The sequence below is a fragment of the Cupressus sempervirens genome, chromosome 8 (assembly GCF_028749045.1).
Source record: "Cupressus sempervirens isolate cs-2001-9-10 chromosome 8, ASM2874904v1, whole genome shotgun sequence".
Classification (NCBI taxonomy): Eukaryota; Viridiplantae; Streptophyta; class Pinopsida; order Cupressales; family Cupressaceae; genus Cupressus; species Cupressus sempervirens.
Window position 1 is genome coordinate 448711664 of NC_143125.1, and position 56051 is coordinate 448767714.

General features: G+C 33.6%; 1 pseudogene; it reads right to left on the bottom strand.

Moving 5' to 3' along the window:
- Positions 1 to 11534: 11534 nt before the first annotated feature.
- Positions 11535 to 45759, bottom strand: LOC149543148 (L-type lectin-domain containing receptor kinase IV.4 pseudogene; annotated as a pseudogene).
- Between the last annotated feature and the right edge of the window lie 10292 nt (positions 45760 to 56051).

Below are 56051 nucleotides of genomic sequence, written 5' to 3' on the forward strand. Positions count from 1 at the left end.
GGAAATTTATTTAGAGTTTGATGAACATGGGCTATGTTTCCCATGCTACCATCCAGTTGTTCTTTTCTTCTTGGAGAGCTCCTTCCAAGAATACTTTAATTATCAAATTGTGGGAACTTATTCTTCCTTATCTTTACTGGGGTATATGGAAGGAACATAATGAGAGAATATTTAGAGGGGTGGAATCCAATCCTACTTAGGTTTTCCATAAAATCAAGGTCCTTTTGCATGAAAATATCAAAAATTGTGGTAAGGGACAGCAACCTTTTAATGAATGGGATGCTAGGGTGATGAATTACTAGAATATTAGGAATATGATTTTGAATACTAAAGATCCCAACCCTAGGGAAAGTGCTAGATGGGACTGCCCTTCGACTAATTGGTTCAAAATTAACTTTGATGGGGCCTTAAAAGGGAACTCAAGCATTGCTGGTTGTGGAGTGATGATTAGAAATTCTAATGGAGACTTTTTTGGTGGTATGGCAATACGTTTGGGTCATCAAACCAATCATGTTTCTAAAGCCTCTGCTGCACTTTATGGTCTTATTTATGCCAAAGATCTAAACTTGAAGAACATTTGGATTTAAGGTGAATCCCTCAATATTATAAACTGCTTAAAAACAATTATCCACCTTCATGGACCATTAGTAATATTATGTCTAAGGCTGGTTATATTATTAACTCCTTTCAAAATTGCATTATATCCCATAATTATAGGGAAGCTAATGGTTTAGTTGATTGGGCTTCGAATGTGGCATGTTGTAATGATCAAAAAATCATATGGGATTCATATGACACTTTACTTGTTGATGGCCGCAAACATGTTAAGTAGGACAAATGGAAATCCTAGAAAAAATCCTTTAATTATGATGTTGTCAGAGAATTATGATTTTAACTCCTTTGGAGTGAGGTGGGCAATTATTTTTAGAAATGTGGGTAGAATGCACAGTTTATGGGTTGCCTCTTTCTATCCATGCTCAGGTAGTGGTATTGGCAGAGTTTTTGGGGGCTTTCAGTGCATGCAAACCAATGCTTTTGTTGTAGAGATCATGGGAGGTAAGAGGAAACGGGTCAAACCACCAAACTGCGTGGATTGGAAGAAGAAAACTAAGGTGTGGGATATCCTTAGGGGTGGCAATTTTACTGGTTACATGGAGAGACTCAAAGGTAACAACCTAGCTATTACACATCAGTTTGTGAAATCTTGGAAGGATGGTTCTGTTATGGTTGGGAACCAAAGGCTAGAGGTTACGAAAGAAATAATTGTGGAGGCTACAGGTTTGGAGTTGGATGGGATGAATTTCTATAGGGAAAGGAAGATCTTAGATAAGGTGATTGATAACTTTTTTGAGATCGAACAGGAAAGAAATCGACTGGTTAAAATAGGTACTTCTTATTTAAACTCGGCTTCTATGTCTTGTCTGTGGCAGTTTGTGTTCTATGTTATTATGGAATATCTGACTATGGATGGAAGATATACAAAACTATATGGTTACCATTTTGTGTTGGCAAATCATTTTTGTCATGACATTAGGGTAAATTTTCCTTCATACCTACTGCAATCTCTCTCCAATTCTACCCTAGCTATTCAGTGTGACCTGATTGGTGAACATTTTTGTCATGAAGGATTAATGGTTTTGATTATCAATGTGCTGAAATCTAAAAAGATCTTGAAACCTAGAAATTTTAAAGGGGAAGATCAAGATACTAAAGGGAGTATTCAAGAAAAGAGCTATGACTGTGAGACACAAGATGAGGTGGAAGGGGGTCTAGTTAGTCCTAAAAGAAGTTTGGATGGTAGCACTAAAAAAGAAAAAATAGAGTGTTGAGAAGGATGATTCTGATCGGGAGAGGGAAAGTGATTTTGTTGATGAAATTGTTAGAGAACATGCAAAAAATAGGGGATGTAGCAAAGGGAAGGGCAAAGGTCATATTGATGAGAGGGCTTGTCCTCTATCAGATGATGAGCCCCTTGCTAGACATTTGGAAAGAAAAAGAAAGTCTTTACGGTGACAGGAAAAAAAAAATGTGAAAACAAGGATTGAGGCTTGCAACTTTACTAATGATGGTGAATAGGGGTCCAAATCTGACAGAGGTGATTGTGTTGGCGGTGGAATTGAGCCCTCTAAAGGCTTATTTGGTAACCCTGGTTCTATAAAGGACATTGACATTCTTAAACATAAAATGGTGTTGTTGAACAAAGAAATGGAGCATCTTAGCAAGACGGCCAGAGGGGAAAGAACATTAGGTCAGCATATTAACAAGCTCTCGAAGGTCATAGGTAATGCAAAAGAAGTGAAAAATCTGATGCATAAGATCCCTGTGTTGGAAGCCAAGTAGAAGGTGATGGACAAGGACATTAGCAGTATCCAGGGGAAGGTGTCTAAGTTTGAAACCAGGCTAGGTAACATGGATAAAAAACTCAAACAATTAGGGGATAACATGACCAACTTCCTGAAAAAGAATGAGGCAGATAAAGGCTAGGTTTCTCCCCTGAGGGTAGATTCTCAAGGTCCTAGCAAGCATACTCGGGCCAATTCAAAGAAGATGGAGGAAACCACTAAGAAGGACGAGGTGAATGCTACTGCTGAGACTATGCATTCTTTGATGGACTAGGCTGTGCATCTGATTAATACTCCTTAGCTGGTCTTTTGCTGTCTTTTGCAACAATGTTGTCTATAACCTCTTTTTGTTTTCTGAGGTCTATTTCATGTTGTTTGTTTATTCTCTTTTCATGATACTTTCTTAATACTCAGTTGATGTAAGGTTTCGGGTCCTTTAAAACTTGTTTTTACATAATCAAAACATTTCAAACACATGGTCTTAGAATAAATGCACCCATCATCTCATTACATAGTACACTTGTAGTAAATTCTCTCAATGACTTAGGAGGTAATTGTAGCCACATTCTTGCAATATTTCATTAGTATGAAAATTAGAACATATATAGTTTGATAAACATCATAATTCATAGAAGACTCAACATGAACCCTACAAAAATATGTAGTGCATGTATGATTTATCTTAACATATAAAATGGTTTGGTCATCTCAAAAAACCTTTGGCTAATTTTAATTTGAGGAAATCTTTGAAGAAACATTTCATAAAATTGTGTTTGAGTTATATTGAAAAAATGTTTTGCATGTGGCTCATGGTTTATTTTTTCAATTCGTCTTTTGAAAACATCTTTTTGGTTTGGTGAAGCCCTTGTGTTGTCATGCCAAAAATTTTCTATTAATGTTCTTAACGCATCAACAATAACTTTATCCTTATGTAGGAGTCTACCTTAGCATGACCAAAAGAAAGGCTCATTAGAATTCTCAATTTTCTCTTACATCATTGAGAGTTTGAATAACATTGTTCTACTTATCCTTAATGATTTACTTGTTTTTCTTACCATACGAGTTTTTTCTATTTCCTTTCCCATTATGGTTTATATGAGGACTTTTTGACTTGTATTAGAATATTTAGTACGTGCTTTTGAACCAATGGATTGGTATGCACCAAAGAGATTTCTAACAATTCTTCTTTCACTACTATTTTTAGATGTTATTAACCCCAAAATTCTCATAATCTCTCTAAATTTCATATTTTTAACCATTTCAACAAGTTGACATCTTTCACTTTGATTTAAATTTTCAAAATAGTTATTCCAAATCTTTTGAACAATTCTCCTACAATTTTTTTTGACACTTTATAATGCATTGGCCTCAAAATATTTTCATCAATGTCAATTTGAAACTTTAGTTTTCTATGAATTATTCTAGGAGATGTTGATGTACACATATGCTCTATATTTTCATTACTTACATCATGTGCATTGATCATTTCAAATTGAGAAGTCACATTAGGGGCGTTAGGTGAGGTACATATATTTTCCATAATCAGTTAAATTGGGGTATGTTGAACATTTTCATTTGTCAAATTAGGTATGTTTGCGACAACAATATCAATAGGTAGATTTTCATCAGTTACATTGGAGGTATTTGATGATGTACCTTCACATGATCTCCTCATATGCTCCCTTGTCTTTGCCTTTGTTGCCTTCCATTTTTCAATCATTCCTCTCTTTTTATTTCCCATGATTATAGATGCAAATTACCCTACAAACAATAATATGAATAAAATAAATTAAAAAATATAAAACTAGACAAATTTGCATGATTATTTTATGCTCAATCACAAGATACTAACATAAACTAAGATGTTGGCACATGAAAAATATAAAATTTAGCATTTCCAAGCACAAAAAACCTTACACTTGCATACCTAGTATAGAAATACATGTGAAACAGTAGTAGAATCTAGTAGACTGTATTGAAATAGAATAGTAACCATTGACATATTTTTTTATTTACAATTTCCAATAACATGATCGGGTTATTGAGTTGTAACTGCATTATCCATATGGACTAATAACCCAATTGGGTTTTTTGTTACTACTACACAAAGCTAGATTGAAGGAGGGAGGGAGTGATGGATAGAATGAGAGAAAGGGGGTGAGAATAAGATAAAGAGAGAGAAGGGGGTGTAGAGAGAGAGAGAGAGAGAGAGAGAGAGAGAGAGAGAGAGAGATTAGGGGATATGATAGAAAGAGTGAGAGAGGGGGGGGGGGTAGAATAAAGAGGGAGGGGGGTAGGAGAGAGGATAGAGAGAGAGAGAGATTAGGCAATATGATATAAATAATAGAGAGAGAAGGGGATAGGAGAAAAGGGGATGGGGATATGATAAAGAGAGAGAATGAGTGTGTGTGTGTGTGTGTGTGTGTATGTGTGAGTTAGAGAGAGAGAGAGAGAGAGAGAGGGAGGGGATGGGATAGAGACAAGAATTGGGGGATATGATAGGCACTTGTTTAGTATAATACATAACTCTCTCTCTCTCTCTCTCTCTCTCTCTCTCTCTCTCTCTCTCTCTCCCCCCCCCCCCCCCCCCCCCCCCCCCCCCCCTTCACTCTCTCCCTCAATCTAACCTTGTGTAGTAGTAATACAAAACTCAATAAGGTTTTGAATGCATTTTTTATTTTCATAACTTGATAATCCAAAAAACCTGATTGGGTTATGGCTTGGTGATAGCCTAGGGAAATGACCCAAAGGCTTGGGAAATGGTTTTCCCTTCATTTTTTTCCTTTAGATGTTTTTTCATCTTTTGAGGTGAATTCTCATCTTTTTCTTCATCAGGTACACTAATGGTGAAGTGGGTATCTCTAAAATGACTAACATAATCTTGCACGTCTTCTTAGCTTTCTAACCATTTTTCTTTTTCTTTTTTTGGACAACATTAATATTGTAAACTATAATTACTTTTACCAATGCCTTAACATTCGTCACAGACATGTGTCTACCATTTTTTAAAATAATTTTTGATATACTTAACCAAATTTAAAATAAATTACATATTACTATTCTACACTTGATTATATACATATTTTTTTTAAAAAAATTTCATTTTCAATTATTTTGATGCAAGTTATGCTCAGCACACAAATAGGTACCAAATTTTTAGGATGTATTCTATTCAATAATTCATAACAAAAAAAATAATCATCATAAAATTACAAAAAAATCCATAACTTCTAGAAATGACTCTTTTATTATCCTACCAAAGGGATATGTAAAACACTAAATATAACCATGTCTTTTTTGTTGCACATGAAAATAACTATGATGTGTTCTCTAAAAAAATTAGGAACTATTTTTCATATGCGCAAGGTTTGGCCCACCCAATCTTATCCATTTTGTAGAAACTCTAGTAGTTTAGAAAGTAGATTTAGAGTACTAAAATTTATATGTTTTACACATCTTGTCATTTTTAGTGGATGATCCTCAAATATCTCGTCCAAGTTTAGATTTACCTGATTTTAGAAAAAAAGTGTCCACTTATACACCCCTTTTTGTACACCATCTTGGCGCATTTACTTGGGTAATAATATCTATTTGATCTTTATACTCCACTTGGTTAACCTACCTATTGTGTCCCCCTTTAGTAGAAGGGGTTGGTTCTGGTTCTTGCTCTTGCTGCTCTAAATGCAAATCTTTAGTAGACACTAGACTTAAAATAGGACTGATAGAAGTCATTTTAACAACAGGAGAAAATACCTTATCAAAATCAATTCCCTTTTTCTATGCAAATCCTATTACAACTAACCTAGCTTTAAATCTTTTCTTTCCTCCAGGCTATTCTTTTAACCTATAAACTCACTTATTCTATAAAGCCTTTTTACCTACAGACAACTTGCACAAATCCCATGTCTTATTGTTCAGCAAAGAGTCCATTTCATCTTTCATTGCAGACTCCCACTGAATCTTAGTATCCACCTACATCGCTTCATCATAACTTTTAGGTTCACTAGTAGCAGTAAGTAAAATGGAATACAAAGAGGGAGAAAATCTTTGTGGAAGTTTAGTTTGCCTTATTGACTGTCTAACATTCATTGGTGTGTGTGGTATTTGTTGCTGTGGTTGTTGCACATCATGAGGAATGGCTAGAACATCAGCTTTTGGAGTATCATCCAACACTACATAATCATCTTCTTTCTTCTCATGTTTTTACAACAAATATTTGTACAACACTTTGTCATTGAATATGACATCCCCATATCCAACAAATACAAATTCCTTTGACTTAGCTTCTAGCTTGGTTCTATTTTCAAAATCTATGTGATAAAATGCTTCACAACCAATGATTTTGAGAAAAGAATAACTCACTTTCTTACTAGTCCATGTCTCCTCTAGAATACCACAACCCAAAGAAGTAGAGGGACCTCTATTAATCAAATATACAATAGTATTGATAGACTCCACTCACATGTGTAAGCGCAACCCAACATGCAACCTCATTCTCCTTGCATGTTCCATTATAGTCCTATTCATGCATTCAACCACTCCATTTTCCTATGGAGTCCTTGGAATATTTTTCTATCTACGAATACCATTTTTTGGAGCAATAATCTTCAAATTCATGACTGCATACTCACCACCATTATTAGATTTGAGACATTTTAATTTTTTACTAGTCTCATTTTTGACCAAGCATTTCCATTTGTTAAAAATTTGAACTACATCAAATTTCTATCTAAGGAAATAAACCCATACTTTTCTACTTGCATCATCAATAAATGTAACATAATAATGAGAGCCACCAAGGGAAAATACTTGAGCCAGTCCCCATACATAGGTATGCACAAGCTCTAATTTCTCCCTTTTATTTTCCTTCCTAGTCTTTGCAAAACTCACTCTCTTTTGTTTTCCATACAGACAACTTTCACAGAAATCCATATTAACACAGTTCAGACATGGTAAAACTTTCTTTGAATGAAGTACTTTCATACCTTTCTCACTCATGTGCCCAATTCTATTGTGCCACAATTTTGTATCAGAATCTATAGCATCTATTTGTTCTTCCTGCTCAACTACAACAATTGTTTCGGAATATTCATTTTTCTCTGAAACAATTAAAGTAGAAGGAACAATATGACCTATACAAAGATATAAGGTTCCTACTTTCACACCTTTTGCTACTACAAGGGAATCTTTTGAAACCTTCCAATTTTTATCATTAAAAGTAACTACACAACTCTCATCACCAAATTGCGCTGATGAAATTAAATTCTTACTCAGCCTAGGAACATGTCTTACCTCATGTAGTAGCCAATGATTCCCATTCTGAAACTTAATCTTAATTTTTCCCTTTCCAACAATCTGACAAGGTTCATTATCCCCCAAATAAACAAGCCCAAAATCCCCTTGGACATAATTAATGAAATAACCTCTATGAGGTGTAGCATGAAATGAAGCACCAAAATCTAAAACCCATGAATCATCAACACTTTCTAAAGATAGAAGCAAAGCATCCTCTTCAAATTTGTTACTTACCACATTTGTCTCCTTGTCTCCATCTGATTTATCTCCTTCATTTTTCTTTCAATTCCAACAATCTTTCTTTTGGTGCCCTAGTTTCCCATAGTACCAACAGTCATTTGGTCCTCTCAATTGACACCTCCTCCCCTTTGACTTTCCTCTTGATTTCCCATGATTTTGAGAATTACTTCCTCTCTTAGTCGGTTTGTCCCTGCTTTGTGCATTCAAAGCAGTTCTTGATGTAGATCCACTTGTGGTTTTCCAATGAGTTTCCTCACTCAAAATAACTCTAATCACATTATCATATTTTAGGGTACTAGATCCAGGAACAAAATTACTCACAACCATTACCAAGCAATTCCAACTTTTAGGAAAACAACACAAAATCAAGAGAGCCCTAATTTCTTCTTCAAAATTGATACCCACAGAAGATAATTGACTAGTAATAGTATTAAACTCATTTAAATGATCTGTAATAGATCCACCTTCTACCATTTTCATATTAAACAAATGCTTCATGAGATATACCTTGTTTGAAGCGGAGGGCTTTTCATACAGTGCCACTAGGGTTTTCATCAATTCTTCTGTCGTCTTTGCTTTTGTAATATTAAATGCCACTGATGGTGCTAGGCATAATCGAATGCTTCCAAGTGCCTTTCTATCCAAAAGATCTCATTCATCATTTGACATAGATCCTTGATTCTTGGCTTTTCCTTCCAACAACTTCCATAAATCCTTCTAATATAGATAGTCTTCCATTTGCATCTTCCATAACTAGAAGTTCTGCCCATTAAACCTATCAACCCTTAGCTTACCCTCATCTGCAATTGCTACCACTCAACCGTGAGACTTTCCTATAGAGAATAACTAAAAAAACAACTAGGCTCTGATACCAGTTGTTAGGATTAAACCATGAATAGAAATAACAATTAAATGCACATATAACCAATAATAAAAAATAGTAGATTACACAAAAAAGAACACAAGGCACCAAGATTTAATGTGGTTCACCCAATCCTTGGCTACATCCACCAAATAGAAAGTCCAATATTTTTATGATCTAGTAATTACAACCTAATTACAATCCCTAACCCTAAGCCCTTTTATACAAGTATTTTAACATCTTTGGGGTTATAATTAATAATTTCATGTTAGCCCAAAATCCTAATAAAATAGGGCCCAAAATTTTTTTTTTAAGGTGATGCCTCGAACCCCAAAGAATTTATGAAGTATGTATAGTACTTTCTTGATCAATCACCACAATCTAACACTTATAACAATTTATAATAATTTCTCCCTTAAAATTATTATTGTCATTTCTCCATTGATTTTGTTGTCTTTACTATTTCTACCATTGCCTTTGATACTTTCTATATTGATTCTCTTGATTAGTTCTTTGAGGTTTCTGGTGATCCAAAACCATTTTATTATGAAGTTTTTGGTGATCTTGGAAATACTTGTGTAATATTTTTAGAGTTATTGGTGGGCTTGAAACTACTTCAATATTATATTGATTAAGGGTAACCTATGAAAACCTAAAGTGACTGTGATGAGGGAAACAATATGAATGATAGTGTTTCATAAGTGATTGTAAATGGGTACCTAACAAGGCTTTAGAATAGGATCCATGATTTCTAGATTGTAGGGGAATGTCTAAGATAATTTGATAATTAATTTATGGGGGGATGTTAGAAACACTAAATTAATTATCAAAATCATATATGGTTGGCATAGGCCAACTGCCCAACATACAATAGTCAATTTTCCTTTATCATCCATATCAACTTCTCATCATAAATATTACAACTAACTCTATGTTATAGTCAAGATAATATTTATTATGAATTTTCTTATAAATTAATAAATGTGGGTCTGTGTTCAGTAGATTGGGGCTTGGGGTGGATATAAAATAGAGTATTGGGTATGGTTGTGAAGATCAAGCAAACAACAGATGCGGCTAACAATGATAAGAATGGAAAATTGGAAAATTTACATACTTGGACAATGAGAGATAAAAGTCAAATTCAAACAATGTTTTTTGGCTTAAACAATTTTTCAAGTTGAAATGGAAGAATTCATTTGAGAAAATAAAGGAAACAACTATGTTACTTATTGAAATTGCAAGGCTTCTCCCTTTTTTAATGTTCTATATTTAAAAGATGTGATCCTTGACCCATTTTTAATGTACCATGATGCCCAAATTCTAGGAACTGCCAAAATAATATTTTTTCTAAATTTTAATGATCAAATTGTGGTCACTAGTGTGTTGTAATCAACCTAATAATGGTAACTATATGAACCTACAATAGTGGTTAACCACTCTTTTAAAATTAATTTTCTAGTTTAGACGCATATTTTCAAGCATTTTTGTGCTTTACATTGATGAAATTTAAGTTGGAAATTTTTCAACCATTATTACACTCCATGTTCCTCACTTATATTGTTTAATGTTGTAATGAATTACTAAAATTAATTTTGTAGTTTTATTTGCATATTTTAAGCATTTTTATGCTCCACATTGGTTGAATTTAAGATGAACATTTCCAACGATTATTACACTCCATGCTTCCCACTCATATGAAGGATGTGTCTATGCAAATGATGGAAATGACTATGCTATTTACTGAAATTACAATACTTATCCCTTTTTTTAATGTTCCATATCCAAAAGTTGTGATCTTTATCCCATTTTTAATGTACCATGATGACCAAAATCTTGGATCTGCCAAAATAATAAATTATAAATTTCAACGGTCAAACTATGGTCAGCGTAGTGTAGTACACCTAATAATGGTAATCATATGAGTCTACAATAGTTGTTAACCACTCTTTCTAAAATAATTGTGTAAGTTTGGATACATATTTTCAAGCACTTTTATGGTTCACATTGATAAAATTTAAGTTGGATCATTTCAATCATAATTATACTCCATGTTCCCCACTCATTGTTTCTAAATTTAATGGTACAATAAATTAGTTAAATTAATTTTGTAAATTTAGCTGCTTATTTTAAACATTTTTATGCTCCATATTGATGGAATTTAAGATGGGCCTTTCAAACTATTATTACACTTTGTGTTCCCCATCTATGAATTAAATGAAGCAATAAAAATTAGTTAGTTATTTTCAAAAGGAAATAATATTTTTGATAAAATGCTGAAATTTTTAAAATGATATGCTAAAAAATTTCCTAGGTGAGATAATTTTTCCATCATTGTAATTCCTACAATAAAAATACCTATCATCTTAAATATAAAAACCAATTTTCCATACACATAATCATATATATTTTCCTATGGATCGTTATAGTTCACACAATTTTTGGAAAAATGAAATGACAAATAAAGTTGTAGTGTAGATTTATTATCTCCCAAAAATAAATGAGAAAAAAACCTCTCCCATAACTTTTGGTAGAAGAAAATAACCTACTTTGTATTTTAACATTTAAGTGTGTATAGAAGAAAATTGAAGAAAATAACTTACTTTGTATATTAGCATTTAAGTGTGAATAGAAGAAAATTGAAGAAAATAACCTACTTTGTATTTTAGCATTTATGTGTGAAGAGAAGAAAATTGAAAGACACTAAAAAATTATTGAAAGAAATTTCAAAGAAATTTATAGGGCTGAAGAAGTGACACAAGACAATGAAACCTACTGTGAGTCAAACATAACCGATTCTATGTTTCAAAAGGGAAGCGAAAGAAAGGGTGGAAAGAATGGTGGACCTCAAGTATTTGAACCAGTTGCCTCATTCCAAATCATTCCAAACCTTTCCCATGGAAGAGATTCACAACATTCAACTGCCAATTTCAACACACGCTCCATCTCATCCTCATTGTAATCACCACCAAGCAAGAGGTCGGATGCATCCATCAACCTCTCATTTGCATATTGAGCTCACATCCAATCAATCAGTACAATTTTTGTGGCATCAATAGCCCATCTTCCATAAGGGCCCATTTGGTTGTTGGCATAGGAATTAAAAATTAGAATAGAGAAATGGAATGGGAATGGAAATAGGGAATGGGAATAGAAAAGGGCAAATTCCAATCCTATTTGGTTCACTTGGAATTCAATTTCGAATATGTTAATCCATTGTTTGGTTGTACAAAAATGGAATAGGAATAAGGTTAAGTTTTGTATTTTAAAAAATATTTCCCTTAATTTTTTTGTTTTTAATTTAATAAATTTTGGTTAATTTTTTCAATAATGGTAAAATGATTAATTTATTTTCATTTTTTTAAACAAATAGATATAATAAACAAAAAATATTAAAAAAATGTTGAAAAAAAAATTCAAATAAAAAATTCAAAAAAATTAAAAATTAAAAAAATTTAATTTTTTATTTTTATTTTAAAAATTATAAAAAATCATATTGGGAATAGGAATGGCTTATTCTAGTTCCAACTATTTTTGGCATAGACATATGCTCATTTTAGGGGCAAAATTGGAATATCTTTCTATTCTCAATTCTAATTCAGTGTACCAAACAACAAATATAAAACATATTCTAATTTTCTCTTCCTATTCTAGTCCTAATCCAGCAACCAAACGGGCCCTAAGAGACCTCCAAAATCATGACACCAAAGCTATACATGTTTGTGTTGCTACTCGCTTTCCCTATGTTTACAAAAAATAAATGTTGTTAGAATGCACAAAGTGTTTCAATCATTGCTACACTCTTATCACACAAGGTACAACACTTTTCTCAATTTTATCCTACTAAGTAAGGTATGGAACAATTCTTACCACTCACCACAAGGGTTCCTTAGGCTACTAGCAACACTCCATGATAATTGAACAATTCTGCCAATCGATCCCTTCACTTAAACATTGAATGTTATTGTCTCACAAATTTTAGGGCTATCATAAGGCTCACATAGGGAAAGACATTAAAAATAGAAAACCATCTTTTCCAACCTCCAACTTGATATGGTACATTATATAGTGGTGACACTTTCATGTCCCATAAGGCTGTGATGATCCCACTATGGGATTTCAAGAAAATGCCATTATTTTGGTCCAAACCTTGGCTAGACAAGTAAACTAGCAATAGAGGTTTGATTTTTAATAGATTGTACAAGCCTATTTAAATACTCCTACCAAAGAGCACAAAGTAAGAAAATAAACTTTTCTGACTAAATCCAACAACAAAAATGAAGCTTCAATCAATCCTATATTGGTTGCTTCAATTGCAATGCATATTGTAATAGATTAGACAAGAAATCAAATTAGTTTGCTATTTAAAATGAACTAAAACATCAACCAACCCCTTTCCAAGGTTTTGGATGGTCTTATATAAACCATTACATTTTGTTCCAACTATTGGAACTAACTTATAACTATATTTTAGTGGTATTTCATATCTTTCTCAAATGTTGTCATGACAACATTTCAAAGTTGCAATGTTTTGATTAGATAAAGTGAGATAGGACCCAAACCCATACAAAAAATAATAATAAAGATCATAAATTAACATCGAGTTGAAATGATATGGGAAGAAATTCATGATAAGTGAACTAAAAAGACTTTTGAATGGAGCCATAACCAAAATGAGTAAACAAACCAATAAATACCAACCAAAATGAAGCAAGATCTTTGGAAGAAGAAAGAACCAATTCAAACCTAAAAATAAAATCTTAGGGAGAGAAGGCCGCTACAAGATATGAGATAGCCATAGGACTAACCATACAAAGTGTGAGAGGGTAGAATTACTAGAAAAGACAAAAAAAAATAGCAACAACACCCTCACACCTAGTAGGGGAAGAAACAATAGTGTCAAGATGGATGGAAAATAACCACCACAGGGTCCCAAAACTCTAGCTTAGAAAGGCATAACACAAAAGAAAAAGGAACTATGAAGACCTCACCAGAATCCAAGGAGAAGAAAGAATTATTAAGCCAGAAACAAAGCAAATATAAAAGCCATGAAAAGCAAAAGTATTAGGAGAAGACAAAGAAAATAATGCTACACCAACATCATCACTAAGCAGAATAAGCATCCAAACTGCCACCAAGAAGAAAAATTGAACCCCAACAAACCAAAACCCACACAAACAAAGTGAGGAAATGAACAAAGCTAAAATAGAATAGCCTAGAAGCAAAGAACCCTAGTACAACCTCCAAACACACTAAGAGAAGAAGAAGAGGATCACCTACAAAAAAAATTCTCACAAGCAAAAAGCCACCTCATAAAGTTAAGCCTCCACCTCAATGGGGCTTCTACCTCAACAAGAAGTGGTGAAGATGAAAAAGAGAAAACAAGAGTTCAATCCCCACTAAGAAATGAATAGAAAACCCCACCTCAAAATGGGTAGAAAGACCAAAGAAAACCCCACACACCAACACTATAAAAAGAGAAAAATATAGAAAGAGAAAGGAAAAAACCCACCACTAGATCAGACCCCAAGAATCCTCATTGGCTAAAGACACACAGAAGGAAAAACCCCAACATGGAAAGAGGTAGGGAGAAGAAAAACACAACCTAGAAAACATAACCTTTTAGAAAACACCACCAAAGATCTTCCACAACCAATCCAAGGCACCCAAATAAGGGCATGAACTGCACCCACAAAGAAAAGGGGAAGAGAAGCTCCCAACCAACAACTGCAATAGGCCACCCTTGTTCTCCATAAAAACTAGACTATGCTTCCAAAACAAAGAGAAAAGCCAAAATCCTACATAACGACATTGTCAATAGAAACTAGTTCCCCAAATCAACAATCCATCTAGGTCACCATCACCATCCTTAGCTTCCACCTCCTCCTTGTTATAAGAAACCCTAATAGAGTCATTCACACTCATCTTCTATGAAAATTTTGAAACTTTTTCATTTGTTTCCTTATCAACACTCTGTCATGCCTAATTGATGTAGAATGACCTCTTAATCCTTATTAGAAACCTCTAAGCTCATTTCCACCCCCTTACAAGCACTGTGGGGTCAATTGACTAATTATTCCCAAGTAGGCTAACCTTGGAAATTTCTTGTAACCTATTGGAAACTATTTGCCCCAAACACACACTTTAACACACAAACTACTCTAAAACACCCTTTGGACCCTCTTGGAGTCCTTATTACCTTCACCAACTAGATAGGGTCACTACAAGCCAAAAATACAACAGGTTTTTATGTAAAACCCTAGGTGCTCTTACACTAATGCACATAAAAAGACACTTTTTAAAAATATATATAAAAAGAAAACCTCACCACTTAAAGGCACACTTTCTAATAAGTGGAATATTTTGACTTTTAAAAAAGGCATTTTCCCTCTTTTACTCAACTACTAACTATGTCACCTCTTTATCTTAATATAGCTTTTTCTTTTGCCTCTAAAGACATGAGGACATGGATCATCCAAGATTTAATCTTCACCATTTCTCATTATCTTACCTCTTAATCTTTATTGTAACCTCATTTCTATTTTATTTTAAAAAAAGAGACCCTATCATTTTCAAACCCCCTTGCATATCTAGATCTTGTTTATGCTATTGTTGTGTTGTTACTTTTTTATTTGATTTATTTTTCTCTAGCATTATCATCTAGCTTAGCTTGTTATTTCCTTTATAGAATTTAGCATAGAGAATCTATCTTAATCAGAATGGCATAGTAATCTTTCATCCATGTTATTAGAACTTAATTGCATCTTGCACTCTTTTATCTCATTTAACTTATTTCTCTTTATCATGCATGCATTCATAAGGATATTTGGTTGCTAAATTAGAATAAAATTGTCTTGTAATTAAATAGGCATAATTTTTCTTGTAATATAAGAATAGTGGAAGCAGAATATAGAATAATTAATTTCATCTTTGATAATATTTAGTTTAATGGTTGCTAATAGTGAATGATTGGTTGTAGTTTGGTTACATTAGTTGTAGATGCTACTAAATTACATATCTTTAATGCATTAAACTAAAAAATGCTGAGAGACATTATTCTCAAGAGACTTATCTATTGACACACCTTTCAAGCATTTTTTGGAAATCTTTAATGGGAAACAAGATACTAAGAAGGGGGAGGCTGAATCAGGATCTTTTATACTTTATCATTGATAAACAATTCATACCTAATCCATCTCATATCTAAAATATTATACCATATAAGCATAAACATGTAATGCTGAAATCAAATCTATCGAAGCATAATATCCATGAAAATCATAAACATGTAACACAATGATTTTGGTTACCGAGAAACACTTCAATATGAAGGTAAGAATAGGGTGGGGATGAAACCCACAAATCTTCACTGTTGCAACAATAAAGTTAACCTGTTAGGGTTATAATTTTGATCGTAACAAATGATCTACCCTATGAGGGGTCTGCTCTGTTAAAATTTGTTAAGACTATTAAATCTTACCCTGTGAAAGGATTTTACACTTATAATGAAGGAAGGACTTTGTTAGGAGATTTGGAATAGGTCTATTAGAACCACTTTGTTAAGAGATCTTCCTTGAATCAATTTGTTAAAACTAATTTAGTACCTGGCCCTTCAATTTTCTCTAAAAACTGATTACAAATCTCCTTTCTTCAAAATCTGATCTCCTTATCTAATATATCTATTATGTCTTTCACTACTCTGGTTGCACTATCTGAACTCCTTTGCTTTGTACTTAGCTTGTTTGCTCCTTCACTTTGCTTCACATATATGCTTATGTATATGATTCACAATCTCTCTCTCCTTGATCCTTGGTCAGAACCCTTCATAAATAGAAAATCCTTGAAGGTTCTAGATTAGGATCAATGATCCATATTTCATTTCCTTTTGACATTTTCCATTCTAATTTTTTGATTGGTTAATCTGCTTACCTAAGGATTAATACCATATGAAAAAATGCACAATTTCCTCCTTAATTATCTCTTTGGCCATTAAATGCCATGTAGAGGTCAACTAGAATGATTTGCATAAGTGTTTTTGAAATTACAAACTCATATATCAATACTTGTTTACTCAACACTTTCTGACGCTCAGTCATAACTAACATTCATGTTGTAACTTAGCCTCAACATATTTTGTTCACTTGGCAATAACTGATGTTCTGAATGCTTGGTCTCAATTGAATCACTTAGCTTCTATGCTTTTGCAATCTCAATTGTGGTGGTTAACAACCTTTTACTTGCTCAACATGTCTTAACAAATATACAAGTACTTTCATAGCTCGGCCTTCTCTGCATGGCTTGATCACAATGATGATCATCCAATGCTACCTTGGAGATGACTAGGTGTTAAACACTAATATGCAACTTAGGCTTAGAGATAAAAAAAACATTGTGGGATCAATTGACTCATTGTGCCCAAATAGGCCAACCTTGGCAATTTCTGGTCACCTATTGGCAACTCTTTGCCCCAAACACAAACTTTAACATACAAACTACTCTAACACACCCTTTGAACCCTCTTGGAGTCCTTATTACCTCCATGATCTAGCTAGGGATGGTACAAGCCAAAAATAAAGTAGGGTTCCCAAACTCTTGGTACACCTACACTAGTACACATGAAAAGAGACTTTTTAAAAGTATTTATCAAATGAAAACCTGACCAGTTAAAGATACACTTGCCAATTAGTAGAATCTTTTGACTTTTCAAAAAGGCATTTTTCCTCTTTAACTCAACTACCAACTATTTTGGCTCTTTATCTTGGCCTTTTATTTTACCTCTTAAGACACGAGCACATGGATCATCCAATATTTAATCTTTGTCATCGCTAATGATTTTTCCTATTAATCTTTATTATCTTCTCATTTCTAATTTTTTATAGGAGACCTTATCCTCATTTTCAAACCCCCTTTCATATTTAGATCTTGTTTATGCTATTGATGTGTTGTTACTTTTTCATTTGACTTATTTAGCTCTTGTATTATCATCTAGCTTATCTTGTTAGTTTGTTTTATAGCATTTAGCATAGAGAATCTAGCTTACTTAGGATGACATAGTAATCTTTCATCCATATTATCTTAGATCTTACTTTCATCTTGCACTTTTGCATCTCATTTAACATATTTCTTTATCATGCTAAAATTAGCAAGTATATCCCTATTATATTTCTCCCTAGAACCTTCAAATCTAGCAAGTGGTTCTCAAATATAGCAAGTAAGATCCCTATAAGGTGCACTACAAAATAGATGGAACTGATGCTAAAATTATATTAATTCCCAAAATGATGAAATCAAGTACAAGCAATGTATTCCAAAGGCCAAACCCCAAGGGAATGATGTCTAGAATGTTACAAGAAAGGATGAATGTCCCCTATTGCCAAGAAAGATATGTGATTCACACATCCAAATTCTTATCAAATGTCCTTCACAAAAATCTAATGCTCAACAATGGGACTCTCACCCCTATTTATCTTTTTCCTTCACCCTTCTAGAAGGAACTAAAACATTAATTAATTGCAAGTGCTAGAAGCTTCCCCCTTCCAATATTAAAGCACTCCCTAGAAACTCCTCCCTTGCAATACAATAATTAAATGTGCTTCTAAAAAATTAAATTACTAGAGGTTTCCACCTTTCCAATAATCAATACACTCTAGAAGCTTCTCCCTTGTAATACAATAATTAATTAAATTAATTAAATATAAATTCACCTTTTAATTTTTAATTTATTTAATGGCTTTATAAGAAATTAATTTAATTTCCTCTTATGCTCCACTTAGACTTTGGAGAATGTGAAGGCTAAAAGATGGGGTCATTACAGTCCACCCTCCTTGAAAATGCTTGTCCTCAAGCAATCTCAGTCAGCTGTGCTGTAGCACCTGCTCACTCTCCCAAGTAACATCTTCCTCTGGCAGATATCTCCATTTGACTAAATATTCTTTAATCAACCTGCTTCACAGAGTCCTTTCTCTAGTATCCAGAATAGCCTTAGGAATTAATACAAGCTTTCCCTAATCATTTAATGGTGGTAATTCTGTTGAAGGCACAACTCTCTGATTGATGGCTTTCTTAAGCCTTGACACATGAAACACATTATGTATCCAACTAACCTTTGGAAGCTCAATATCATAAGCAACCTTGCCCACCTTGTGAATCACTCTACAGGGACCATAAAACCTAGGCTTCAACTTCTCTACTTTGCTTTTCTTGAGTGATGAAGTCCATAGAAATACTTTCCCATTTCCTATTTGAAATGGGCAAAGTCTATAACAACCTTGCAGGATATGTGTGCTCTCCCTTATTCTGTTGGTAAATTGCACACTCCTTGACATGCTTCTAAACATCATCCTTGAGCCCTTCCCATGTAAACTACTCACGAATCTGCCTGTAGGTCTTAAAGACCCCTAGCTGTCCAGCTATAGGTGCATCGTGAAATGCCTTCAGTATAACCTCCCTAAACTATGATGAAAGAATCAAATATGTTAGACCCTAAAACTTTATCAATCTATCCATCACTACATAATGATCATCATGTATGGTGCCTACAATTACTCCAGAAGCCCAAGTGTCCCTCACATACTCTTCTATGATCTTATTTCTCCAATCTCCTGTAATCTCAGCTAGAGCACATATATGAGGTCTTCTAGATAAAGCATCTGCCACCACATTCTTCTTACCTTTGAAAAACTCAATGTAAAATTCATAGGCCTATAAATTCGTAATCCACTTTTGTTTTCTATCATTCAAATCATGTTGGCTCATGAAGTATTAGATGCTGTAGTGATCGATTTTGATAACAAACTTTCCCCCAACTAGGTAGGACTGAAACTTAGCCAATGCATGCATTATAGCCAACATCTCCCAATCATAGATGGAATAGCTCCTCTCCACTCCATGGAGCTTCCTTCTCTCAAAAATAATGGGATGCTTCTCCTGCATCAAGACTGCCCCAATCCCATCTCCTGACACATCATAATGAAGCTCAAATGGCTTTGTGAAATTTGGTAGAGCTAGTATTGGACATGATGACATCACCTTGTTGAAATGATCAAAGCTTTTCTAAGCTACCTTTTTCCATGTGAAGGCCTCTTTCCTAGTAAGGTCTATCAAGGGTGTAGCGATCTGTGAAAATCTTTTAAAAAATCTCCTGTAAAATTCATAGAGCCCAAGGAATCCCTTAAGCTATGTAAGATTCATAGGAGTAGGCCAATCAACGATAGCCCTAATCTTGTCAAGATCTACCTAAACTCTATCTGTGCTGATGATATGCCCAAGGTATAATAGCTCAGTCATCCCAAACTCACACTTAGATTCCTTGGCATACAATGACTCTTTCTCCAAAGTGGACAACACCATCTCAAGATGTTGTAAATGCTCCTCCCAAGTCTTGCTAAAGACTAAAATGTCATCAAAGAAAATCAAGACAAATCTCCTAAGCTGCTCCTTTAATACCTAATTCATGCAACTCTAGAATGTAGTAGGGGCATTGGTTAGCCCAAATGGCATAACCAAAAACTCGAAGTGGCCAGAGTGACACTAAAAAGCTATCTTCTAAATGTCCTCCTCCCTCATCCTGATCTGATGATACCCTTGTTGGATACAATTGTTAATTGTGTATTGTCTTTGATGTTACACAAATGTCATATCAGCCATCAGATAGAGTCTACCAAGCTCAGATGGTTAGCAAAGCAATTTACAGTGTCTACTAAACGTTCCTAAACATTACATAGTAAGTTAGCTCTTACCGAGATCACTTGGGCATCAAAGCATCTTGTAGTAGAAAGTTAATGTTAACTGAGCTCCCAAGGTTAACAAAGGGAAATCCAATGTTTACCAAGTTTAATGCCTACCGAGTTCACTCGGTCATCGAAGAGAAAGTTAGCTTTTACTGAGCTCACTCGAAAAGCGAAGGAAGGTTAGCTTTTATCGAGCTCACTCGGTAAGCGAAGGAAGGTTAGCTTTTACCAAGCTCACTTGGTAAGTGAAGGAAGGTTAGTGTTTACTAAGTTAACTCGATCTTCGAAGGAAGTTGCAAGGTTTGCAGTGTTTACCGAGCTTCACTTGGTTAACACTGGAGAAACCATTCTGGAGCAGTGGTCACCAAGCTGGGTCGGGGAGCGAAGAATTTTATTGTTCTAAAGAATTAAGTTTAATTGTTTTATGTAGCTGACTGATTTAATGTTTTCAGTTGTTGTAACTTGTAATTGAGCCGACGTGATAATCTGTAAGGTATATATGAAAGTTCAAGATGTGAATTCATAAGATGTAAGAGTGTGGATGAATAAGAGTGCAAATGTATGGATATGGAATAAGAAAATATTGAATATATGAGCGAATGTTGAAGAAGGATTAGATATGCTTATGGAGCTGCAAAGTTGTATTCGATCAGTGAGGATCTAGTGAAGCAGAATAGAGATTTGTATTCAGCAAAGATAAGTTCCATATATTTCAGATCACTTCATTGTTTCTTTCTAATCATTGTAACACTAATTCAAAACCTCTTAACAGAGTTGGTTTGACAACCATTTGTAAATCCTCTAATAAGGTGACAATTTAGTTGAATTATTTTAAAGATGTTTGACAAGGCCACTTCTAACAAGGTGATTAAATCCCCTAATAGGGTCACACCTAACAGTGTGTTTTGTAACCTTTAACAGGGTTGGCTCCTAACATGGCTCACTTCAAAAGAGTGAAAATTGGTAACTAGTTACTTGGTGGTTTTTCCCGAATTGGGTTTTAACGTTAAATCTGGCGTCTCTTGTGTTCATGTTATTTCTTTATGCATGCATGTTAATCACTTTAAATGCTCAATAAGTTAAGAGAACATCTATCAAGTTTTAGCATTCATTTGTGTGGTTACCAAGTATTAGTAGCAACTATATTTTAAGACATCTTAGGATTTCTGGATTTATTTTTGTGGTAACTGATTCACCCCTCCCCTCTCAGTTACTCCATCTCTATTTCCAACAATTGGTATCAAAGCTTTTGGTGCTTGCAAAAAAGATTTCAAGGATCTAAGCTAAAGATTAGAATGTCTTACAAGAGGGAAATTCCAAGGCTTAACCGGAATAACTTCTCAACATGGAAAGGGTTGATGAGACTTCATCTAGTTTCTATTGGAGACACAGGACTAAAATACCTTGATGAAAAATATGCAAAACCAGCTGGTACACTATCTGTTAATGATATTGCTGAAAATAAGACTCACAATATTATGATGATAGATATAGCATCTGCTCTGAGTTATGAAGAATTCGATGATATCAAGGATTACAAATCTACCTTTGAAATGTGGGTAAAGCTAAAAGATATCTATGAAGGAGATGATAATGTTAGAAGAGCCAAAGCAAAAAGTCTGAGAGGACAATTTGATCAAATGAGGATGAGAGAGGATGAAAACATTGCAAAATATGTTGAAAGAGTTAAAGCATGTGTTAGTGCAATCAAAGCTTCTGGAGGAGATATCAGTGAAGAGACAGTTATAAGTAAAGTTTTTAGAACTCTACTTCACATTTATGCAATCAAAGTTTCTGCAATTCAAGAAAGAAGATGTGAAGCAAATCACAAGATAAATCTAGAGGCTATAGTTGGAAGATTTACTACATTTGAACTGGACAACTTTGATAACTATGTTCCAGCTTCCAAGAACATTGAATCAACATTTGAAGGAAAACTTTCACTCAAGAAGAAAGGAAAAAAGAAAAAAGAATCTCAGTCAAAAAGTGAAGATGAATCAGACCAAAGTTCAGATAGTGATCTTGAAGTAATTGAAGCCCTTCTAGCAAAGAAATATTCTAGTGGAAAAGGAAAATACAAAGGTAAAGTACCCCTAATCTATTTTTCATGTGAAGAAGTTGGTCATATTGCTTCTAGGTGTCCAAACAAGCGGAATAAAGATGAAAAGAAAGATCACAAATGGAATGGCAAGAAAGATTTCAAATCATTCAAGGATAAAGGTAAGAAAATATATTTTATGGCTAAAGATTCTAATGATTCTAATGATGAAGAAGAAGATGAAATTGTTTACATTGCTGTGAAAGATGAATCTGATAATGATGAGGAAATCACACTCATTTCTCATATGAAAAAAAATGATACATGGATCATAGATAGTGGTTGTTCTCATCACATGACTGGTGACAAAAATAAGTTTGAATACTTTGAAGACTACGATGGTGGTAGTATAAGATTTGGTAATGATGAACCTTTTTGTATAAAAGGAAGAGGAAGAATCTCTCTAACCCAGGAACTTATATGTGATAATGCCTATTGGGTAGAAGGACTAAAGCATAATTTGTTAAGTGTGGCACAACTACTCAATAATGGATTCAAAGTAGAATTCATGCATGGTAAAGCAAGATTGTTGGATGGCAAAGGAAATCTGATTGGATCAGGTACTCAAACTAAAGGTAACTTGTTCTATCTTGAACTAGGTGAATGTTCATGTTTCATTGCTGAAGTAGAAGAAAGTTGGTTATGGCATAAAAGGTTGTGTCATGTAAATTTTGATAATTTGATAAAAATAAAAAAATTCAAAAAAGTAAGAGGCATTCCTAACATAAAAAAACTTGAGGTCGGTCTATGCAAAAAATTTTAGATTGGAAAGATGGGAAAGACTAGTTTTAAAAATAAAAACTATCAGTCTGAAGATATATTAGAAATTGTGCATACTGATTTATGTAGACCCATTGGAATTGAAAGCTATACTAGAGAAAAAAATTTCATTCTTTTTGTTGATGATTACTCAAGAATGATGACAGTCATGTATCTAAGAAACAAATCAGAAGCATTTGAAAAGTTTAGATGGTATTTGGCCAGAGTAGAAAAGGAAACAGGGAAAAGATTAAAATGCTTGAGGTTAGATAGAGGTGGAGAATTTATTTCACATGAGTTTAATAACTTTTGCATTGAAAGAGGAATCAAAAGACAGGTATCGGCCCCTTAAACACCCCAACAAAATGGAATAGTTGAAAGAAGAAACAGATTCATCATGGATTGTGCAAGAACTTTAATGATTGAAAAGAGCATTGCTATCAAATACTAGAAGGAAGCTATCAACATTGCATTTTATACCTTGAATCGAGTACAGCTAAAGAAAGACTCATTCAAAACCCCCTATGAGTTATGGTATGGCTATAAACCTAATATAAGTTACCTTAAAATATTTGGAAGTAAATGTTACATTTTGAAAGAATCTAGAAAAGGAAAATTTGATGTGAAAGGTGATGAAGGTATATTCTTTAGATACTCATGCAAAAGTAAGGCATATAGATGTTTGAACTTGTCTACTCACAAAGTCATAGAAAGTGCACATGTGAAAGTTGATGAGTTTGTGGAAAGGACTGAAGAAGAAAGCAAAAGGGAACCAGAAGATTATAAAAGGTTTGTCTTCAGTGAACCTATTACAGTACCAGTTACATGAGAGAATCAGGAAACTTCTACTCTCGAGTAATTTGTAATTGAGTTATAGGAAGTTCAAACCCAGCCACAGCAAACCAAGTTAAATTCAATGTCTATAGACCAAGTTTCTACCGAGCAAGTATCTACTGAGCCAGAATAGACAGAACTTGAAGTTGAAATGCAAGAAGATAATAATGAAATCCATTCAAAAGGCAAGGAACTTGTATTAGATAAGTATGTTAGGAGACATCATTCAGCAGATCAGATCATTGGAGATAAATCTGAAGGAACCATGACAAGAAATAAGTTGAAAGGTACTCGTTTACTTGCTGATTTTGAACTTAGAAATGTCAAAGATGCATTGGAAAATTATAGTTGGATTGAAGCTATGAATGAAGAGATAGAGAAAATAGAGAAAAACAAGACATGGACTCTTGTACCCAGGCCTAAAGATAAAAATGTGATTGGAACCAGGTGGGTATTCAGAAACAAGTTGGATGAAGATGGTAAGGTATCAAGAAACAAAGCTAGACTAGTATGCAAAGGATATGCTCAAGAAGAAGGAATAGACTATGGAGAAACTTTTGCTCCTATTGCAAGATTGGAAGTAGTTACAACCTTACTAGCATATGCTACTCACAAAAGATTCAAAGTTTATCAGATGTATGTCAAGTCAACATTCCTCAATGGTATACTAGATGAAGAGGTTTACATTGAACAACCTAAAGGTTTTGTTGATCCAGATAAGAAGAACATGGTCTGCAAATTACACAAGGCATTGTATGGTCTGAAACAAGCCCCTAGAGCATGGTATGAAAGATTGCACAACTATCTTATTCAGATTGGTTTTCAAAGAACTAATGATAACAGTAGCTTGTATATTAAGGAAGGACCAGATAATAAGATTGTCTTGGTAGAAATATTTGTAGATGATACTGTTTTCATAGGGAATGATGATCTGTGCAAAGAATTCTCAGAATAAATGAACAAGGAATTTGAAATGTCTATGTTTGGTGAGATCAAATTCTTTTTTGGTCTTCAAATTCAACAGAATAAAAATGGTATCTACATTACTCAATCAAAATACATCAAAGAGATATTGAAAAAGTTTGGAATGGAAGATTGTAAACTAGTTGGGACTCCTATGTGTACCAGATTAAAACTTAGCAAGGAAGATGAATCAAAAGAAGTAGATCAAACATTGTATAGATCTATGATTGGAAAGTTGTAGTATGTAGTTCATACTAGGCCAGATATTGCCCTTGCAGTTGGTATTGTAGCAAGATTTTCAGCAAAACCAAGAGAAAATGACATGATGACAATCAAAAGAATAATAAGATATTTGAAAGGAACTGAAGAGTATGGTTTATGGTATAAGTTTGGAGGAAATTTGGATTTGAAAGTGTTTACTGATGCTGATTGGGCAGGAAACCTTGATGATAGAAAAAGTACAAGTGGAGGTGCATTCTTTCTTGGAAAGAGGTTGGTTTCTTGGACAAGCAAAAAGCAAAATTGTACATCTCAATCTACAACAGAGGCAGAGTATGTTGTTGCAGCAGTAAACTGTTCTAATATTGTTTGGTTTAAATAGTTGTTGGAAGGCATGAAGATGGAAATCAAAGAACCAGTTGTTATGTTCTGTGATAATACAAGTGCAATTAACATATCTAAGAATCCAATGATGTATTCCAAAACCAAGCACATTGAAATAAAATATCATTTTGTCAGAGAATTGGTACAAAATAAGGAGATTAGATTGGAATATGTTCATACAAAGGAAAAAATTGCTGACATATTTACAAAACCATTACCTAAGGATGCATTCTTATATCTAAGAGGTAAGTTAGGGGTCACTCCCCTATCTAAAGTTCACTAAAATAAAGTTTTAGTGATGCATCAACTCATACCAAATTGAAGATCTATCAGTTGATGCAGCATAACTAGAAAATATTACATATGAATCAGTACTAAAGGTACACTAAAATTCATTTGAGTTGAGTTGTCTTTGGCATGTGTTGTCAAAGAGGGAGAGTTTTACTATCATATCTCTCTGAAATTTGTTCAAAATATAAAGAGTTTGATATGTAATTCCTTCATAGAGAGAGATTACTGTAAGAGGGAGAGTTTTCTATCTTAGAGGGAGAATTGTTATATTGACATGTTGTGTTTCCATATAAGAGAAAGACTTGTTTTCAAATTTTATTTTTGCTATGACATGTTGTGTTGCCATCAATGCCAAAGAGGGAGATTGTTGGATACAATTGTTAAATGTGTATTATCTTTGATGTTACACAAATGTCATATCAGCCATCAGACAAAGTCTACTAAGCTCAGACAGTCAGCAAAGTAATTTACAGTGTCTAGTAAACATTCCTGAACATTACACAGTAAGTTAGCTCTTACCGAGCTCACTCGGGCATCAAAGGATCTTGTAGCAGAAAGTTAATGTTAACCGAGCTCCCAAGGTTAACAAAGGGAAAGCCAATTTTTACCAAGTTCACTTGGTCATCAAAGAGAAAGTTAGCATTTATCGAGCTCACTCGGTAAGCAAAGGAAGGTTAGCTTTTATCGAGCTCACTCGATAAGCGAAGGAAGGTTAGCTTTTATCGAGCTCACTCGGTAAGCGAAGGAAGGTCAGTGTTTACTGAGTTAACTTGGTCTCCAAAGGAAGTTGCAAGGTTTGTAGTGTTTACCAAGCTTAACTTGGTTAACACCAGGGAAACCATTCTATAGCAGTGGTCATCGAGCTAGGTTGGGCAGTGAAGAATTTTATTGTTCTAAAGAATTAAGTTTAATTATTTTATGCAGCCAACTGATTTAATGTTTTTCAGTTGTTGTAACTTGTAATTGAGCTGACGTGACAATCTATAAGGTATATATGAAAAGTCAAGATGTGAATTCATAAGATGTAAGAGTGTGGATGAATAAGAGTGTAAATGTATGGATATGGAATGAGAAAATATTGAATATATGAGTGAATGTTGAAGAAAGATTAGATATTCTTATGGAGCTACAAAGTTGTATTTGATCAGTGAGGATCTAGTGAAGCAGAATAGAGAGCTGTATTCAGCAAAGATAAGTTGCATATATTTCATATCACTTCATTGTTTCTTTCGAATCATTGTAACACTGATTCAAAACCTCTTAACAGAGTTGGTTTGACAGCCATTTTGTAAATCCTCTAACAAAGTGACAATTTAGTTGAATTATTTTAAAGACCTCTGACGAGGCAATTCTAACAGGGTGATTAAATCCTCTAACAGGGTCACACCTAACAGTGTGTTTTGTAACCTTTAATAGGGTTGGCTTCTAACAGGGCTCACTTCAGAAGAGTGAAAATTGGTAACTAGTTACTTGGTGTTTTTTCCCAAATTGGGTTTCCACGTTAAATATGGTGTCTCTTGTGTTCATTTTATTTCTTTATGCATGGATGTTAATCACTTTAAATGCTCAATAAGTTAACAGAACATCTATCAAGTTTTAGCATTCATTTGTGTGGTTACCAAGTATCAGTAGCTACTATATTTTAAGACATCTTAGGATCTGTGGATTTATTTTTGTGGTAACTGATTCACCCCTCCCCTCTCAGTTACTACATCTCTATTTCCAAAAACCTTGACTGTAGATCAATCTTTGTAAAAAAAATGCACCATGTAACTCATCAATCAGCTCATCTATTCATGGGATGGGATATCTATTCTTAATGATTTTCTTGTTTAATGTCCTATAATCAATGCATGTGCGCATCATCCCATCCTTCTTCTTTACCAAAAGTACTACTAAAGCAAAGGGGCTCTTAATAGGCCTGATATGCCCTATTTCCAACAACTCCTTAATTGCCTTTTCTATCTCATCCTTATGTTTCTTAGGATGATGATAGGGAGTAATCATGACTAGTTTGGCTCCCTCCTTAAGCTCAATAACATGCTTTGTCCCCCTGTTAGGAGGAACCCCATGTGGAATCTCACCAAATACCTTAGTGTGCCTATCAAGTATCTCCTAGATATCTGGTGGATGACTCTTCACCTATGGCTCTTGTGAAGTTAGCATAGTAAAACATTCTGGTGCCCACTCTATCTTATTATGCTGAAAAAGTCTCTATATTCTCCTCAGGGAAACTACTCTGCAACTCCCATCTAAAAGTCCTCTAAGTACAACAGTTCTTCCCTCATGCTGAAACTTCATCTCCAATTTTTCTAGGTTAAGTGTGAACTCTACTAGTGAGGCCATCCATACCATGCCAAGGATGACATCATAGTCTCGCATGTCTACTACATAGAACTCATCTTCTAATTCATAAACATCTCCAAACCTAATGTGAATATTAGATATCTTTTAAGAGCATAATAGTTTGTCACCATTAGCTACCATAACTCTAAATCCAACATGCTCTTTAGTCTGTAGACCTCTCTTAGCTACCAATTGTGTGTCTATAAAATTATGTGTAGCCTAATGTCAATGAGTGAGATCACTTTTTGCCCTTGTATAGTACCTCTGACCTTAAATGTGATTTCCTTCTAAGCCCCAGTTAATCATGCTAATGACTTCTCATCCTTAGGAATGTTGCTCTCCTCTGTGGTGTTATCCTCATTTGAATCAAAGTGTTGATCCTCCCTCTTTGACTATGATTCTTCTGCTGAGAAATACTCCATTTGATTTCCCTTAGCCTTGAGAGGACATTTATGAGATAGATCCCAAGACTCCCTACAATGAAAACATAACTTCTTCTTTCTTAAATCATTCAAGGTGTCATTATCCAACTTATCTCTTTTGGGCTGAGCATCCTTGTGAAAAGGTTTTTTATCCTTTTGCTTGTCCTTTTTCATATAGGAATCCTTGTGCTAAAATTTTCTCCTAAATGAAGAAGGTGCTAAGTCACAAGCCTTTTTAGTGGCCTCCTACAACGTAGCTGGGTCATGCCCCTTGACCCAACCTCGTAAGGGTTCTGAGAGTCCATCCATAAACAACACTACTAACTTCCTCTCTGAAATATCAGTGACCAACATAGCTAACCTTTGAAACTCACTGATATATGTCTCAACTGATCTCCACTGCTTGAGTTGTGCCAACTCTTTAAACTATAATTTGGGATCCCTAGTATCAAATCTCTCTATGAGCTTCTCAGTGAACTCCTCATAAGATGTGATTTGATTATGTCCCAAGGCTACCATGCCATGGTGCTACCACTCATGTGCCGGTCCATCCAAGTGAATAGCGACATACTTTATAGCTTCCTCTTAAGGCATAGGATTCAGCTTCAAGTATGTATCTATCTTCTGCACCCAAGCTCGTGTGGTCATCTTCCCTATAACATCATAATAAGGTAAAGAAAGTTTCCCAACTTTCTTTCTCAGCTCAAGGTTTTGACTTTGTCCTCCTGATCTAGGCATGTGTCTCATCCTCAAGTCCAAGTAATCTCTAAGAGAAATGTTTTCCTGAAACTTCGATCCACTAGCCTCCCAATCCCTCCTAAACTGATCCTATAACTCTGCAATTTGCGGTTCATTAATTGGCTGAACTGGATCTCGAGGTGGGAAGGTGGGTAGAAGAGTCTCAAGCTAGTTGTTTGAGTTGAGCGTGCAACATGTCCAAAGTTATCAACCTCATTTCCATTGTTTTCATGTCCATCACTAATGTTGTCTCGACCTCCATTATCATTGGCCCTATTATTGTTGTTTCCATTGTTGGCATCACCTAGATTAATATTGATGCCCATCTATCTAGCCATTAACTGCAACATTATATCCATTTGCCTATTATGCTCCTATTGCATCCTATTCTGCTCCTGTTGCATCATATCCATTCACCTATTTTGCTCTTATTCCATCCGTTGCCCCTCCTTCAATGTACCTAGTAACTTGAACATTACATTTTCTTGATCTAGACCGATATTCCTACCATCTCGGTCACCCATACTACTGTCTTGTTTAAAGAATATCTCCTCTATGTCTGTATGACTGGATTGTATGTCCCTCTGCACAGATGAACTACCTTGTTCATTTTGCAAGTCTAAACTCCTACTTTTTCTTGCTCTAGTATTGCAAAAATTATAAAGCCCTTGTCACGTGCTAAAACATAGATGCTGAAGATCTTCGCAAGATGACAAGACTTATAGCTCTGATACAATTGTAATGGGCACCCTAGAATGCCCAAAACTGAACCAAAATTGAAGATGGAAATGATGCTGAAATTATATTAATTCTCAAAATGATGAAATCAAGTACAAGTAATGTATTCCAAAAGCCAAACCCCAAGGGAATGATGTCTAGAATGTTACAAGAGAAGATGAACGTCCCCTATTGCCAAGAAAGATATGTGATCCAAATTCTTATCAAATGTCCTTTACAAAAATTCAATGCTCACCCCTATTTATTTTTCCTTCACCCTTATAGAAGGAACTAAAACATTAATTAATTGCAAGTGCTAGAATCTTCCCCCTTCCAATAATTAATGCACTCTCTAGAAACTCCTCCCTTACAATACAATAATTAAATGTGCTTCTAGAAATTAAATTACTAAAGGCTTCCGCCTTTCCAATAATTAATACACTCTAGAAGCTTCTCCATTGTAATACAATAATTAATTAAATTAATTAAATATAAAGTCACCTTTAAATTTTTAATTTATTTAATGTCTTTATAAGAGATTAATTTAATTTCCTCTTATGCCCCACTTAGACTTTGGAGAACATGAAGGCTAAAAGGTGAGGTCATTTGGCTGCCTCATTCCAGGCCTTGCAAGTGGATGAGGATCACAACATACAACTGCTAATTTTAGAACATGCTCCATCTCAACCTCATCATAAGAACCACCAAGCAAGGGGTCAGCTACACCCATCAACCTCTCATTTGCATACAAAGCTCGCACCCAATCCACCGAGGTAATTCAGGTGACATCAATAGCCCATCTCTCACAAAAAACCTTCAACATCACGATGCCAAAACTGGACACATCCATGCTGCTACTCGCTTTCCCCATGTTTACGATTTATGGGGCGATGTATCCTGGCATTCTAACTATGCAGCTTGTGTGTGGCTTTTCATTCTGCTCATACAATCAAGCAAGCCCAAAATCCCCCAACTTTCCATTGAGCTCTGAATCAAGTAAAATATTGTTGGATTTCATGTCCCTGTGCACTACCATTTTCTCCCATTCTTTGTGAAGATACAACAATCCATCTGCCACATCCTTCAAAATCTTCAACCGTTGCGTCCATCCCAACACACTATTTGGATTCTTGAAGATTAGGCTACCCAGACTTCCATTGGGCATGTAATCATAAACTATGAATAGATCCCTTTTTTGCTTGCAGTAGCCTCGCATCTGCACAAGGTTTCGGTGCTTCAAACGACCCAAACTGGAAATTTCTAATATAAACTCCTCTATTCCTTATTTATAGATAGATTTCACTGCAACTTTGAGCCCACTACCTAGAAGAACACCTTTGTAAACATGACCGAATCATCCACAACCCAAGAAATGGTCGTCTCTGAATCCTTTTGTGGCAAGATACAAGTCTCCATAGCTGTATCTGTGAGGCCAATACCAAGCCTCCCATCTAGTTGCAACAAAATTCCTGTGCTTTCTTCTCTTCAACCACAGTAGAGAACCTACCAACAGTACCAAGATTAGAACTGTAACAATCACACTAAAAATAGCTATTTGTCTAATATTTAAGCTTTGTTGTGGAAGGAAGGAAGGAAGATGAGTTGTGTCAGTGATAAGCTACTCCATTTGTACTGAAGCTCCAAGAAAGGATATAATGATCCTCAACACATGTTCTTATAGCCGCAGAGAACCCAACATACATTTCTTCTTCAATAATGGCAAACAAACTAAAATTTTTCAGATAAATAAGCGGCCTTTCTGGCCTAAGCAAATCAGCTTGTACAATGGTTACATTGAGCTCCCTTTGAAGGTGATCATAATCAATCCAAGCTTGAATGTTCTGCCCACTATTGAGATCCAAATCATGGAACTCACTTTTGTTAGACCAATAACCCGCAGGCTTGGACACCTTAGAAGTGAGCTCATTGATATCAACACCCACATGATTATTGTTGGTGTCTTGGAATTCCTCGTCCTTGCATGTGTCAAACTCAACAGCAAACAGATGATTGTAGATCTGGCCATTGCTAGAAAGATTAAGCAACGGGGTTGGTAAAACCCCAAGGGGGGACTTGTGAGAGACCAAGATAAAATCCAATCCATGCACGCTTCTTGAATGATCTAAGGAATAAGGTACCATGCTGAAGACAAATGTGGTGCTGAATGACCAAAATGTTGTATTTTTTATCCGCACAGGTAGACGGTATATAGCTCGACCGAACTGGAACTTTGATTGATTGGTGAGGACGATGACATTTGAAAGGATTGAAGCATTTTTGAATAAGTCAAGGGTTGAGACACTAAACTGATTAAAGGTAAAGCTTGTATGGGCCATTTCTACAGGGGCAAGGTCGATGAAGAATGCGAGGCCAAGAATCCTTCCCATCTATGAGAAATATTAATGTAAAAATTTAAACTTAAAACTACAACCCTAACCCTAAAAAATTTGCTAGACACATAAAAGTTGCTCGGCACATGAAGGTGCCGAGTGCCAGTTTTACTCAACACTGATGGTGCCAAGTGGCAGGTTGCTCAGCACAAGAAGGTGCCGAGTGCCAGATTTACTCAGCACTTGCTCGACACTTGATGGTGCTGAGTGATAGGCAACAGGTGTCGAGTGAACTTGGCACAAAGAGGAGCTCGGCAGCAAATGTCGAGTATGCATGGCTCACAAAGGAAATGCTCAGCAACTATAGATACTGAGTGAGCACGACTCCAACTAAAGTATATAACTTAGAAAATTCCAACGTGAATGCATTCACCATTAAAACCAGAGAGTCAAAGCTTTAAGCTTTCAACCAAACTTCTCAAATGCAACATACAAGGGATGATCAATAGATTCAAGTATGCTTGCTTTTTTTCTATTCAATCTTTCACTAAACTATTACAAAATCTGGGAGCATTCGGCTTCAACTAGAAAAACCCTAAAATAACCCTAAACTAATAATACTTCAAACTTTAATAAACTTTAAAATTGCAAATCTAATGGCTACATACAATGGTGCCTGGATTAATCACTACTTCAATAGGACAAAACCAAATAACAACAAACTCACAGAATGAACAGAGGAGACATGTGCACTTGTAGGCACAAACTTCCTTCCTCTTCGTTCTTTGCTTAGCTTTGCAACTTCTCTCTGATCTGCTTGATTTGCACTTGATAAAAAAATGAATGTAGAAACATTCCTTTTGTCTTCTGACCTAAAATGTTTTTCCCTCTCATTTTCAAATTAAAAAATCTCACCTACCAAAATTAAATTCCTGCCAACCATGGATTCCTATGGTGCTAACAAGGTAGATGGGTGTGGGGCTTGAGGACAAATAGCTGGCCCTTGACGTTAAATTCCAACACTCCCCCTTTGTCTTGAGACCCACAAACAAGGATCACTGCTGATCCAAATCAACTACACCAAGACTTTGTCTTAGGTGCACAAAAGATCCAATGCCTAATGGCTTAGTAAAAATGTTTGCTAGCTACTGCTCAGACTTGCAATATTCAATTTTGATATCTCCATTCTCCACCAACTCTCTGATGAAGTGATATCTAATCTCTATATGCTTTCTTTTTCCATGGAAGACTAGATTCTTGGACAATGCAATTGAAGAGATGTTGTCACAATAAATTGTGGTTCCATCCTCTTGCCTTTCGTTCAAATTTGTCAAGATCCTCCTTAGCCAAATAGCCTGACATGCTGCTGCATTTGCTGCTATGTATTCAGCCTCTTCTGTAGATTGAGCAACAATAGGTTGCTTCTTGGATGCCCATGAAATTGCACTCGATCCCATATGAAACATGTATCCGAAAGTGCTCTTCCTATCATCTATACTTCCAGCCCAATCACTATCAGTATAACCTACCAACTTGAAATCATCATTTGCAGTATATTAAATTCCAAATCCCTTGTTACCTTTCACATATCTTAGGATCCTCTTTCCCACTTGCCAATGGGAATCGCTTGGTGTTTCCATAAATCTAGAAATCAAACTTACTGCATGCATTAGGTCTGGCCAAGTTGCAGTCAAATACATTAGACTTCCAACCATACTCTTGTATAGTGTCAGATACACTCTCTTGCTAGAGTCTTCCTTGCTCAACTTTAGACCTATTGCTATTGGTGTGGGGGCTGCCTTACTATTCTACATTTTAAATCTCTCCAAGATCTACCCTACATACTTTTCTTGAGAGATGAAGATGCCATCATGCATTTGTTTTACTTCTATGCCTAGAAAGTATTTCAAGAGACCTAGGTCTAACATTTCAAATTCACTTTTCATGGCCTCTTTAAACTCACTAATTAGAGCCTTATCATTACCAATAAAAATTAAATCATCTAAATACAAGACAATAATCAATACATTACCATCTACTACCTTGATGTAAAGAGTGGGCTCACCATTGCTTTTTCTAAAGCCATTGCTCATCAAATATGAGTCAATCCTACTATACCATGCTCATGGAGCTTGCTTGAGCCCATAAAGAGCTCTCTTCAATCTATATACTTTATGTTCTTCACCTACAACTTCATAACTAGGTGGCTTCTCCACATACACTTCTTCTTTCAATACACCATTAAGGAAGACAAACTTCACATCCATTTGAAATACCTTCCACTTGTGCTGAGCTGCAATTGCTATGACAACACGCACGGTTTCCATTCTTGCAACTGGGGCATAGATCTCATCATAATCTCTCCCATACTACTGCTTGTAGCCCTTGACTACCAGCCTTGCCTTATGCCTATCAATTTTTCCTTCAGCATTGCATTTGGTCTTATAGACCCATTTCACTCCAATCACTTGCTTCTTTGGAGGCAATTCAGTTAGCTCCCATGTCTCATTCCTTTCTATGGCATCTATTTCCTCATCCATGACATTGCACCATTTCTTCTCCTTAATAGCTTCCTCAAAATATATTGGATCACTATGAGAAAATAATGCAAAATTAACACTCTCATCATAATCTTCATACCTTTCATCTTGGTATATCTCCCTAAGACTCTTGGTCTTTCTTGGTAACAGGGAGGAGAGTGTGGGATTAGAATCTTCATTGCTACTGCATTACCGACTAGCTCGGTCTTCACTTGTACTCGTCACTGACACTCGATCATGCCTAGAGGAGCTCGACAATGTCTGAACTTGCTTTCCTTTTCTTCTACTTTCTCCTTTTTGTTGTTGTTCATCAACATCTTCTTCACTCATAATTGGAACTTTACTAGAAGTGCTTGGTGACTCATTAATTGAACCATACCAAGACTAATTTTCAAGAAATTCCACATCTCTTGAAAGCATCATCTTGTTGTTCAATGGGTCATACAATCTGTATGCCTTTGATTCTGGGCTATACCCTGTGAAGATGCACTTCACACCTTTATCATCAAATTTTTGCCTTTTCTCTTTAGGCACATGTGCATATGCAACACATCTAAACACTCTTAGGTGTTCAACTGTCCATCTTCTTCGTGACCATGCTTCCATTGGAATTCTATCACGGACTACCTTTGTAGGACACCTATTAATTAGGTAAACTACTGTTGCCACAACCTCTCCCCAAAATTTAGTTGGGAGACCTTTCTCTTTCATCATGCTCCTTGCCATTTCTACAATGGTCCTGTTCTTTCTTTCAGCCACTCCATTCTACTATGATGTATAGCTGGCTATGAGCTCTTTCTTTATTCCAATTTTCCTACAAAAATTTACAAAAGAATTAGAGGTATACTCCCCTCCTCTATCTGATCTAAGGACCTTGATATAGTGTCCACATTCTCTTTTAGCCTAGGCTTTAAATTCTACAAATTTTTCAAATGCTTCAGATTTATTCTTTAAGAAATACACCCATGTCCTACGACTGAAATCATCAATTAATGTCATGAAATAAGTACTCCCCCCAATGGAAGTAACTTGCATAGGATCGACTAGGTCAGTATGCACTAACTCTAATGGATATCTAGCTCTCCTAGAATTTCCAGAATTAAAGGGAAGCCTATGTTGCTTACCCAAAATACAAGCCTCACACTTGTCACATGAATTTCCTATTCGTGGCAAACCTTCTACCATTCTTTTATTTGACAATAAATTTAAACTAGCATAGCCAAGATGACCATACCTGAGGTGCCATAGCTGTGAGGGGTCTTCAATCACACTCCTTAGAGCTAATTGTGTGAGAGGTGTAGCACAAATTTGAGATGAGAAACATGTCTCTATCTTCAAGGGAAACATCATGTTCTTTTTCATTTGAACTACTGCAAGTAGGTTCTTGCTCTCATCCTTTTTCATGAATGACACACGTGTCATTCTCCATCAGCACTCTGTATCCATTTTGAATGAGCTAATCAATGCTCATCAAATTGTGCTTCATACCAGGGGCAAAATACACATTTTGTATTTCCCTTTTCTCACCTTTCTTAGTGCGGACCATAATAGATCCTTTTCCCACCAACTGGTAGGGTTCCATTGTTACCCATCTTAATTTCTAATTTGAAACTCTTGTCAATGAATGAAAACAATGTTTCATTGCCACTCATGTGGTTGCTACATCCACTGTCGAGGTACCAAACCTTAGGGCTTCCTTCTTCACCAACATTACACATGATGAAGGCAACAGCATTGGGTCCACTTCTCATGTTCACATCAGCCACATTTGCTTGTCCTGACTAATCATTCTACTTCTTCCAGCATTCATTTGCATAATGCCCATATTTATGATAGTAGTAGCATTCTACATTACTCTTATTTGAGTTGTAATTTTTCTTACCTCCTCTTGAAGTATTTTGTGAGCTACTTGCTCCATCTACTCTTCTTGAGCTTTCTCCTACAGCATTTCTTTGTCCTCCATTTCCTCGGCCTCTGCCTCTAGAGTTCCTACCTGAGCCATTTCTTCCTCTCCCCCTTCCTCTTGGATTTGACTGAGCCTTGAATCCTTTCTCTTGGGAAGATGAAGAAGTAGATCTTTTGATCCTATGCTCATGGGTTTGAAGAGAACCCATCAACTCATCCATTGTCAAAACAATGAGGTCTTTTGCCTCTTCTATGGTCATGACCAAATGGTCATATTTATGAGGTAAACTCCTCAATATCTTTTCCACTATCCTCTGCTCTTGATAGTCTTCTCCATTTGACTTCAGTTGATTAATCACATTGGAGGTCCTTGAACTAAATTCTACAACTAATTCATTTTCCTTCATCTGAAGGTTCTCAAACTCCCTCCTTATATTCTGTAGCTTTACAGTGCAGACTTTATCAGTCCCTTTGAAGTTCATCTCAAGGATATCCCATGCTTCCTTTGCATAATTTGCTGCTGCAATCTTAGGGAATATAGTCTCTGTCATTGTTGCTTCAATCAAACTTAATGCCTTAGCATCCTTCCTCCTTGACTCTTTCAAATGAGTCTTCTGTACATTTGTGAGGGTAGCATACTGAGTTGGATCAGTCACATCATTGAATCCATTGACCACAAACACTCTTAGGTGTTCAACTGTCCATCTTCTTCGTGACCATGCTTCCATTGGAATTCTATCGCAGACTGCCTTTGTAGGACACCTATTAATTAGGTAAACTACTGTTGCCACAACCTCTCCCCAAAATTTAGTTGGGAGACCTTTCTCTTTCATCATGCTCCTTGCCATTTCTACAATGGTCCTGTTCTTTGTTTCAGCCACTCCATTCTACTATGATGTATAGCTGGCTATGAGCTCTTTCTTTATTCCATGTTTCCTACAAAAATTTACAAAAGAATTAGAGGTATACTCCCCTCCTCTATCTGATCTAAGGACCTTGATATAGTGTCCACATTCTCTTTTAGCCTAGGCTTTAAATTCTACAAATTTTTCAAATGCTTCAGATTTATTCTTTAAGAAATACACCCATGTCCTACGACTGAAATCATCAATTAATGTCATGAAATAAGTACTCCCCCCAATGGAAGTAACTTGCATAGGATCAACTAGGTCAGTATGCACTAACTCTAATGGATATCTAGCTCTCCTAGAATTTCTAGAATTAAAGGGAAGCCTATGTTGCTTACCCAAAATACAAGCCTCACACTTGTCACATGAATTTCCTATTCGTGGCAAACCTTCTACCATTCTTTTATTTGACAATAAATTTAAACTAGCATAGCCAAGATGACCATACCTGAGGTGCCATAGCTGTGAGGGGTCTTCAATCACACTCCTTAGAGCTAATTGTGTGAGAGGTGTAGCACAAATTTGAGATGAGAAACATGTCTCTATCTTCAAGGGAAACATCACGTTCTTTTTCATTTGAACTACTGCAAGTAGGTTCTTGCTCCCATCTTTTTTCATGAATGACACACGTGTCATTCTCCATCAGCACTCTGTATCCATTTTGAATGAGCTAATCAATGCTCATCAAATTGTGCTTCATACCAGGGGCAAAATACACATTTTGTATTTCCCTTTTCTCACCTTTCTTAGTGCGGACCATAATAGATCCTTTGCCCACCAATTGGTAGGGTTCCATTGTTACCCATCTTAATTTCTAATTTGAAACTCTTGTCAATGAATGAAAACAATGTTTCATTGCCACTCATGTGGTTGCTACATCCACTGTCGAGGTACCAAACCTTAGGGCTTCCTTCTTCACCAACATTACACATGATGAAGGCAACAGCATTGGGTCCACTTCTCATGTTCACATCAGCCACATTTGCTTGTCCTGACTGATCATTCTACTTCTTCCAGCATTCATTTGCATAATGCCCATATTTATGATAGTAGTAGCATTCTACATTACTCTTATTTGAGTTGTAATTTTTCTTACCTCCTCTTGAAGTATTTTGTGAGCTACTTGCTCCATCTACTCTTCTTGAGCTTTCTCCTGCAGCATTTCTTTGTCCTCCATTTCCTCGGCCTCTGCCTCTGGAGTTCCTACCTGAGCCATTTCTTCCTCTCCCCCTTCTTCTTGGATTTGACTAAGCCTTGAATCCTTGCTCTTGGGAAGATGAAGAAGTAGATCTGTTGATCCTATGCTCATGGGTTTGAAGAGAACCCATCAACTCATCCATTGTCAAAACAGTGAGGTCTTTTGCCTCTTCTATGGTCATGACCAAATGGTCATATTTATGAGGTAAAATCCTCAATATCTTTTCCACTATCCTCTGCTCTTGATAGTCTTCTCCATTTGACTTCAATTGATTAATCACATTGGAGGTCCTTGAACTAAAGTCTACAACTAATTCATTTTCCTTCATCTGAAGGTTCTCAAACTCCCTCCTTATATTCTGTAGCTTTACAGTGCGGACTTTATCAGTCCCTTTGAAGTTCATCTCAAGGATATCCCATGCTTCCTTTGCATAATTTACTGCTGCAATCTTAGGGAATATAGTCTCTGTCATTGTTGCTTCAATCAAACTTAATGCCTTAGCATCCTTCCTCCTTGACTCTTTCAAATGAGTCTTTTGTACATTTGTGAGGGCAGCATACTGAGTTGGATTAGTCACATCATTGAATCCATTGAACACAAACTCTCACAAATCATTTGCAACCATTATGGTTTTCATCTTCTTTGCAAATGTATCATAATTTTGTCCATTAAATGATGGTGGCTGCTGCCATATCTTTCCTACATCTCCTGCCATGTCAAATATCCCAAGAAAAAATAAATGCCCTAACTCACTTTGGATGTGGGGCCTTAAAGCTCTGATACCATGTGAGAAATATTAATGTAAAAATTTAAACTTATAACTGCAACCCTAACCCTAAAAACTTTTCTCAGCACATAAAAGTTTCTCGACACATGAAGGTGCCAAGTGCCAGTTTTACTCGGCACTGATGGTGCCAAGTGGCAGGTTGCTCAACAATTGAAGAAAAGTGCTCGGCACAAGAAGGTGTCAAGTGCCAAATTTACTCGGCACTTGCTCAACACTTGATGGTGCCGAGTGATAGGCAACAGGTGCCAAGTGAACTCGGCACAAAGAGGAGCTCGACAGCAAATGTCGAGTATGCACAGCTCACAAAGGAAATGCTCGACAACTATAGATGTCAAGTGAGAACGGCTCCAACTAAAGTTTAAAACTTAGAAAATTCCAACGTGAATGCATTCACCATTAAAACCAGAGAGTCAAAGCTTTAAGCTTTCAAACAAACTTCTCAAATGCAACATACAAGGGATGATCAATAGATTCAAGTATGTTTGCTTTCTTTCTATTCAATCTTTCACTAAACTATTACAAAATTTGGGAGCATTTGGCTTCAACCAAAAAAACCCTAAAATAACCCTAAACTGATAATACTTCAAACTTTAATAAACTTTAAACCTACAACTCTAATGGCTGCATACAATGGTTCCTGGAGCAATCACTGCTTCAACAAGACAAAACCAAATAACAACAAACTCACAGAATGAATGAAGGAGACATGTGTGCCTGCAGGCACAAACTTCCTTCCTCTTCATTCTTTGCTCAACTCTACAACTTCTCTCTGATCTGCTTGATTTGCACTTGATAAAAAAAATGAATGTAGAAACATTCCTTTTTTCTTCTGACCTAAAACCTTTTTCCCTCTCATTTCCAAATTCAAAAATCTCACCTACCAAAATTTAATGCCTACCGACCATGGATGCCTTTGATACTGACAAGGTAGATGGGTGTGGGGCTCGAGGACAAACAGCTGGCCCTTGATGTTAAATTCCAACACCATCCACATGATAATCGACATTGAAATATTGTATTGGAGTTTTCAGTGGATGCTCCAGCCTTTGAAATTGCGTTCCTAGAATATAAGGATGCTTAGGACTTTCTTGTTTGTGGTCCTCCTCCTATTCTAGGTTAACATAACAAGTGTTTCAATCATTGCTGCACTCTCATCACACGAAAGGAAAGATTATGTATAGATATGGAAAATGTTTATTTTATTATGTAATTAAATTATAATTTTGAAAATTAAACTATTATTAAAAAAATTCAACATAACAAGTGTTTCAATCATCATTGCACTCTCATCACATGAAAGGGAAGATTAGGTATAAATTTTGAAAATGTTTATAATATTACGTAATTAAACTATAATTTTAGCAATGAAATTGTTATAAAATTTCTTTAACATAACAAGTGTTTTAATCATTCCAGCACTCCCATCTTACATATAGGAAGATGACATATAGACCTTGAAAATATTTATTTATTATGTAATTAAATTATAATTTTCTAAATAAAACTATTATAAAATTCCTTTGATACCTAGTGTTAATTACATTTCATTGCAACTCCAAGTTTGTGGATCATAATTAATTAAGTGTAAGAGAGTCTAATAATAGAAATCTTGTGATTATTATGAAATCGTAAAGTCTATATATATATATATATATATATATATAGAGAGAGAGAGAGAGAGAGAGAGAGAGAGAGAGAGAGAGAGAGAGAGAGAGAGAGAGAGAGAGAGAGAGAGAGAGAGAGAGAGAGAGAGAGAGAGACATTTAGATAATAAATTGAATTAATATAATATTTTATACAAATTAACTATCTTATAAAATTATTTAATATTTAAAATATAATTGATCATTATATATATACAAATTAACTCACTTCATATTTTAGACATTGGAGTGTATTTCAAATTTAGTCCTAGATTACTAAACTTTGTTCCCTTAATGAATGAATGGAAAAATATATATACATATCTAATTCAATTTGTTGGAGCAAGCTTAGATTGAAACTATCTTCTTATAAATCTAAATCAATTCAATTTTCTATGAATATATTACAAATTGACATATATTTATTTCAATATTTTATATGAATGTGTAAAAAATTGAAACTGTTCTATTTTAATGTAACAAATCTTTTGATTTAAATAATAAAAATCAATAATATAGTCTTTTAAAAATTTTTTACTAAATATAAATCAAACCTCTTATAATCAAAAAATTGAATACAATATTTTTTCTAAAATAAAATAAAATTATATTAATAAATAATAATATTATAGTATATCTTTATTTTTATTTTTTAAATTTAAAATTATTTTAAAAATATAAAAAGGAAACCAAAAACATCTACTCATTGAACTCACTAATTTTACAACCATTGTCATGATTCACATTAAATAACTAGACTTAATATTACCAAACTACCATTGTGAATTATGATGCATTTATTCAAACATCACATTCAAAAACTAAACTTAACAAGAGGTGCTTATGCCATAGTTCCTTCCCTTGGTGTTTGTTAGAAAAATTGTATAGTGGTGGTTAAGAGAGGGAAATGCCATACATAACAACTGTAACTTGTGAACCATATTGAAGAAGACACCAAAGCATTTGAAGAGGCAACTATTGAAGAAAACAAAATATCAATTTTATAAACTATATAGTGAAGATGTAGGTCTTTCAGCCAAAGAACTTAGTGACAACAAAAACTAAGAACTTAGAGGATGCCAATTGTGCAAAGGAACCCAAGGAATTTTTGAACACACTATTTTAGTTGTAAAAGAACTCTCTAGGAAAAGTGATAGAGAGAAATTACTCACTCAGGATTCGATATCAGATGTACAGTTGTCATTATACCAAAATCCACATATATTTCTAAATTTTTAGATCAAAATCTTCACATGTACCCAAAATATTAATAAATTGTCAATAGTGATTCATCTAGCTGTTTCTTTTTTTAATGGGTGAAGAAAAGGCTTATAATAAGATGTAGTAATAAGAAACGGTCTTAGTCATTGCTATGATCTATTGGAAATTTCTTTGCATACTGTAGCAAAGCAGTAAGAATGTACTTTATCTAGCTGTTCATTTTGGTAGCTGGATGATTTTTGTTTCCCTAATCATCGATTAAATCTGATCCTCCCATTGCCATTATAGCACTTTCTTTGCCTTTCCATGCATTATCTAGACTAATACATGCCCAATCCAGAGCATCCTTCAATACACTTGTATTGAACACACAATCATTCATATTTATAGAAAAGAAATGAATGAATCTATTACTGATCATAAATTTATTTCTAGCAAATGTCTTTTTATTACCAGTGATGGAATTGTTGTATTCTGGGTGAGAAAATACAGTATAGGGTACTGCCTTAACCTTCTTAATAAAGGACTCCACTGTTGGAGGATAAGTGAAATAATTCTACACATTCCCAACTACAAATGAAAGAAATTACACTCAAATTTGTAAATGGGAAAGATATATTAATATGCAAACACAATTTAGGTATTAGCAAGTTAAATTATTTATATATGATTGGAAATGCAATACCTTATGTTGTTCCACTAAACAAATTTTGCAACAGTTGTGCTTCTTGCTGCTTCTTTTATAGCCGGGAACTGATTATTTTTATGAAAACATGTAATCAGTCAATGCATTCAATAAACAAATAATTTGTTTGGAAAAGGCTTTTGACTTTTATTCTGAAGTTTAAAGATAACTAAAAATGATGTAACTTGAATTTTTTTAATGCACGCAATAAACAAATCATAGGTATACACATAAATATGGTGTATTAGGTTGTACCTATCTGAGAGCTGAAGATCTTGTAGACACTAATTGTTGGACATGGGCTTTGGAAGCAACATTGCTTGAACCAAATTTCTTTGGAAAAGGCCGTTAGCTCTTATTCTACAAATTTCATATGTTCTTAGTATCAAAATCAACTAAAGCTTCAGATAAAAGTTTAAAGATAACTAAAAACCATGCAACTTCAAGTGAGCATTGTTACTTATCGAGAACTAAGGTTTTGGATGAAGAGATATAATTGAAACAATGTAATGTTAGTGCAATTTTTGGCTAAGTTGTATTCATGCAAGAAAATAAAAGCAACCATTGAAGAAAATTAAATATCAAATTTATAAACTGTATATAAGTATTTTATAGGTCAAAAATAACATTTCTTATAATTTTGTTAATGAAGATGTAGGTCTTTCAACTAGAAAACTTAGTAACAATCATGTAATTTCAAACAAACATTGTTATTTATTGAGTTGTATTCATGCATCACTGAAAAACACTTACTGTGGGAAAATATCTATACTTAAATGTGGTATGGACAGTGAAGGTTGTTACATAATTTAACTATTTGTAAGCTATGGTTCTAAGAAATCAATTATAAAGCTCCAATTCAGTAGACATGGAAACTAATAATTTAACAAAGCATGTGGAAGAATATGCAAGCAAATAAATTGAAATGTTTTGGATAGGCGTCATATGTAAGATGTTCAAAATAGCATTTACATTGTATATCTATTCAAAAGAGCATTAGCATGGACATGTCCAAAATTGCATGTAGATGGTATGTTTGTTCAAAAGAGCATTAACAATATTTGTAATATAGACAGTCATGAAGATCACTAAGTTAGCATAGAGTAACTATTTGTAGCATATTGACACTGTTTGTGAATCATATATGTAATGCCTGCTATGACCTGCACAAAAAGATAGTTCAAGTAAGAGTATTAATAGCATATTAAAACATGATATGAAATTCGATGAGGTAAAAGAGTACTAGTTTATGTACCTTGGAGAAGATTGGGGTAGTTAATTTTCAAGTGGTACGAGATGTGTTATCACGATGTTTTGATTGATAGTAAACTTGGCTCTGATTGTGAAATCTTGTAGCATGAAAACAACTGCTGATTTGTTGTTGATGTAGTCTTTATAAGTCATGTTTTTAAAAGATGACCAAATTTCTTCAGTGATATTCTTTTGTACAAAACATTCGATGGTTTGATTGTTGTCTTTTGTTATGATTTCTTTGTTATGCAGTGAGTATATGTAGTTGACTTATTTATTGAATTTGGTACACTAGGCTTTCTCTCCATCCAAAGTGCTATAGTTGTCAAATCTATAATTGCATCAGGGACAAAATGCACAGAATGGGTTTGAATATGCATTTGTGGGACTTAAGAATCCAACAATTGTACAAAATAGAAGAATGTTAGTGGGATACAAGAATGAAGCTAATAAAATAAAGAGTGAATGATATTACTTAAAATCACCTTGATTTTTGTGTGTAACAATGCATGGAGTCTTTGTAGCGTCCTTTTGCCATTGAGTTTGTAGATGTATGTCGACAAACTTGTGCGAATAGCATTTTTGTGGTCATGCTTTTTGGTAATTTTTCTGAAGAGCAAGATTGAAGGCTCATTTTTTTGTAGCTATTCTTCCATTTGGGAATAAAGGTGGGAAAATTTGGTGTGCATGTAGAGCTGTTTATCAAAGTATATTGTAGGACTAATGAATAAAATTTGAAGATACAATGGAAAATGAGGATTATAGAAGAATTAGGAGTATACCGGTGCTCTATCCATATCTATATGGCCATCCTTGATCTCAAGTATGTGTTGATTCTCTTTTTTATTTGCTAATATAGCTATTGCAGCTATCGATCCATTTGGGTATTCACTTGTACTCATTAGTAGATGTTTTATTGTTGTGCTTGGAATGAACTTGTATTCAATTGAAAGTGGCTTGATTGTTTCCACTATTCTGGATTCTTTCAACAGTAAAATGCAATCTACATCTCCATGATCATATTCATCTTTTGTAGATACTTTGAAGTCTGTCATTGCTATTCCACTACTTGGAATGATTTTTTCCTCAAAGTTCTGCAATAGATTGGTACCAACAGTAAGCGTTATGGAAATTTCTCCTTTATAGTTTGTTAAGTTACACTAGTAACAAAAAAACAATATATTACTAAATAAACTACTAAAAATTGTAGATATGTGACTACTTTTGATCACATGACTAATGGTAGTTTATTGTCAGACATTTATCTCCCAACCAAATTTATGACTAAACTATTTTAATCATTGATTAGGTCATTGATTTAGTCATTTATTGTTGTTACTTGGTAGTTTATATGGTAGTTTATTTGGTAATATATTTGGTAGTTTTTTGGGTAGTATATATGGTAGTATATTTGGTAGTTGATATGGTAGTATATTTGGTAGTTTTTTGGGTAGTATATATGGTAGTATATATGGTAGTATATTTGGTAGTTTATTTGGTAGTATATTTGGTAGTATATTTGGTAATATATTTGGTATTTCATTTAGTAGTTTATTTAATCATTAATTTAGTCATATTAGGGCACGATGGAATTGAACCATCATCCTCCTACTTATAAAGCAGGTGCTCTTCCATTGAGATAGTACCCTTTAAAGATTAACACAAAAAATTGACAAAGTTATCTTCCCAACATTACATATACCATGATCATTGTCACTGTAACATGATATACTCTTCTCAAAGAGCACAAATTTTAGTTATTATGAAAAACAACAATCTAAATCTTTATCAATAACAATGAACAACACTTTTAAATTCTTTTGTTCAAACATTTTAAAATTATATTTTATGTCAATTACACTTCTCTAAATTCTTGTAGTGGTAGACTCTTATAAAATATAATTTGGAGCACTTTGGTCACACAAAAGTATTTTTTCTTTTGCTAACTTCTCAGAAAAATATATAAATGATTATGCAATTTATGTCAAGCAGATAGAACTTTGTAGATAAAATTAGACATACAAGCTCTAGATCTATAATAGGTTTGAGTTAATCAGCATGCTAGCCCTATAGGTGACTATGATGTTAAGGATGCAAATTAAGACTATGAAAGATCAACAAATTCATGATATGAAACATAAGAAGATAAACACAACTATCATTTAAACAATTTAGAAAAAGTATTAAAAAAAATCAATCACAAAGAAATTAATATTAATATTTTGAATCATATTCTATGATCTATCATAAGAGATTGACTTAGAGAAGAGAATGTTGACAATAGAAAGTCATATCTAAAATGTTTATGTTTATAATGTTAACAATTACATAAAGAAGTCAACAAAATTATTAAAATTGGTATCATGAGTTGTGCAAAATTTATAGTGTTAACATTTTTACTTTCCACAAAAATTTCAATTCATTTTATTAGCATGATTAAATCTATTATTTTAAATTTTTACACTAAATGAAAATATTGTATATAACATTGGTAAATGTATTGATTCGTTGCATCTATTGAGCTCTATCTACTAAATTCTTTAAAAAAATTCCTCTAGTATCTATGAATAGATATATCCATAACAAAGACAAAAAATTTCTTAGATGAAAACCTAAGCATTAAAGCTTGAACCTTACCTCTCTTATCTTGTTAAGTTTTGAAAATTAAAAGGAACTTCTAATGGAATGGTAAAAGTTACAAATCCTCTCTTAAAATTTACAAATTTAATAACTTCATAAAAATCAAAATCAAAATTCTTTTGGTATATTTCATCCAGTCATACGACTATTCTTTTCCAAATGAAGCTAGTCCCAAGTTACAATGTAATGCCTAAAAATTTTAATGTGAAAATACGCCTAAATATTTTTTTGATAATTAGATGTATATATATTAACACTAAGCATGGTTTACTTCTAATACAACACTTTATTTCCTATCTAACTTTTTAACAACCATTCAAAATATTATAAAATGAGAAACTATTTGAAGTTAATTATATGATATTAATTAATGAATAACTTTTGATTTGAAATTGTCATAAGAAAATACCATTTATTTAACATCCTAACTCTTGAAATAATAACTATAGCTTTCACTTTTACTCTCCTCATAATTATAACTATGTCTTTCACTTTTACTTTTAAAAATATATTATTATTATTTTACTTTGTAATCTAAACCTTTCAAATTTACAAACTATAACTGGTCATTATCATAAGAAATAATAGCCCTCAATCTTAAATTATTTTTTCATATTTACAAAACTAATAAATAGTAAAAATCACCAACTATTGAAAAGTCATAATATGTATTTTAATATTATAGTGTTAGAAAAAGAAAAGTGTTAGATTTATACTAACATTATAATTTGATTTCTTAAATCTAAGACAAATATGTAGAATAAATAATTTTATCATAATTTACTAAGTAAACTAAATTTTCAACTTATTCTTAAGGAAAACAATAACTTTATAAAACAAGAATATATTATTGTGACTTCATAAAAGATAGAATAAAGCAAAAGATAGATAATGATTGCTAGTTATTGAACAAAATAATTCTTTATTTAATTTTACTCAAGGAAAAATCATTTATCAAAATAGAAACCTCTCTATTATTATTTCTTTGTTGATTTTACATGATACAATATATAAAAATAAGATTGTATCAAAATAGAAACATCTCTATTATTACTTCTTTGTTGATTTTACATGATACAATATATAAAAATGATATTGTATAAATAGTAATAATCCTAATATCATTTCAGAAGATAAATTATTATGCAAAAGAAGAAATAGAAACATTTCTATTACACTGTCTAAGATAAAATATATTAGGAATAATCTTCATCATTGAAATATGGAATTTAATTGTAAAACTTTCTTTTGTCCTTTGTTATTTTTTCTCCCAAGTTTACTACTGTATTTCTGAATTACTATTATTTTAAATTTTTTTGAAACTATCAATTCATCTAGTTGGTAGAAATGTGATGGCACAATTAGGCTTAGATGAGTTCCACAGTAATTATTTCAGTCATATGCTCACTTTGTTTTCTATCTATGTTTTTGATATTCTTTTTTCTTGAACATTCCATGACTGTACCTTCACTATGAGATTAAATATTCTTTATGCATATATCTAATCAATAATATCAGGATTGATGGCATATGTTTTCTATGTTTTTTCATAGTTTGGTGAGGGCATCTATTGTTTATGCTTTAGGAACTCTTCTTGATACTAGAACAAAGCCATGAGGAGATGGGTATTGTTATGATGAAGATGATGAAAGAAGTAAAGTAGAAAAAGACATTGTAAAACATATCCTTAAAGTACTATCTAATGGAAATCCACTTGTCAGGGTTGAGCTTGCAATTGGTATTAGTAATTCCAACAATAAACATTGATGTTTTAGACATATTATTTTGAACTGGAAGCACATTCTAAAAAACTATTTTTTTTAATAAATGTTATCTAAGGAATCATAGTGATTTAATTTGTTTTATAGCCTTCCCTTATCATGCTTTGTTTTTGGGAAAAACAAGTAGCTGAAATCATGGATTGAGACTATAATAATCTCCTTCCTCTGAACATACACATACAAACACAAGACACCATTTTCTCTTTTGAATACTATTGTAAATAAGCATGTTTACTATCCATGAATTGGGATGGTTATGAGATTCTGAAGATGTATATTATGCCTCCTTGTTTAATCCTTCAACACACACTCGGTATGTTCTCTATGTGCTAGAAATTTATCTATTTTTAGTGGTCTTTATGGTTGCCAGTTGTCTTTGAAATGATACTTAATTTTACTATTTCCATAAGCACATTATTTACATAGATGTTCTGACATCTTTACACCCTGTAATATTTTCTTCCCCTACCTTCATCATTATTTGAGGTTGTAGAATCGAATGCTATCAGGAAATGCTTTTCCAGCAAAGACTGATAAGGTCAACATGTTCATGCATCTATAATCTAAAACAAGTTTCTCACTTTTAGGAGTATATTACCTCTGATTCTCTAGTGCTGAATATGATATATATTGCTTGTTTTTAAAATCATTTCTCAATCATCATTCTATAAACAAACTACATTTTGGCTTCTGCATTCACTTCCCACCTTGGGATTCCACTTTCTTGATGACTCAATTCATTTCAGATTTTAACTAATCAGGGTCATGGTGCACTATCGATGTATTTCATGGTTGTCCACCTCATCAAAATAATCATCTGTAGGCATACAAATTATGGAATTGGAGACTTGTGTCTACTTAACTTTGAATGCTTCCTCAAATTTTTGTTCATATAACAGATTTCTTGATAGATTGGCTTCCTTTTTACATTTTCATGTAGATATCAGTGATACTGATTATAACTACTACATTTATTTATGTAATCAATATCTTATATGTGTTGCTAATACTATGCTTGCTACAGTTGACAATTCCGAGGATGAGTTCTTTTGCAAATGCTCTAAAATATCAATAACTGAATGTTTGTTTTGTACTTCTGCTCAATACATTACCAAAATTTATCATGAAACTATATTTGTTCTTTGTGGCTGCAACCCTTATATCATCTTCAAGTTGTTTTTCACTACAAGAATTGTTTACTTTCAGACTGGAACCATAGAAGAAATTGCAGCTTTTGAACACTTTTGTATAGCCATAGTCATAGTTTTGTTGATCTTGATTGGATTGTTGTGAAATAAATGAACTAAAAGTGACCTTTTTGTAAAATCCACTCGGATATGTTTATCATATCATTCGTACTTTTATGTCCAAAGACTTTGCTATACTCATGACATCACACAACTAATGTGTCTATCACAGTTGTCTCATTCTCCATGATTCAATGCTTGAAGCATATTGTTTGAATATAAGTAGTCCTTTGCCAGGGTGCTTTGGGGCTCTAAAATTTTGCAAACATTTAGAATTCCATCAAATACCACTACCACTACTACTGACTGACCTAGCTCCTGCTGCACCTATTGGCTACTAATGTGAATATATGTAAGCCACCAAGAATACACTATGTATACAAGACCCTTTCTTGTTTCCCCACTGAAAAAGATCACTAAAATTGGTGTTTTATGTGGTGTACAATAATCTCTTATTTCATAAGCCACATTAGATTTTACACAACCTGAAGACATTGTCAACTACTAATGTCTTTCATTGGAGTATAGTCAAGACCATCCTCTTTAGGATGGTGGCAACATGAAAAATGTATTAAGCTAAAACACCAATGTTGTTTCAAGTAAAAGAGCAATTTGATAGAATGAAAAGAACAGTTTGTTAAATTTTAGAAGGAAAATTTTTTTGTTGCTTATCCAATTGTTTTCTGTAGTGCATTTTTTTTGTTTCATATTTAATATATATATATATATTTGTTTCATATATAATTATTTATTTTGATGCATTTTTCAAAGCTACAATATAATAACATAAGAGTTTTGGATATCCATTTTTTGTTATTGTTTCTTGTTCATAGGCATTGAGTCAAGCATGAGAAAACATCTATTACAACCTTGTTCAGTGGTTAAAGGATAAACTACTAGAGCTTTTTTCTTTGAAGAACATCATTGCAGCCATGGTGTGTTGAAATATTTTTCATCATTTCATAAAAAATTAAGTGAGTCATTGCAACCTAGAAGTTAAGTTCAATTGGAGGTGATCTAATAAGTATGTCTCTAAGTACAAATGACTCACAAGATTGCCTGACCTATAATTAAATATTATATATTTCAGTTTATTCAATTAATATTCTACTTACAAATCAATTTCTTTGAGAAGCACAAACAATATAAAAAAAAATTATTACAAGCAATCCATAGATTAATCTATCAACAATAGAGAGGAAACCTAGCCTTCAAAATTTTTGGAGAGAATGCACCGAGATACCTGACAAGCTTCCACATCCCAAGGATTTCTTGACCATGAACTCCCTCTACCTGATTATGAACTCCAATAATGATGCCAATGCATATCTCCACTAGGTAGATGATGTTGAGGGATTGGGCCACAATTCCAATGTAGACTCACAGATGCCTTGAATATTCTAAAATTCAAACCAAGATGTCAATATACACTTGACCAATGACCATGAACTTGATTTTGGAACTATTCTGAATTCCAATCAAGGCATACAAAAAGACAAACTCTAGAGCGCAGTGTTTATATTTTCAATGTTTCATTACTAATTCCAAAGATCCCTTAAATAATGCATAACGCTTCCCTAATCCTATTTGAATGTATCTTTGATCATCCCAAAGAATATTGTGCCCTCAAATTTGGATGCCATTTGCATAAGTCTAGCAGTTGGTCTACAAGACTGTAATTAAGTTGCTCTGGTTGAGGTTTCGTCACATACCATTTCAATTAATTTTCAATACGGCAGCATTGAATCTCTTCTAGAACCATCTCTGTTGCATTTAATTCAACAAAGAGAATATATTTTAAAAACTTCTATTTGAGGAAAACAATCCATTTCAAAAGCTCTTGGCATAAAATAAATACCATAAATTTTTTTTGGATCTATTGTGTCGGATCACATTCCCTAACCATGCCTTTTGGGGTCGAAAGGAGGATTCGCCCTGGCTTAAGCGTGACCATGCTCCATATTCAACTTATTGTGGTCACACTGCTTCACAATTTTGAATGGAAGAGAAAATCGGGAGAAATAGTGGATTTTGTGGAGATGTAGTCCAGTCCTCTACTCAGTGCCCAAACTACACCGGTTAGTCTTTTAGAGAAGGAATGGTGTGCCAAGTATTCAAGGGAATCATTATTCGAAAAGGGGATCCATTGGGTTGGAATCCGTCAAGGTTTTAATATAAAATATTTGAGCCATAGAGAAACATTTAGGAAGAAAATGAAAGTTCATTTTTTATTTTCTTCCTACCATGTCCACTTGCAAAGTTTTGACCCATTAACATAGAAAAAATTAACTCAAAGCATGGAAAATACACAGAGCTTGAATGTTAGGAAGATATAGATGTAAATCAAAAGATATTTTTATTAAGTTCTAAAGAAACAAAACTTTACAGACAATATTTTATTAAGATCTTACCAATCTCGCCCATAGCCTACCAGATCTGCGCAGAAAAGTCTTTAAACTCTATTAAAGTCATCACTTCCAAACCCTAGGTCATCGGTGCCAAAGTAGAGTTTTGGAGGGTAAAAATGAAACAAATACAAAGTGGGAGAGAATATGTTGATAAAGGAGACCATTTTTAGCTTCCCTATTTATTTTTTTGATGAAATGTATTTCAAATAATATAAATAATATTAGTGTATTTTAAGTAATATTAGTGCATGCGATAAAGGCTTTATGCAAGTTGTATAGTTTTTCGTTGGGATATTTTGAATTAACATTGAGAGGATATAAAGGTTCTATAACTAATGCTTAAATAATTATGAATCTATTTTAATCTTTAATAAGTAATAAAAATATATGCTTAAGGAATGTTAATTTAAATATATTTATTATTTAATAAATATTAATATAGATTTATATATTATTTATTTATATTTCTAAAATTAGAAAACATATTTTGAACAAAGTTTCAAAGAGGCAATCTAAGAAACGTAGTTAATTAGAGTTCTTTAAAAATCATGTCTCAAATTTTATACACTAAAAAAATGGTAAAATATCTGTTTAGGTATATACACTCAAGTTACAAATTTAACCAAAAGATACCTTTTTTAACAATTTTTTTGATCTAAAGGAACACTTAAGATAAATTTAAGAAGGAAATTCTTCTTAATATAGAAAATATATTTGTTCTACCATAAAAAGAAAAACTAAATATCAAAAGGATATATATAATTCCTAAGATAACAGAGGCTCTTGTAGTTAGGTTGCACAAAAACTATCCTTAAACTAGAGTTTAAATGTTCCTAATTATTATAATATAATACAAAAATATTAATTGCATTATTTATAAAATAAAGAGAGTGGAACAACATCTAGGATATTCTAAATAGTAAATCTAGATAAAAACCGCAAAGAAGATGTGTAAGTAGCTATTATGTGGTAGTGTTAACTATTACTAGGAACTTCCATGCATATATGACAGTCAAAATTCTATTTTGAAGATAGATTGTTATATTAATGTATCATGCCATTGATTGAAGTGCATTTGTATTTTCCTAGTAAACTTTTATTTCCTTATTTGATTTCAAATTTTAATGGTCATATGTGTTATCCTTGGGCTTAATACATTGGATTAAAAAGAGTAATATAGATACTATTGTCAGCACGTGCCATCTCCATCCAATATAGTTAGAGATGAAATGCATCATCTTCTCTGATATATTTTTTCCAAATGAATCTCCACGAGTCATATTGTAATATGAACATTGTTTGTAAATTATTTTATAGTTAAATTATGTTTATTAAATAAATATTTTTAAAATATTTTCTTTCAAGGTTTAATATTTATTAAATGATGATTTTCATTATTTACAAAATACTAAAATATATTAAATATAATGATAATAAAATAACATTATATTTCAAGATGCCTAATTATTACATGGCATTAATGTGATTAAAATAATAATTTTATACCAAGATTATATAGTACTTAATTAATAATTAATCTTTTTGATATTCAGAGATAGACTCAGAGTTTTCCTGTGAGTGCATGTACGATTTTTATTTTCTTCAAGAGTTGATCATAGATTTTGAGGAGTTTTGGTGCAAATTGGGGTGACTTTGATTTCATATTTAGTTCAATATTATTTGGGAGGACATTTGAGGAATTTAACTTATAATAATGTATTGATAGGACAAAAAATTCATCAGTGAAAAATAAAAGTTATTAAAAAAAAGGTTAAAAGAATGTATTAGTATGATAAAAATTTATTGATCATTCATTTATCATTTCCTTAGGTGGCTAATTATTAGTGACCAATTATTTAGTCACTTATTTGATCATTTATTTAATCACTTGTCATTGTCTAACCTTGTGATTATATATGATGACCAAATTAGTCATCTTATTTAGTCACTTATAAATTGTAAAACATTACTAGAATTTGATCACTTTTAGTCACATGACTAAAAAATTTACTCTTGAGACTAAAATTTTTAGGCATGTAGTCATTTATTTGCCAAAATTCTACTAGTGTTAGCACGCAAGACTTCACGTGAGCATGTTCCTTTGTCAAGCACCACTTTGTAGACAACCAACATGTTGCTGGAAAAAAATGTGTTTGCCTTTCTAGCACTCAAATCTTCTATAGTTATGGGGGTTTCAGTATTGAGCTTTTTCCTATTATAAGTAGGAAAAACATTTTTTGAGCTTAGTAATGTCGATTATTTAGTAAACTATAAGAACAAATTAAGGCATTACCTTTTAGGGTCTTTTGGTTGTTTTGTATCTATGAGGTCCTCTAGTTTGGCTTTGTTAAACATGATAATAAATCAAATTTAGCTATTTGATATATACATGGTTATGTAAAGGAGGAGAGTTGATTTTGTTGTTATCTTTGAGGCTAATTTTTCCCTTCTTGATTTGCCTAATCTGTTGCATCTGTTGTGTTCATTGTGACTGTTGCAAATATAAATTCAAGTGAATGTATCTACAATAAGAGCAAAAGGTAATTTGCAATCATTGTACACATTGATACAATGAAATATCATGTTAGACAATGAATATTAATTCTAGTTGCAAGGTGGTCTATCTAATATGCTTCAAATTTAGATGCAAAACATATAGATGATGTTGAATTTGTCCAAACATGGTCAATTAGTGGTTTGTTGATAACATGAGTTTTTTTTAGGACAAAATTTGTGTTGTATTGCTCCATCTGTTCTATGAGTCTATTAGACATAGTGTTCTCTTTAGACATGTCCAAGTTGAAGTCACCCACAATAAAAAATAATTAATGTGCAAGTGGATGTGCAACTATGTTTGACATTATCGCCATTATTTCTACAATGGGAGAATTTGGGCATATGTAGATATTAGAAATATCAAGTTCAATGTTGTTGTGAGAAATTGTCAATGTGATAGCTTTTGTATTTTCTAAAGTGTGGTCTCTTCTATTGTAGATTGGTAGATTGTTGGATGTAAATGTTGTTATCTTGTGTATATGATACAATGTGTGAGTTTTATATTGATCAAGGATGTTTGTATGTGATGGATGTAGGTGCACCTCTTAAAAGCACAAGATATCACATGACATAAGGTCATAGTCATTCTTAATATCATTTGAATGAGTTTTGAAGCTTCGAGTATTCAATGTACACAATAATATAGGTGACGTTTGCAGTGAGCAAGTTTTGACATTCTCAAGTTCCCATTGTGTATATGACTAAACATGTTAAT